The sequence below is a fragment of the Heloderma suspectum genome, chromosome 1 (genome assembly GCF_057233095.1).
Source record: "Heloderma suspectum isolate Gila_16-S chromosome 1, 16-S_ref, whole genome shotgun sequence".
In the NCBI taxonomy this organism is placed as follows: domain Eukaryota; kingdom Metazoa; phylum Chordata; class Lepidosauria; order Squamata; family Helodermatidae; genus Heloderma; species Heloderma suspectum.
Window position 1 is genome coordinate 173371268 of NC_139458.1, and position 72089 is coordinate 173443356.

The following is a 72089-nucleotide window of genomic DNA, read 5'->3' on the forward strand; positions in this document are numbered from 1 at the left end:
GGAGTTAAAGGCCCCACCCTGTCTCATGTTGGTGTTCCATCCCACTTAAAGCACCTCATGGCAGTAATAAAGAAACAACAACAAAATGGGGAATTCTCCATGCCTAATTCAACTGTGACGCAACAAGAGCTTTCAAGGATACTTCAGTTTCTGGACAATATAGTAGCTCTACACTCTGAATGACAATGGATGCAAATAATTAAGGGCGCACTCTTATACAGTTGTAGGCCTTTTCTCTGTCTAAACATGCATAGGATTGCACCCTACATGGGTTAGGGTACTGAGTAAAGGTGTTGTGGGAGCACAAAGCAAGGATGCTCGCATGGCTGAGCGCCCCTGCTTGAATTACTGTGAGCAGAATCATGGCAGGCCCAGCATGCTGGGAAGAGACCCCCTGCCTTGATTCTGCTTGCACCCCGGTGAGCAGGCACTGCCACCTCCTCCTTTCCCAAGGCAAAAAGGCCTTACCTGGGGGAAGAAGGGGAAGGTAGTGGTGGCGGCAGTGAGAGCTGCTCCCATAAACATGTAGAGCAGCCTTTCTCCTTGAAGAGTGAGATGGCTGCATGTCCCAGCATCCCTAGTGGAGGAAAAGACACTCTGTACATCAGAGTATCCTCCTTGGTAGCCAGTAGCATGTTGAGCCAGGGATCCTGGTACTGGTAGTCAAGTTCCAGTCCCCACCCCAGCAGGAAAGGATGCTCTGTGCATCTATGAGAGCACAGACTCAAGCTTCCCCTTTCTCCTTCCCCAAGGTAAGGTGTGTGGGGATTTTGCCCTGGGGAAGGAGGAGAACGGCAGGCACTCCCCGGGGCTTTTTTGATTGCTCGAATCAAATACTTGATAAGCTGCTTAAGGTTTATGAAGTGTTTGACTGGAAGATAGCAAAAATCGACCACAACAAGTGCTCTTAAAATACATGCACACACACTCTTTTTGCAACTGTATTTTGAATCTGCCCAAGAGAGTGTGCTTATAAACCTTCTAGCACCAAAATACCCTTTCTATTTATACTGAAATCTAAAATGGAGGAGGCTCTGCTTTATTTATTATTCTTAGAATAAGTGGAAGGCCTTTACTTAAGAAAAAACATTGGTTCATTACTGGATATTCTTGCTATGATGAGATTTTTTTTTTTTTACTCATGACGCCTCATTAAGCTTACTTAAGTCTAATCCATGTGACTAGCCATGGCTTCGAAGGATCCACTCCTGTCGTCGGAATGCAGAAGAAAACATACCGTAAGTGCCTAGCCAAAGGATGCAAAATGAAGATATATTAGTATATGCAATAACATTTGCGTATGCCACAGCACTAAAAGGCAACACATCATTCTGGCATATGAATACTGGGTAGTGTGTAATTCTAACAGAAATGCACCCCAATGGGTTTAATCAAGGTTCTTGGTACTATGTGATCGTGTGAATTCCTGGCCCACGCGTGCGCGTGCATGTGTGTGTGTTTGCCCCTGGCTTCTCAATCACCTCTTGCTTTGCCTCCCATTGGCTGTCTTGACATCTACCTCACCAGCCACAATAGGCACCAGCTGCCACTGAATGGCTATCGTACTTGAGTGGACCAAGCCTTCAAAATGGAACAGATTCTTCCAAGGGAAGGCAGAGAGGAAGAAGTAAGAAGACACAGCCAGGAGAGTAGGGATGTACGGATTTTGTCAAATCTGTTCCATCTCCATTTCACAAATTGTCAGGCATCTTTTGTTCCATCATCTGACCATTGACGGAACTGGGTTTTTTAAAAGGATGCACGAGAATTTTATTCTTGTTTGCAAATGCGCATTCGCGCTAAGGCACACTTGCACAAATCCCCTCCCCCCAAGTTAAAAAAAACAACAGTCCACAGGTCAATGGAATCCACGTGACTCATAAAAAACACTTAGAGATATCTTTAAATACATTCAGAGGTATATACATGTATTAAATAAAAAAATAAGAATAAATTTTAAAAAGTGGTTTGCTGCAGAATCCACAGGTCGGATTCATAGAAATCTGAACTCATTTGAATCTGTTGTGGATTTCTCTCACATGCCTACAGAAAAGGGAACTACTTGAAACCAAGGAACAAGGACATTTGATTGTTATGGTCCATGCCTATCATTTTGGACAGCTTAGTGTGCCATTTTGTCAACCCTACAGAGCAATCCTATACATTATTTGGATCCATGCCAACCTGGGGAAGCGCGTCCCTATTGGTTCTCCGTGTGGCATTTAATACCATTCATCATTGTATCTGTCTGGGCCATTTGGCTGATATGGGACTTCAGGGAACTGTTTTATGCTATTTCCAGGCCTATTTGGCAGACTGGTCCCAGAAGGTGGTGCTAGGGGACTATTGCTCAGACTCATGGCCATATGGCAGGGATGTGGAGCCTCCAGCCCCTGGACCAAATTCAGACTGCCACACCTCCCTATCCCACCCACCGAGGCCCCCTCCCCTCTCCAGATTCCCTGTGTCATCAGGAGCCACCATGTCAAGGTAAGGGGCAAGCAAAGCCACCTCAGTTGGGACCTGCCTCTTAAAGGTACTCCAGGCTCTGATTTCCATAGTTGGGGGGGTGCTGCTTTAGAAAAGGTCCTGACTTTTTACCCATCAACCTAGCCTCTCCTGATGGTAGGACATGCAACAAGGAAGGGCCCTTGATGAAGATCACAGATTATTGGCAGGCTCGTCCCATTGGACTTTTTCCAGTGGGAAAGGCAAGGCCTGGAGACTAGAGTGCCTTGAAGTGGCAGTTTCCAAGGGAGCAGCTCCATCAGCGTCAACGGTGGCAAAGGGGGAACTGCTCTGGCCGTGTGTGTGTGTCTGTGTGTGTGGATGGGAGTGGGGGTGAGAGAAGGGGAGATGGCCCCACTCACTGATGGTAATGTCTGTCCCCAGAGACAATGTAGCCCTCAGACTATAACACCTCTGGCATATGGGAGACCTCTATATTGTCTCCTGTACTTTTTAGCTTCACACAAAGCTGTTGGAGGTCATCTGGAAGTCCTTCAGAAGGCGGGCATTGGGTCTAAAGGCAGCACTATGCTGACGATACTCAGTTCTAGCTCTCTTTTCCAACTGATGCCAAGGAGGCTATGGTAGCCCTGAACTGTTGTCTGGATGCAGTGAGGAATTGGATGTGAGCAAACAAATTTATTTATTTTTATTTATTTATTACATTTATATCCTGCCTTTTTTTCCTCTTTAAGGATTTTACAAAATCCTCCTCTCCATTTCATCCTCACAACAACAGCCCTGTGAGGTAGGCTGGGCTGAGAGTCTGTGACTGGGCCAAAGTCACCAAGTGAGCTTCCATGGCCGAGTGGGGACTAGAACCTAGATCTCCCGGCTCCCAGGCCAGCACTCTAGCCACTACACCACACTGGATCTCCAAACTGAGGCTCAGTCCAGACAAGACAGAGCCTTCGTTGGTCAGTAAGCAAGCCAGTCTGGGATTGGGGGTACAGTGTGTTCTGGATGGGGTTTGCCTATTCCTGTACAACTTAGTCTACCTGGTTATTCTGCTTCTCTTCTGACATAAAGGCTTGCACAGAAATGATCATCACAGCACTCCTGCCATGTGATGATGGAGTAACCACCATTTTTTCTCAGTTGTGGCAGTACACACATGCACTTTCTTCCCGGCGGAGCTTCTAGGTAATTGCACTGCAACAAATGCCCTAATCGCCGGGCTGCTCTACAGCTCACTTGCCCTAATTGTTCATCCAGCCCTTATACACTTTTAACTAAGGCAGCTATAAATTAAAATGGATTCCTTACATGACAAGTGTTAAGCCTGAGAAAGCCGGGGAGAAAAAAAAATGCATTCGTTATAGTTCAGATTCTGTCTAAAAATAATGTTTACATAACTTTCCTTAAGTATCTACATCAGCAAGTGCCTTCAAGCTCCTTGCTCAGCTGGAATGAAATGTGCACACGCAATGAAATTTTAGCAGGTCTCATTTCCTGCTAAATTGATGCATAGTGCCAGCTTAAAGACAGAACAGTAAGAGTAAAATTCTTGGTCTGCTGTGACCTAATTAAAACACATTTTATGCAATCCAGCCACCATTTAGTTATTGATAACCATTTCTCCTAAACTGCATTTGATAGCTAGATTATATTACCTTAAAGCTTAAAAAAAGTATCTGTGTTTTGTTATATACTGGGGGGGGGGGTAAAAAAAAAAGAAAAGAAGGTCTCAATTGGAATCAGTGGAGGCTCCCCCCCCCCCCTTTTAACACCCTGTCCTCTGTGGAATTTCAGAATGGAAACAGGTTTGGGGGCGGGGGGAAGCTTTAATTCTCCTCTCCTGAAGGGGGTCCCAATCTGATTTGGGGCCATGTGTGCTTGCAGGAGAACAGGGAATGCAATCCCGCATAGTTCAATTATGCATGATTAGAGAATGTTCAGTTTGGCCCTAAGCAAACAGTGAAGCTCTCTTGTCTCTTCATGCATTCGCCTGAACATGTGACTGCTAAAACTGGTTATGGAGGTGGAGACAGGGCCAAGTACACCAGTCCTTCCGTCAACATCCCGGAGCATGCCAGCACTCCCAGCACCCCCCAGATCTCTGACCTTTCCTGATCACACAGAGAGTTCTACTCATGTTCATGCGAATGCGAGTAGATTTCTCCTGTGGACCTTGCTGCTCAACATGGCAAGGTCAAGGATCTGAGCCAGCAGGGCTGGCAAAGATGATGGCATTAGGGGTGAGGCCAACATGTGTGGCCCCAATCCCCAGTTTTAGCCCTCACACATTTGGTAGAATGCCTGAACTGAAGAGGGCTTTGGTTAAGCTGCAATCCTATTTATATTGAAAGTTCATCCCAAGTGAACACAATGTAGCTTATTGTGAAGGCCCAGAAAAAATAGGGGTAAACCCAGAAAAAAAAATTATTTTCTGTTTTTCCACAGGGGGTTTTGGAAAACTGGGGATGGGGTGTTCCCAAAATTCTCTGGTTTCCCCCCCCCCTTTCTCTGGTTCCCCCCCCCCGGCCTTCACATCTCTACTTCTGTGTAGACGTGTATAGGATTACCCTGTCAATCAGAAAGATAAGAGGAGTCAGTGAGATGTTACCAAAAATCTAGCCGATCCATGACTATTTCGTATGAATTTCATTCAAATTATGAACATCTGCCAAAGTTCACAAACACAAAGAGACAGAAATTGCCACAGTGTCATATCTAAATTGGGTAATTGTCTATGCAGATGAAATAGTCAGACATGCAGTAATGCAGTTTCCATAAGCACATGTTCCCTGCCAGAGCATCATCTGACTAGATTTGGGGTGGATTTAAAACATGGTCGCAATTTTAGTTTTGTGAGATGCATCTAACACTTTGTAAGAAACTATTTCCAGAGGTGTAGCCTCCTTAAAGTAACTTTTTTTTTTTTACATGCTGGAGCTGTTAAAATACTTGTAAACATTCCAGAATGTATCAGCAACTGGGGAAGTTCCATTTCAAAGTCTGCAGCTGGCTTTTAGATTTGCTTTGTGTTCTACGTATTGGAGGAGAGGGACGGGAGGGTGTTAGGGTTGATCTGATGGAGAACAAGATGTCAAAAACACTGCTATGTAAATCTACACATTCTGTGCTTTAAACTGATTAATTTAATCAAATTTAATACCTCAGTTGTCTGTGAGCATAGTAAGTGCCCTAGCAGATCATGTAAAGCTGGCTTTGGCTTTGCAGAGATATATGGATATCAGTAAAAGCTGTCACTGACTCCCTTAAACGCTTCTGGAATAAATATGTCACAACATCTGGACACCATCTACCGGGAATTTCCCCTGCTCGCATCCCATTGAAATTAATGTAAGTTATACAAGATGACATGCAAAATGAACGCTTATGAAATTCCCGTTCCTTTGAATGAGGCAAGAGATGTTCTATGTAGATTATGTCCTTAGCCTCTATTGACAGATGCTCTAACACACAGCAATATTAGCACTTTCCCCAAGTACCTATATAACTCATTGTGTGGGATGTGAAATGTTAAGCCGCTGTACTCTTTTCTAATGAATGGCATTTGACTCCATAATACATGTCTTCTGAACAAGCTCACAGCTGTTGCTATCACCTGGGCAACCCAGGCAACAGAGGCCTAGGAGTCTGTAAATCCTAAACCACCTCTAGTAATAGTCCCAAGTGCATAAGTGCTGTTAGGATTTTTAAGGCCCTGTAGTGGACCCTGGGACAGAGTGATACCACCAGACACACAAAAAATCCTCCTGCACTTTATGGGGACCACTGTTTGGCTGAGAGACAGGCAGTTAAGGGAAGCTGCGTAAGGTGAGGTGGGATACTATTATCCTATTAGAGGGGAACAGTAAAACTTGGCATTGTAGGTATGAAGTATGCAAGCTTGGATATGTATGGTTATGATGCAATGGTGTATACCCCTTTTCCAATCTCCTAACAATGTTCAACAGTATAATAGTATTTCCTTGAGCACAGAAGGACATTTGAGGCTGAATTTCCATTGAGGGACTGGAATAGGCTGGGCCTTCTGATTAGGCATTCCCTTTCAGTCTTTCCCCAGTTTCTAGCTTGTCAAGATTTAAGTGGTTCTAGGAAAAGGATTTTTTTCTATGGGCTGTTGACCCTTGACAAAAGTCTGGGCCTAGGATAAGTGTCCACTTCTCCCTCCAACGCTTAGAGCCTGGATAGTGGATACCATGCCAGCTACATTTCTATGGATGAAAGTGGATGTGAGCATACTGGCCACCTAGCTTCAGTATCACGGTTTGCCATTTTTTCCTACCCATTCCTCTAATTGCTACCCATTCCTCAAATACTTGTGGATAATGCTCCTTCATTTCTTGCCTTTCCATGTGGCTAAATGTATGATGAAGTCACTGTTAGATTGTGATTTGCCCAAGGTCACAGAGAATTTGCTGCAGAACTTGGCAAGAACATTTATGTTCACTTCCTTTAAGCACTTTGGAAGTCTCCTGACTTACTTTGTTTCTGTTGTTGTTGTTGTTGTTGTTGTTCCTTGAATGTAACGTGACATCAACAATAAATTTCAAAAAATGAGTAAGAAAATGGATGCAACACAGGACATTATCCTGTGCACTACACCATTCTGTGAAATTTAAGACCTTTATTTCTGAAAACTGGTTGCAAAGAAAACTAATTCACTGGGAAGGTATGTTGTAAATCTTTTAGCTGGAATCTAATTTAAAGATCACTGAAAGATTTATCAAGTTTGAGTTCCACAGACATCAGAAATATTCTGACTACTTAAAGATATTTATACACTTCTGAATTCCTGTAAGGACATGGTGTAAAACATTTTTTTGCTCTTTTAATCCATTCTAGAAGAATATTTCAAGAGGGAGGGAAAAACTCCTAGTGTGGGCCTTTCCTTTACAAAACTAGATTCTTGTTTCTGGTTACATTGAACTGGGTGTTGCAGTACCACACCATAATAAGCCCCATTCAGGCATTATACCTGAACAGAAAATCTGAAACCATGTAAGGGGCACTGTATGGGCCCACATCAAATGTCCCCACATGTGCTAGCCCACCCTCCCTGTCCCCTACTTTGCTATGTTGAGAAGCAAGTTCTGAAGGGGGCTCCCACTTGCCTTTGCTTGAACACAAATAGAACTTTCTCCGCAGTCTGGAACCCTGAGAAAGCAAGTTCTCCATTGTGCAGAGGGCACTACTCACATTCAAGCAAACGTGAGAAGAAGCCCCCTTCAGGCTTTTCCTTTTCTCACTGTCTGGCAAGGCTGAGAATATGGGAGGTGGGGATGGGGATATAAGGAGGGCAGAGGACTGGCATGCATGGCGCCTTGCTCCCTGTTTGGGTCTAGATTTCCTGTTCAGGGATAACACTAGTGTGTACTGCAAAGAGGACATTCATCAAAAAAGGAGTTGATTTTCCAAGCTCTTCACATTCTTCAGAATATTCCTTCATTTTATGTTCTGGATGTCGATGTATTCAATAATCTATAGAAATGGGATTGGCCCGCTCTGTTCTGTACATCCTTGCTAACTGACAGCTGAACTGCATGTTAAATAATTTTGTTTCTTTTTTATCTTGAAGTAGAGGTGCAGAGTCTCAATCTGGGTCAGGACCAGCATGTGCAGGCAAGAGAGGTTTAAACCTTCCTACCCAGCCACTCCACCCCCTAAATTTGCACCCCCTGCATAGGAACTAAAAAGAAGGGGGGACCACCCTTGGAGCCAATGGAATTTTTTCATTTTTTAAGCCCCCGCATGGGGGGCCAGGCAGGATTTAGAGGGGAAAATGGCTGTGAGGGAAGGTATAAACCTCCCCAACCTGTGTGTGCTGGTCCTAATCCAAATCAGGGCCCCGCATGCTCACTTCAAGGTAAAAAAGGTGAGGATCACCAGCGCCCTACGCATTTAATGTAGCATGTAGTTTAGCTGAGTGTTGGCATTGCTTGCTTCAAATCTCCCCACATTTGTTATGTATTTAAGGAGCTACCAAAGCTGAAACAAAGGAACTATGTGCACAGGATATTTTAGGAAGATTACATGTGCTCTTTCACCTAGTATCTCCCCCCACCATTTTTGTAACATGTGCTTTCTTTAGTTAACTGTCTTTGTAGATTACTTCCACCATGACTCTAAAAATCATGGGATAACTCCTGCAAGTATCTTTTAGGTTTGCAAATATTGTATATGGAAGGTTAAGGAATGTTTGCATTTACCCATTTTCTGCATTAAAAGAGTGCTTTCACGGGGCAAACCTCTCCCTCCAAAGTACTTTTCTTTTCTTAGGGCACAGCACAATTCTATGCATGTTTAGACAGAAAAAAGTCCTACAACTCCCAGCATTCCGTTCCCTAGCCAGCATGGCTGGCTGAGGAGTGCTGGGAGCTGTAGGACTTTTTTCTGTCTACACATGCATAGGATTGTACCCTTAGTCTGTTGCTGGCTGTTGTGACCTTTCTCCTTGTCATTCCTTCAGCACCATCTTGAATGCCTCTTGTCTTTTTTCCTTTTTTTTAACTGCAGGATGCATTGATCCCACACTGAATGGGCAGACACTTCCACCTTTGTTTGCACACACACACACACCAAAAGCTGGATCTTCCTCTTTATGCTTTAAGTTCCAGGAAAAGTGCCCCACATTTCAGCTCAGCTTTAATTAGTAATTCACACGGTTGCTCAGCCTTGACATAAGAACTACAATTCCCTGAAAGCAGTTCTGTGATTCACAGATCTGTCCAGTATCCAGCCATGTGCAGTAATAATTTGGCTGGTGTGGCATCAGATTGTGGAGAGACGAGAAAACAAGCTAAGGAAACCAGATTCCGGCTGAACATCAGGAAAAACTTCCTGACTTTTAGAGCAATACGACAACGGAACCAATTACCTAGGGAGGTGGAGGGCTCTCCCACACTGGAGGCCTTCAAGACGAGGCTGGACTGCCACCTGTCAGGGATGGTTTGACTTGGACTCCTGCACTGAGCATGGGGGTTGGACTCGATGGCCTTGTAGGCCCCTTCCAGCCCTACTATTCTATGATTCTGTGATTCTTCTTCCAGTACCACTGTGAGCACAGAGGTAGCTCTGAGTCTTAGAAAATACAGTGGGACTGAAGGCATTTCTACACGAGGCTTTTATTGTGCACTTGTGATTGGTCACTCCCATTTTTTGTTGGTCCTTTATACAACGCCATCAACTTCCAGGGCCCTTCCATGTTTTCTGGCCATTACAGTATTATTCTCAATGGGGAAAATCTGATAAGGGATCTTACCCGCTTTGAAGTGTGATAAATTTATAGAATTCCACTATATTGCAGCGCCATATAGTGGCTGTATAATGAAACACATATAACTTGCCTAGAAAGGAAATCCCCAGAAAAAAACATGTGTAAAGGAGGCACTCTTAATCCCGCAAGGACTCCAGAAGCAGAAGTCCTGGTAAGGGTGTGGGATTTTAGCCTCATTTGGAGAAGCTCAGAGGCTGAAATTCTGTACACACTTGCTTGGACATAACCCCCACTGAATCCAGTGGGGCTTCATTCCAAGTAAACATATGTAGGATCAGGGTGCTAAAGCACCTAACTGTGCAAAGAAGTCTTAGAGAGGGGACTTAGCTGCATTTAATTTTAATTCCTATTCTGTCACTCCATGCACATATGGGAACTCTTATATTTATGTATTTATTTCTTATATAACTCTGCTTTTCAGCCAAGATTGGCTCCCAAAGTGGCTTTCAGTTAAAATACATGCAAAGCTATAATATAATTATGGGTGGATGAATCTGACAGTTTCTCTTTGTCCTCCATCTAAATTGTTTAAATCTCAATTTATTTATTTCCTGAATGTGAGGAGATTTGCAAATTTTGGCAGTTTGTTTTTATCAAAACAGAACTGAAACAAATTTCTCACCCATCTGCACCAGCCAATTTCAATAGGTACAACTATAGCAGGATGGAGAGAACCATGATGTATCTGCCTGCCTTTCAGCTGTTAAAGGTGAGGAGCCTGTCAGAAAAAAAGAGGTGGAAACCCAAATTCAGCACTAACATGGTTGAAATGCTAAATCTGGATGTGCCCGATCTCATCTGATCTTGGAACCTAAGCAGGGTCAGCTTAGTAGTTGGATGGGAGACCACCTGGGAATCAGGCTTCCTGCACTGAGCAAGGGGTTGGACTTGATGGTCTTGTAGGCCCCTTCCAACCCTATGATTCTGATTCTAATACATGAATTCAAACCCAAACTTTTAATAGCTAAGCACTCAAAGCCCTGGGTCTGGATGGAGTAATCTGTCTAGTTTTGGTTTCTCCCACATTCAATTAAAAAAACAAAAGAACAACTCAAATTCTTTCTATCCTGAATATGGAGAAATTTGCTAATTTTGGCAAATCCTTACCAAAACCAAACAAATGAAATGTGCATCCATCTCTAAATGTTATTAGGGATATCTAATTTGGTGTGTGTGAGAGTGGAGGGGGGATCTATTTTGATCCCTGACACTTGAGAGTCTAGTTTCATGCTTATTCTTCCTGAGGGGGCAAAGAAGGAGCTGCAGATGGACTCAGGCTCTGATTGATGATAAAGAACTCCTGTGCAGCAACATCTTTCACTTCAATGGAAAGAGTGCCTCCTCTTCTGCATACAGAGAACTGATTCCTTTCATTCAAGTGAATTGGAAAGCCTACTAACTCCAGATATCTGTGTTCCTGTAGAACAGCCATCTCCAACCTGGCACTCTCCAGATGTGTTGGACTACAACTCTCATCATCCCCAGCCAGGGGATAATGGCTGCCATAGAGCTTTGGATGATACCAGGGAAGGGGGGATGAGGACAATGTCTGAGGAACTAGAGTGCCATAGTCAGTAATTTGCTGCTTTCAAAATAAGACCAAGTTATTTATCCTAAACAATGAAGCTGTATGTTTAGTGCAGAGAGGCCTCCATTAAAGCAGTTTGCTCATCATCATTAGTACGTGTCAGGAGCCAGCCAGCTGCAGTCTGAATTAACAGGCATCTGTAGAATGAACTATCCGAAAGCCCAGCTGATGTGGGATTGCAGTCCCCATCAGTCCTTGATTAGTGTGAAATAGCAATGTGTATCAGTAGGGGAGGGCACTCTCTGGTAATAAGCTAGCCTAATGGTGAAAGGTTTATTAGACTCCACATCCATGATGTGCTTACTAATGACTCCCACTGATCATATTCTCCTCTCTGAAATAAAATATCTTGGGCCAACTGCCATGCAGCACCATGGAAAGAACAGCCCGGGGACTAAAAACAGAAGAAAAAAAGAAAGCCAAGAATATAGATGAAATGGATGACATTTTCCTTTTGAGTGCTAATCACTATACAATACACATGGCTCATTTCAGGAAGACTTAGATGCTGTTCTATGAAATGAAAAGCTATCAGGACACAAAAATACTTCCGTGTACATTCACCGTTTGCCAGGATCACAAAAATGGTAGCCGAGGTGATGGAAAACACTGCAGGCAGGCATACATGCAAGAGGGTTGCAGGCGTGAGCTCAGGGGGATCAGGGAAGCCTGAGTGCCAGGAGATGACATCACAGTCCCTGCTGTGAAATAAGCCCTGGTGTTTTGACCCTGTGTGCGCCCCCTCCATTGCACCACTGGCCCTGGGCAGTGGCGAAGAGGCAGGGAACTTCCACAACATCCAGTAATTCAACTCTGGCTAAAAAAATAAACCTTTATTAAAAGGCAAATTGGCACATTACTTTGTAATTGAGAGAGGAACACTGGAACTTGATCTCAGAACTCCTGGTATATGAACTTACGCAAACACTATGATCAATATCTGAGGCTTTCCTCTGCAAGAGGCTTGGAGGGTGCCAGCAAGGGAGAGGGCCTTCTTGGTGGTGGCCTTACAATTACAATTGTGGAATTCTCTTCCCACTGTGGTAGATCTGCCACCAACATTGTCATTTTTCTGCCATGAGGTTAAGTCTGTCCTCTACTCCCAGGTATTTGATGGCATATGATGGGGCATTTATGTCAGTTGTTTTTATCAAATCCAGTATCTTACTGTTTTCTAACTGTTTAAAATTGTTTTTAAATGTTGTATGTTAAAGATTTTATATTATGTTTTCATTCTCTTGTATATGTGGCTTGCCAGTCTTGTGAATTGCCTAGAGAGCTTTGCCTATTGGGCAGTATAGAAATCATCGTCGTCGTCATCATCATCATCCAGTTCTTTGTTCACCAAAGCACAATGGCCCAGACTTCATGATTTGCTTCCCCCATCTTCTCCCTTTGCATGTGGTGAGTGAGATTGCATCTTCCTGGCTCATCCTTTGGGCACGGCTGTCCTGCTTCTAGTATGTCCGGATGTTCACATGTGGACATATTTGAAGAAAGTGTGTATGTGTACATGTGTACAATCCAACATGCATCAGCCCAAAGTCTGCATTTGATTTCTAGATCATAAGTTTTACATCTACAGCACTGGTCAGGACTATATGCACAGCTGGGACATCAAGGAAGTGTTGGAAGTAGGGATGTCAGACGAATCTGCAATGGAATGAAATGAATTTGGATTTTTATAAATTCAACCCACAGATTCCGCAGCGGACCAGCTTTTCCCTGGTCAGGCAGATTCTGCAGACTTGCAGACCGGTTTTTCTAACTTCCCTGAATTTTGCACAAATTTCATCGTTCAAAAATACACAAAAATAAAGAACCTGGCCAAAAATGTGCATCCCTTCCCGTGGCTGAAGCGTGAAAATGAGCATTTTGCGGGGATTTGTGCATTTTTGAGTAAATGCGAATTTGCACAAATTCAGAAACTTTAAAAAATCTGATTCCGTTGATGGGCTGACAATAAACAAAAGGCACCTGACAACCCATGAAACACAGATGGAATGGATTTTACATGATCCATACATCCCTAGCTGGAAGTGAGACAGGAGTGCTTGGCGGGCAGCAGGGAAGGTGCAGCCTTCTCCTTCCCACATGCACACACTGCAATATCAAGGAGACTATTGTTTGTTCTGTGCCAATAGATCTAAACCTTAGAGCCAAACTACATGTTTTGTGATAGACATGGCATAGCCACCAGTGGCGGCTGGTGGCTCTGATGTCGTGGGGTGGTGGATCCACTCTGGGTTTCAGTCAGAACTCTAAAGGTGCTGAACCCTATTCAGAGTTTTTCTCCCATTGATTAAAGCAGATTGGTGTGCATTTTTCAAAACTATACATTTTTTTCAAGCATATTTTTCAAATGCAGGCATTTTGAACACTTTTGTTGTTGTTCTGCATCACATGCACATTGCGTTTGGGTCTGCATCCAGTTCCGAGAGGTGTGAAGTAGGTAAATTCTGATAAAAACTGAATTAAAATCCATTTCTCTTACATCCCTATCTCTGTCTCTTCCAAAACTGAGAACTGTTGTTTCTTCTTTCTATATTTCTCCCTCCCTGTCCCGGTGGAGGTTGTCACCTTTTGGGGGCTCTGGTGACTATCTCCTTTAAAACACCCAAGACAGAATGCTAGCTATCATGGGACCATCTCTAATCCAGGGATTGAGACCTCTGGCTCACAGGCCTAATTCAGTCCATGAGGTCTCTGTATCTGGTCCCCAGCACTGTCCCCAGGGCTTGCCCTCTCCCCGGGCATGCTTTTAAGTCCCATCTCAGTGTGCTGGAAGGTTAAAACTCTAGTGACAGATGGGAGATTTCATGCCACAAAACTCTTGCAATAACCGGTTGGACTTGTGGTACTGCATTCAGTAAGTTCCCTGGGCTTTCCTTAATAACATTTCATATCTTGTTTTGTTGCTCTCATGTTATTACCTAATCTCTGAATCAGTTACCGGTTCTTCAACAATTTCTTCTGTTTCCTTTTAAATCATTCTGTCCTAATATTAGAAATGTATTCACAATGCAGCAATGATTTTTAATTAATATTTTCTAAGCCTGCAATGTGTTTGTCACAAAGTCTTTGTTGCCATCTGAGTAATTCCCAGGGATATTGTCCTGAGGTATTTTCCCTCAGTAAGAGTCTAATTTCTTCCATTTCAGAATAATTACTATATTTTAAAGCATTCCATGTTCTTTAAATGAAGTCATGTACAGAAATGACTGGACGAAATTAAGATGGAAACCATGGATTGCCTAATTTGTGATTCTGTAGCTTTTAAAATAATTAAATAGCTACATGTCCAATAACGGGCCTAATTTGATCCTAGTTTGGAATGGAATTGGGAAATTAAGAAAGAAAGATAAACACTTAGAACCATTTTATTTATTGCAGTGAAAAGGGTGTTACCATCTTTAGTAAATGCACAGTACAATTTCATATATCAATATGGCCTGGGGCCAATCAAGATATTAGAGTAATCACAAGCCTGGATACATGAGAATGTTCGTTGCATGGGGTTACATTTGCATAAAGCTCAGTAGGGCCAAATACGATGGTAAATAGTTCTGGATAAACAATATTTGAACTGATGTTCCAACTTTATGATTATGGAATCTTGTCCTGATATAAAAATAAGAGGTTGAATCCAAGATCTGCTTTGTGTGGACAGAAGGGCTCCACCCACAGAAGATGTCTTTGCCTGATTTCTGGGGACCCCCACCCCTACCCATCTTCCCCGTTATGATGAGATATACTATCTCATCATAATATTTTCAGTTAAATTATAACTTTAAATTTGCATCTATACATATAAATTAGCATATGCATATTTTTATGCAAATTGGCATCCTTTTTTGGGGGGGTGCATTTCATCTTTTTTAGCGGTACTTAAGTAGCCACCCTAACTTCCATCAGCCCTAGTCAGCACAGTCAATGGATGATGCGAATTCTTGGCCAAAATAAATGGAAGGCCACAAGTTGCCCATCCCTGCCTTATACCTTTGTTCAAGCTTGGAAGAAAGTAGCTGAGCACAGCACATATTACTGTGTGTGTGGTGTGTCAAAGGTTTGGGATGATGGCTGGATAGAAAACCTTTGGAACTGGACTTGGCCTCCAAACTTGCCTGATGATACTCTAAACAGAGCAATCTTGTGTATGTTTATTCAGAAGTCCCATTGAATTCAATGGGGCTTACTCCCAGGCAACTGAGTACAGGATCACAGCCTAAAGTAATATATAAATGCTATGATATCTAAATTCTATGCATTAAAATCATAATAAGGAATCTACTTTTATTTCAGCTTTCCTGGTATTTTTTTTAAAAAAATGCTGGAATGGTATTATCATGAAAGTATTAGAAAACACCCTACATTAGAGGCTTTGCTATTGCCACAGATATTGTGCTGTTATCCTTCCAAAATAGATCAGCATAGATCCTATACAGATGAAATGACTAGGCTTTTGCAGAGTTAATACTGCCAAAAACATTCTTCAGATTCCTTCCTCCATGCAACACATGCCAATTTCCAGAAATTGTTTATACTTGAGACAGATTTTATAGCTATGTAAACTTATATTATTTATCTCTTATAGCCTTGAGAACTATATGAGGATTCCAGCTTTCCATTCTTCCCCATTTAAATTAACTGTGGACCATAAAAATCAATCACAGCTTATAGAATATAGAAGAAATATTAAAATAGCCCAGGCAGTTCTGTTGGAGAAATTTCAAACAGAGGTCCCTGGTCACTAACTATTCAACCATCACACTTTCACGGTGGACCTGTAAAATATTTATTGCAATCTTCTGGTGACAGTTAAATTATCCATCTCCTCAAGAGAAATTTGTCACTAAACTGACAGTTATCACAGATTCTTACATCTCCTTCGCAAAACCCTCTTCTGTGGACAGTTTGGCAGTTACCATGTGCTCCTTTCTAAGTTTAGGAGTGTAACCTCCCAGGCCAGTAACTAGTACTACATATTTTACAGTTCTGGCAATCCCCTGGCATTCTCATTTGCCACTTCTGGCTTGAGTTGAGTATGAGCATTATCAGTGCTGCTGAGATCATCAGAATAACCCTCTGAAAGATATTGGGGTTGGCTTTTGTTTTTGCATTAATCTTCAAAACTATGAATAGGAATGAAAATGGCAAAAGAAAAAATAGAGGATTTAGATAAGAAAAAACATATTGTGGGAGTTATTGGTGGGCATCAAGATAAATCAATGCTTAAAAAACAGGGAATCAGAGCTGGTCTAAACATTTTTATGGTGGCTGGGATTGGTATGTCCTGTCTCTTTAAGAAGCAAGCCAGAAGGCCCAGCACGAGCAGGCCATGAGAAGGATCTGGAAGAAACAATCCCACTTTTGCAGCAGAAGCCTACATGAGTGGTTGGGCCTACGTCAGCCTCCCCCAACTTGGTGCCTTCCAGATATTTTGGACTTCAACTCCCACCAGCTCCAACCAGCATGACCAATGGGAGCTGTAGCCCAAAACATCCGCAGGGCATCAGCTTGGGGAAGGCAGGCTACATAATCTCCTCATGGGCCTAGTAACCAGGGTCTATTCTCACTGAAGGTGAAGGTGTTTCATTTCTTCCAATCCATCTTTTTTTTCTGCCCTAGGGTTTCCCAGTAAACTGGACTAATAAATAGTTAAGTCTGGGAAGAAGTATGGTGCATGCTGCTGTCTGCATGTACTCCACAGGAATCAGCATCTTTATGCAGAGTTTTCTGCTCTTGCCATGTCGGAGTTTAGGCTGCAATCCTATGCCCACTTACTAAGCCCCATTGAAACCAATGGGACTTACTTCTGAATAGATGTGTATAGGATTGCACTGCCATACAGGTAATGATGCAGTGAGCTTCATAGGGTGACCAGGTGTCTCTATAATAGACAGTCCTCTATTTTGGAACATGGGCAGGGGACAGTCCTCTGTTTGAAGAGGTGTTCAAGGCTCATGGCCACCCTCCATGCATGATGGCTCCAACTCTCACAGTGAATTTTACTTCATGATATGGCCAAGAGCTTGGAAACTCATCAGAAGAATGCCAATCCCCCCCACACACACTGTACTTGAGGGCAGCTGGCTAGCTTAGGGGGCACAGGGCAGTTATATGACACACACAGCTCTGTCCTCTAACCCTCGCATTGCTCACTACCCCCCAGCATCTTCTCTCTAGGCAGATGCCTCACTCTGTCTGATGGTAGGGCTGGCCTGAGGGAAGTAGGTGGATGAGTTCCTAGCTCCCAGCCACAGACACATATTAGAATAATGCCGGGTGTCCCCGTTATAACCTGCATGACTTGCCCTGTGTAGCTTTAAAGTTTAAGTTTAGACCACAAGATTTACTTCCCACAAATAAATTGACATAGCACAGGTTGCTCTATATACCAAACGCACTGAGAAGCTGACCTCAATATGCTGGGATTAAAAAGCTAATTCCCCTCCCTTGGCCCCATCATGACTTCTTTTAGAACAGATCTTTCTACACGCAGTTGCTTTAGACTGCGGCTGTGTCAATGACTCAAGTCATACAGGTCTTCACCGAAGCAAAGTAACCTAACCAGCTCCTTCTTCAGGAGATGTCGGCAGCATATATTGTGTAAGATATATTCATGTTGTTGCCACCTAGTGGTCAGAAGGCGTATTCATTTCTTTAGACAAGCTGAGGAACGAGCCCAGTCCCACAAGCTGTTTTCCAAGATGGATGCCTCTCTCTCTCTCTCTCTCTCTCTCTCTCTCTCTCTCTCTCTCTCTCTCTCTCCCTCTCCCTCTCCCTCTCCCTCTCCCTCTCTCTCTCTCTCTCTCTCTCTCTCTCATTCTCTCTCTCATCCTCTCATTCTCTCTCTCTCATTCTCTCTCTCTCTCTCTCATTTTCTCTCTCTCTCATCCTCTCCCATTCTCTCTCTCATCCTCTCTCATTCTCTCTCTCTCATTCTCTCTCTCTCATTTTCTCTCTCATTCTCTCTCTCTCTCATTCTCTCATTCTCTCTCTCTCTCTCTCTCATCCTCTCATTCTCTCTCTCATTCTCTCTCACTCTCTCTCTCTCATTCTCTCTCACTCTCATTTTCTCTCTCATTCTCTCATTCTCTCTCTCTCATTCTCTCTCTCATTCTCTCTCTCATTCTCTCATTCTCTCTCTCATTCTCTCTCATTCTCTCTCTCATTTTCTCTCTCATTCTCTCTCTCATTCTCTCTTTCTCTCTCTCTCATTCTCTCTCTCATTCTCTCATTCTCTCTCATTCTCTCTCTCATCCTCTCATTCTCTCTCTCTCTCATTCTCTCTCTCTCATTCTCTCTCTCTCATTTTCTCTCTCATTCTCTCTCTCATTCTCTCTCTCATTCTCTCATTCTCTCTCTCTCTCATTTTCTCTCTCATTCTCTCTCATTCTCTCTTTCATTCTCTCATCCTCTCATTCTCTCTCTCTCTCATTCTCTCTCTCATTCTCTCTCTCATCCTCTCTCTCTCTCATTCTCTCTCTCTCATTTTCTCTCTCATTCTCTCTCTCTCTCATTCTCTCTCTCATTCTCTCTCTCATTCTCTCTCTCTCTCATTCTCTCTCATTTTCTCTCTCATTCTCTCTCTCTCATTCTCTCTCTCTCATTTTCTCTCTCTCATTTTCTCTCTCATTCTCTCTCTCTCATTTTCTCTCTCATTCTCTCTCTCTCTCATTCTCTCTCTCATTCTCTCTCTCATCCTCTCATTCTCTCTCATTCTCTCTCTCTCTCATTCTCTCTCATTTTCTCTCTCATTCTCTCTCTCTCTCATTCTCTCTCTCATTCTCTCTCTCTCTCATTCTCTCTCTCTCTCATTCTCTCTCTCTCTCATTTTCTCTCTCATTTTCTCTCTCATTCTCTCTCATTTTCTCTCTCATTCTCTCTCATTCTCTCATTCTCTCTCTCTCATTCTCTCTCATTCTCTCTCTCATTTTCTCTCTCATTCTCTCTCTCATTCTCTCTCTCTCTCTCTCTCTCTCTCTCTCTCATTCTCTCTCTCATTCTGTCATTCTCTCTCATTCTCTCTCATTCTCTTTCTCTCTCTCTTTCTCTCTCTCTTTCTCTCTCTCATTCTCTCATTCTCTCTCTCATTCTCTCTCTCTCTCTCATTCTCTCTCTCTCATTCTCTCATTCTCTCTCTCTCATTCTCTCTCTCATTCTCTCTCATTCTCTCTCTCATTCTCTCTCTCTCTGTATAATTACTTGCTAAAAAGCTTCTGAAATTACTACAAAAGGACAAAAAATTCAAATATACAAGAAGATAAAAACATGAAAAACTAATTTAGCTCAACACCAAATTAGGAAACACATATCAATGTACAATCAATATACTGACACCACTGGGAAACATTGTCTCGAGTTTTGGGGTTTGATGCCACCAGTATGCTGATGCCACCCACCTCTCTCTCTCTCTCTCTCTCTCTCTCTCTCTCCTTTCCATCTAAATCCAAGAAAGCTGTTCTGGTTCTAAATCAGTGTCTGATATCGGCAATGGACTGGATGAGCGCAAACAAACTGAAGCTTAAGGCAGATAAGACAGAGGTGCTCCTGGTTATTTGAAAGACAGACCAGGCAATAGGAATTCCACCTGTCCTGGATGGAGTTACACTCCCCCTGAAGACTCAGGCTCACAGTTTGGGTGTACTTCTGGGTCTGGACTCAGCCTTGAACCTGGATGGTCAGGTTTCGGCAATGACTAGGAGTGCGTTTGCGCAGCTGAGGCTAATGTACTAACTGCACCTGTTCCTAGATAAGTCTGATCTGGCCACGGTCACGCATGCCTTAGTTAAATCCCATTTGGACTACTGTAATGCACTCTTTGTGGGGCTGCCTTCGAAAACTGTTGGGAACTTCAGCTGGTCCAGAATGATGCAGCCAAACGGTTGACCAGAGCTGGTTACGGGAGCACACAACTTCCTTGTTACAGCAGCTTCGGTGGCTACTGTTCCATTTCCAGGCACAATTCAAAGTGATGGTTATGACCTTTAAAGCCTAATAGGGCTTGGGACCAGGCTACCTTCTCCCATATGAGCCTGCCCAGGTTTTCAGATCTTCAGGGGAAGCACTTCTCTCGGTACCATCACCTTCAGAGGCATGTTTGGTGGCAACGTGAAAGAGGGCCTTCTTGGTGACTGATCCCAGGCTGTGGAACTCCCTGCCAAGGGAGTGTAGATGAGCTCCCTCTATGCTGTCCTTCCACCAGCAGGCAAAGACTTTTAATTCAAGCAGGCCTTTGGTATGTAAGTGGAGCTGTTGGGCTGGGTGCTGTTTTTATGATTATGTTTGGTATGTTCTTATATTTGTTTTATTACTGTTGTTTAACTAGAATTAAAAATACTGTTATGATTAGTAGCTGCCTTGAGCACCATTTTCTTGATGGAAAGGTGGGGTATAAATCAAATAATAAATAAATAAATCTCATCTGTCTCCAAGGCGTGCTGTTTTGGGGGTAGTTCTTTACAACTCTTTCATTCTTCTCTCACATCCCAATTAGTCCAGGCAAAGATAAGCAGTTTTATAAAATTTAATTGATTTCAAGGAGAAAAAGCTAAGCGTATGCTTACACCTCCCACTGAAATAGTCGGGAAGAGAAGAGCCATGGCTGTAAGGCGAGCCCATATGCTGCTGGCAGAAGATCCCAGGTTTAGTCTATGTATGTTCACCAACAACTGTTGTCTCTCTTCTTTCACAGGTCTTCTGATATGTTGGTCCCTCTTCCTGGCACAGTCTTCCTGGGACACTCCTCTCCATCAAGACAACTTTCTCTTTGCCTGTGCTCACCATCAACCCTCTTTCTTTGGCCTAGTTTTCTGCTTTTTGTCCTGTTTACAGTTTCCTTCACTGGGCAAGCACAGTTGCTACTCCTGCCTGCAGCATAGCCTCAACACCTCATTGGCACTTAATAAACATTCAGTGGTAGCAGCAGTAACTTGATCAAGTGTTTTGATCAAGTTACTGCATGAACAAGAATTCTTGATCAAGAATTGGCTAGAAGTATGGGCTGATTTACACATGTATGCACCACAGTACTTCATTCGTCTCCAATGGATTACTCCACACCTGACTGTGGAAAAGAACTGAGAGACAAGAAATGGTTTTATGACTGTGGGTGCATATGTCTATTTTCTTTCTATTCATGTTGAGGTATCTCTGGAACTCTATGACTGGTAGCTGAATGTGTAAAAGCAATATGTTTGAGTGGATGAGTGGATAGGAAGCAACACAAATGGTTTCTCTTCTGGTGTTATATTTCTGATGGCCCATTCACATGAGCCACTCATCAGCTGGTGAAGACCAAGACTATGTGAACAAGGCCTGAGAGAATCCTTCACAACATTAGCCTTTGTTCACCTCTTAAGTCCTGGACCTATCCACCAGACTGGACCTAGAACATACATATCAGCACTATAAAGCTATAATCCTAAAACAATTAATATTTGTTGAATACATTTATATTCCACGTTTCCTCCAAGGAACTGAAGGTGGTACACATGATTCCACCACACACACCCACACCATTTTATCCTCAGAACAATCCTGTGAGGCAGGTGAGACTGAAAGGCAGTGACTCATGGAGGGTAAGGCTATAAATGGCTACGAGTTATGATGTCTATACATTACTTCTAGTATAGGAAGCTGAGGAACAGGATTCCTCAGTGGGAGGGTTTTATGGCACTCATGTCCTGCTGTAGGCTTCTCACAGGCTGCTGGTTGGCCATTGTGTGAACAGAATGCTGGACTAGATAGGCCTTGGTTTGATTCAGCAGGGCTTTATATTCTTATGAATGGCCCAAGGTCACCCTATGAGTTCATGGATTAGTGGGAATTTGTTGAACCTGGATATCTCAGGTCATAATCTGACACTCTAACCGCTACACCACTGAGGCTCTACACCACACTGAAACAATGTGTTTATGGGTAAACCTGCTGAAGTATTAATGGGTGAAACATGGTTCCACAATCACAGCTTTAGTAGTACAGCAAAATGTAGTCATTTAAAAGGGTTCAACAGTGAAAAAGAACAAAGTGTCTTTTGTATGTGAAGAGCTTGAGGGCTGAGCCTGATAGATTTCCTTGCCTGTCAGCAAAAGACACATTTGGGAAGAAGTCACAGATGTAGAATAAGCTTCAAGATAAAAAGGGAAGGAGTTTTCTGGCAACTCTGACACTTCCGCCTTTTGACTCAAGTACTGAAGCTTTTCTTCCCACTTCTGCAGCTGAATCACAGATGGTTCTGTTTTCGGTACATAAAGGCATAATGATCATCCAGCATTGAGCACATTAGCAGTGCAGTCTTCTGCATGTCTACTCAGAAGCAAGTCCCATTAAGTTCAAGGGAACTTACTTCTGTGGAAGTGTAGGATTGCAGCATAAGCCTGAAATCCTAAATACATTTTTTAGAGAGTATAGCCCATTGAACTCAGTGAAAATTACTTCTAAATAAACCTGTATAGATTGTGCTGCATGGACATAATCCTATGCACTCTTACTTTGTCCCACTGAATTTAGTGTAAAATACTTCTGAAAGAAATATACATATATGATGGAGTGGGGGGGGTGCATTTTTTTCAGCATGAGAGATCAGCACATGCTCAATCTTCTCCAGTTGTAAAGTGTTTAAGTGCAAGCCTATATTGACGTTCCTGGGACAAATTCCAATTGAACTCAATGGAGATTACTTTTTAGAAATTGTATACGTATACATATGTACATGTATACACACTAAGTAATTTAATAATTTTCTGCAACAGACCCTTGCAAAATACCTACATATATATAAAATACATAAGAAAACCAATGCATGCATATATATATATATATATATATATATATATACACACACACACACAGATACACACACACACAAAATAGAATATATAGTTTCCGATATGGCCAAATATCCAACTTATTCACCATTCTGTAAAAAAAAACCCAATCCACCTCTCTACAGATTATCTATTTAGACCACAGTCATAAGGGATTGCCACTTGAAAGACAGAGGGCTAGATAGAGAGAGCCCTCTGTCTATCCTATGCCCTATGGGCAAGAGCCAAGCGGCATGAGAGGAGGATGGAGGCCGTCACACCTCCCCTTCCTCCTTTCCTTTACATTTTCGGCTAGAGGAGCCTCTTGGCTCATCTAGCTGACCTACCTTGTTATGGGTGGGATGGGTGACGGAGAAGCTTTAGGATTGTTTTAAAAGTAAAGAGAAGCATTGTCCGTCCTCTCTCTTAAGGGGACATCACTGTCCCCTGAGTAATCAATTAAAGTAATCAAGTAATCAATTAAATCTGATTGTTTATGTAGTATTGTTATGTCAGTGCATTCACTACATACTCCCTAATTGCCTAGGATCACTTTAGGAAGGAGACAGAAGTCACAAGCAGGAAAATATTATTTTGAATCATTGTCAAATGAGGAAAACAAAGGCAGATTATTATTATTATTATTATTATTATTATTATTATTATTATTATTTTAAAGATGAACATTCAATTAAGGGATTTTTTTGGGGGAAGGGGATATTTCTGCCCTCTAAAATACAGACTTGTTGACTCAAAAATTAAATGTGAGAACATTCAACACAGCCTTATTTCAACATTTGCTTTCATAAAGTGCTCTCTTCTTTGTTGGTTGCTGAGGCAAAATATGCCATGGACTTACTTCAGTGTCTGTGAGATTTGTACAAATAAACTGAGATGATTTATTCCCAGCAAGCTGTAAATTCCTTTATTTTTCCCTGTGAAAATATGGGAATGGCTCGGTGGTTTCAGACAGCCGATGTGACTGACCAGATTAAGCAAGGAGTAGTCTGGGGCTGATTGGCAAGACTGAAAATTGGCTCACGCTGAATAGTGAATCCTGTGCTCATTACCTCTGACTGTGTGCCAAGGTAGTCATCTGATTAGCCTGATTTGGGGCCAAATAGATTTTTTTTAAGTCCATAATGAAGTGATCTTACAATTGATTTGGCCATTCTCCATACCAGTAAGCTGATTTATTTGGTCTGCAATGCAACTGCAGTGCATTTTACAAAAGATCCCATAATATAGTATTCCTTGTAGAGTATTTCTGGGAGATCATACAAACACACACACACACACACACACACACACACGATTCGTGACTGAATGCTTCCGTTACGTAAAATGACTAAGAAAATGGAAGGTACTGTTCTTCTATGGTAGATGATATAGTTACATTGTTGTTGTTGTTCAGTCGTTCAGTCGTGTCCGACTCTTCGTGATCCCATGGACCATAGCACGCCAGGCCTTCCTGTCCTGCACTCTCTCCCGGAGCGTGCTCAAGTTCATATTCATTGCATCAGTGATGCTATCTAGCCATCTCATCCTCTGCCGTCCCCTTCTCCTTTTGCCTTCAATCTTTCCCAGCATCAGGGTCTTTTCCAGAGAGTTTTCTCTTCGCATTAGGTGGCCAAAATATTTCAGCTTCAGCTTCAGTATCTGTCCTTCCAATGAGCACTCAGGGTTGATTTCCTTTAGGATTGACTGATTTGACCTCCTTGCAGTCCAGGGGACTTGTAAGAGTCTTCTCCAGCACCACAATTCGAAAGCATCGATTCTTCGATGCTCAGCCTTCCTTATAGTCCAGCTCTCACAGCCATACATTACTACTGGGAAAACCATAGCTTTGATTATACAGACCTTTGTCAGCAAGGTGATGTCTCTGCTTCTTACTATGCTGTCTAGGTTTGCCATAGCTTTCCTCCCAAGGAGCAAGCGTCTTTTAATTTCATGGCTACAGTCACCGTCTGTGGTGATCTTGGAGCCCAAGAAAATAAAATCTGTCACTGCTTCCATTTCTTCCCCTTCTATATGCCAGGAAGTGATGGGGCCAGATGCCATGATCTTAGTTTTTTTAATGTTGAGTTTCAAACCAGCTTTTGCACTCTCCTCTTTCACCCTCAACAAGAGGCTCTTGAGATCCTCTTCACTTTCTGCCATGAGGGTGGTATCGTCTGCATATCGGAGGTTGTTGATAATTCTCCCAGCAATCTTAATTCCGACCTGTGATTCATCCAACCCAGCGTTTCTCATGATGTACTCTGCATATAAGTTAAATAAGCAGGGTGACAATATGCAGCCTTGTCGTACTCCTTTCCCAATTTTGAACCAATTGGTTGTTCCATGTCTGGTTCTTACTGTTGCTTCTTGACCCTCGTACAGGTTTCTCAGGAGACAGGTAAGGTGGTCTGGTACTCCCATCACTTTAAGAATTTGCCACAGTTTGTTGTGATCCACACAATCAAAGGCTTTAGCGTAGTCAATGAAGCAGAAATAGACTGCTTTTCTGGAATTCTCTTGCTTTCTCCATGATCCAGCGAATGTTGGCGATTTGATCTCTAGTTCCTCTGCCTCTTCGAAACCCAGCTTGTACTTCTGGTAGTTCTCGGTTCGCATACTGCTGAAGCCTAGCTTGTAGGATTTTGAGCATCACCTTGCTGGCATGTGAAATGAGCGCAATTGTGCGGTAGTTTGAACACACTTTGGCATTGCCCTTCTTTGGAACTGGAATATAAACTGACCTTTTCCAGTCTTGTGGCCACTGTTGAGTGTTCCAAATGTGTTAGCATATTGAGTGCAGCACTTTAACAGCATCATCTTTTAGGATTTTAAATAGCTCAGCTGGAATACTGTCATCTCCACTAGCTTTGTTGTTACTAATGCTTCCTAAGGCCCACTTGACTTCACTCTCGAGGATGTCTGGCTCAAGTTCAGTGACCGCACTTTCATGGCTATCAGGGACATTCAGATCTTTCCTGTATAGTTCTTCTGTGTATTCTTGCCACCTCTTCTTAATCTCATCTGCTTCTGTTAGGTCCCTGCCTTCTTTGTCCTTTATCATGCCCGTCTTTGCACAAAACGTTCCCTTGAGATCTCCAATTTTCTTGAAGAGATCTCTAGTCTTTCCCATTCTGTTGTTTTCCTCGATTTCTTTGCATTGTTCATTTAAGAATGCCTTCTTGTCTCTCCTTGCTATTCTCTGGAACTCTGCATTCAGTTGGATATATCTTCCCCTTTCTCCCTTGCTTTTCGCTTCCCTTCTTTCCTCAGCTACTTGTAAAGCCTCCTCAGACAGCCACTTGGCTTTCTTGCATTTCTTTTTCTTTGGGATGGATTGAGTTGCTGCCCCCTGAACAATGTTACGGACCTCTGTCCATAGTTCCTCAGGCACTCTGTCTATCAGGTCTAATCCCTGAAATCTATTCCTCACCTCCACTGTATATTCATAAGGGATATGATTTAGGTCATACCTGAATGGTTTAGTGGTTTTCCCTACATTCTTCAATTTAAGCCGAAATTTTGCAAGAAGCAGCTCATGATCTGAGCCACAGTCAGCTCCAGGTCTTGTTTTTACTGACTGTATGGAGCTTCTCCATCTTTGGCCGCAAAGGACATAATCAATCTGATTTCGATATTGACCATCTGGTGATGTCCATGTGTAGAGTCGCCTCTTGTGCTGTTGGAAAAGAGTGTTTGCTATGATCAGCGTGTTCTCTTGGCAAAACTCTATTAGCTTTGGTCCTGCTTCATTTTGTACACCAAGACCATGTTTGCCTGTTATCCCGGTGATTTCTTGACTTCCTACTTTAGCATTTCAATTCCCTATGATGAAGAGGACATCTTTTTTTGGTGTTAGTACTAGAAGGTGTTGTAGGTCTTCATAGAACCGATCAACCTCAGCTTCTTCGGCCTCAGTGGTTGGGGCATAGACTTGAATTACTGTGATGTTGAATGATTTGCCTTGGATTCGTACTGAGATCATTCTATTGTTTTTGAGATTGTACCCCAGTACTGCTTTTCCCACCCTTTTGTTGACTATGAGTGCTACTCCATTTCTTCTAAGGGATTCTTGCCCACAGTAGTAGATATGATGGTCACCTGAATTAAATTTGCCCACGCCTGTCCATTTTAGTTCGCTGATTCCCAAGATGTCGATGTTCAGTCTTGCCATCTCATGTTTGACCACCTCCAGCTTACCTTGATTCATTGATCTGACATTCCAGGTTCCTAGACAATATTGTTCCTTACAGCATCGGATTTTCTTTTCACCAGATTCAGCATAACCAACTACTAAGGGTACAGTCCTTACAACAGCCTGGAGCTGGTTACTGTTAATGGGAGGGAAATTAGAAAGTACCCATTTGTAGCAAGGGAGAAAAAAAAAAGAACAAGTCTGCCCCCTCCCCCCCCCCACACACACTCTCTCTCTCTCTCTCTCTCTCTCTCTCTCTCTTTCTTTCTGGTTTGGCTGACGCAAACAAGGAGGGTTTAGGAATTGGCCAATTCACAGCCAAGAAATCTCCCCCCAACCAACCCCAACCAACCTCCATAGGATTGCACTACAGCATTACTTCTTACACTGCATAGGTAACATAACCAAGCCCTAGACCAGCGGTGCCCAACTTTTTTGGGTCAGTGGGCACATTTTGGATTTTGAGAGACTGTCGTGGGCATTCTCACAAAATGGCTGCCATGGGGATCTCTTGCCTATTCAAAAAATGGCTGCCATGGTATGTATGTATGTATGTATTTCTTTTATTAAAGTTCTTAATTGCCTATCTGGCCGGTCACCCGGCCACTCTGGGTGATGTACAATAGTACAACAGTTTAAAACAATAAAATTCCACATTCAAACATAAAATATGGAACGCTTCACAAATTTGTGTGTCATCCTTGCACAAAGGCCATGCTAATCTTCTCTGTATCATTCCAATGTTAGTATATGTGCTGCCGAAGCAAGCACATGGTAGGCATGGCTGGTCCCAAAACACTCATTTCCTAGAGGCTAAACTGTTAAGACTAAAAGAAAACTTGCCCAAGAACCTAAGTAAAAGGCAGAGGTGGGGGCTGAACTTCAAAACACAACCACTGTTTTGAACCCAAATAAATACAGTGCGGGGGGGGGGGGAGTACTTCAGTTTGCAGCAAGCCAGCCTCCCAGTTTTGATTTTTTAAAAAAAATCTTAAGAAATAAAATAAAAATCAGGAGGGGCAGGGAAGCTGGTGGCTGCCAAGAGAGGGATCCAGGGGTACATTGCTTCCCATGATCACCACAATCAAGACTCCAGCCTTAGACTCATTCAGATTTGTATAACAGCTGATCTACATGCAACCAGATGCCCCAGCTAGTTATCCATGGTACTGGCGACTGTCCTTCACCTAGAAGCAGTGTTGGCTCTGACGGCTAGTCTTCCATTCCTCTTTAGGCAGACAAATTCACCTTAGGACAATGCCAATGCTGCCATAGATGCATATGGAGCCTTGAATGTTGTGGTGCCTCTGCTGTATGTGCTTCTATGCTAGGTAAGTATGCATTTGGGAAATTGGCACCTTCACTGTTTTATGCGCAAGATAACTGTGATGGAGCACTCTTCAATTTTCTACAAATGTAATAGCCTTTATAAGAAATGGTACAATGGTGAGTAGTTGGACAAGCATGGGAGTGCTATCATTTCTTTCCAGGCACCTCCATTTTAAACTTACATCTCTGAGGTACTTTACAGTGTGCTTAACCTTGACACATCTCACTGCATCCTCAAGGCGGTTACGTATCCTGGGCTACAAGAAGGCACAGAAGAAATATTAATGACGCAAAGCACTGATACGATGCTAGATCATGATTTGTAATAGTGCATCTATAGCATGACGGCACAGAGAATTAATAAAGTGTCAAGGCAGAAGACAAGACACACGATTATGGTTCCTTTGGAGCTATTATAATAGCTCTCTCAGTTAATGGTATGTGTTGCCAATGAGTATTAATAAGGATGGTACTCTGAGGTCCTAATTATCAAATGCTATGACAATAATTAGCTGCCCACAAAAACTAAAGAACTCCTAGGACAATTAGTGTATACGGAGATTGCATAATTACTGACCACAAGCTAAACATGTTTGTTCTGATCCAGTCCCTGGTGGACCTGAGGGTTCCATGTGCAATGGACTGCAATAGTTTTCCATTAATTTAAGCCCTGGTAATTATCCAAGAGGAAAGAAGAAAAGCTGGGAAGAGAGCAAGGGTACGAAGACTGTGAAACTAGCCAAGAATGAAATGGGAAGATATACAGGATAAGAATGTGTAAAGAGCTATTGATCCCTCTAGTCCACTATTGGCTGCTCTTACCATAATTTTCCAGTATGAGGGAGATGTGGGTGTCTGCCCCTGCTGTCCCATTGATACCAGAATTGAATCTAGTGGCTATTGCCTGTATTCCATCATTGAGCTCCAACTTCTGTCCATAGTTGTTCTTCGAATGAGCAACCTGACCAATGTTCCAACAAGAACCCTTGATCTGAAGGAGCTGGCCAGTCTATCACAACCCAAATGTGTTTATTTATTTTTAATTCAAATTATTTTTATGCCACCTTTAATGATGGAACCTTCCCAAGGCAGCATACAAGATAAAAACAACAGATTAAAAAAAGCAATAGAAAATAATAAAAAATTTCAAAAAAACCCAGCATCCCAGAAATCAACAGAAGGCCAGCAAAAACAGGTGAGCCTTGCAAAGAGCTGCAAAGAAGGGGGCTGATGGAAGCTCATTCCAGAGGTCCAGAGCCACTACCGAAAAGGCCTCCTCCCTTTTCTGCTTGATAACCAAAGGAGAACTGAATGAGTGAAGTGTCTTTTTCTGTCTAGAGGGGAATAGCTATGGAACTACACTCTTAAGTGAAAGACTTGGATTCTATTCTCACTGTCTGTTGAATGAATTGGCTGCTGTTGCCTCAGTACTGTTTAAGTTTCACACTCCTGTAAACTAAAGAATTTATGTGAATGAGGAGGGTATAAAGGCTGTGAAATCATACAAAGAGCAAAATATTGACAAAGCCTGAAACAGGCCTTTGGATTCATTTTCTCCCCTTTAGGCACAATCCTTTTGTTCATGAATATCAAACAAAATCTGACCACTGATTTCCCATGAAGTCAGGTCAGGTCTTATCTCTTGCTTTTCCCTTGCTCCCTTTGGGTCAACAGAAAACAATTCAAACTTGGCTGATTCCACCCCAACCTCAGAACTACCAGGACAATCAGGTTACTGTTAGTTGGTTTCTTCCTTTGGATTGTGGGTGCCATTAAGGTTAAAAACTGTTGGCCTTTGTTCCCTTCCCAAACTTGTGTGACCATTTAATAAAAATAAGAAAGGGTTATTCATATTTTACATCCCTTTCAGAACTAAGGATAATGTACATACAGGGCACTATCTGGCCAATGTTAGGCATTTTAAAGGCCCACTGATTTCTCCAATTGAAGAAAGGTAAAACACATCCTTCACTGTCACAATGAAATCAATAGGATTTTTAAAATGTCTAATTTTGGCTGGATATTGCCATAGACTGGTCAACTTTTCAGGCAGTACCTATGCTTTTAAACTTCAGCATAGGTACTTTTCAAACAGTACCTATGCTGCTAAACTAAACCATAGTCTCTGTAGCTATGCTTTTAAATTGCAGCTTGATCTTCAGCATTTAGCAGGGGATAACATTAGCCTTCATGTTGTGAAAAGCATCACCTTCTGTCACAAGTCACTGCTAAAGGCATAGCTAGAGAGGCTGGTTCAAAAGTTGGGAACCTTTAATACATAATACACAAGGGCTTGATTCTAAGAAATGGTTAGTTTCCTTTTCAAGACAGCTGTTCCAACCTGAGAGTGAGTTGAACTAGATCTAGGCTAGAAGTTTGAAAAGTCAAATTTTCAGCTGCATTTAGGAATGGGGGTTTGGAGATGAAAAAGGTGTGTGTGTGTGTGTGTGTGTGTACCTACTTTAGCTCTTTCATGCCTTTGTGGGGTGGAGGAGGATTTCAGAGGTTGGGATGAAATTCATCAGCGCTTCTCCCAGCTCTCTTGGCTGACAGCTGCCATTTTGTTTTCCCCAAAGCAACTGGAATGATGCTACATCATGATGTAGTATCATTCGGGGGGGGGGGGATGTGGCTGTCAACCAAAAGAAGTGGGAAAGTGCACCAGTGATGTCTTCCCACACCCCTGAAATTTGCTGTTCAGCCCCTTGCCAAAATGCCTCCCCACTTTCAGAACCTGCAAATGGGGCTGTGAAGTTGGGAGGAGGCATTTCTGCAAAACTCTAGGAGGAATTGAGGACCGTAGTCCTGCAAAATCTGTGACCTATACAGATGTGTGAATCAGCAAAACCTGAGCTTGGAATAAGCAGAACATTGTGAGACTACCTTCTGAGCAGGGACAGTCAAGGTTTTTGTTTATTCCACATTTTTAGGCAAACAAACCTAATGTGCGCTTTCCAGATTAATACATGGGTTGGAGCACAGTTACCCTTTGGTTTTCACACATCTTTAAATATTGTGGTATAGCACTTGGCTCAAAAGTACAAAATGCTTACAAAATGTGTGTTTTAGGTTAAAATGCATACAAATTTTTGTATTTTGGGTAGGGATGTGTGAATCAGCAGAACTTAAACTCGCCGAGATTTTCCCAGTTCTGTCTCGAAGCTCATTCCGACTTAAGCCCATATCAGATTGTGAGCTTTTCTTCTTCTTCTTTTCACATGAAAATCTGTGCATATTTTCATACATATTTCTCCAAATGTATGCATCGCTTGTGTGCATCTTTGAAGTGTACACATTCTTCTCCCATTAATTAAAGCGTATTTTTGCACATTTTTCAAAAGTATGCATTTTTTCATGCACAGTTTTCAAATGCATGTATGCTGTCAAATGCATTGGGGGAGGGGGGGCCTTGCAAATCCCATTGCAAGCTCGGAAATGTATGGACTTCAACCACAGATTGCCTCCAAGCACATGTTTGGAAGGTGTGAACTGGGTAAATCCTGATCAAAAACAAATTCTCATACATTCATCCCTAATTTGGGGGGTAAATGTGTACAAAAATTCATATTCTGTGAAAAAAATCCAAAAGTAATGAACATTTTCATCCCTTAAAAAGTGCAGATTGATACATATTTATTAATGAATAGATTTATGAGCAAACAGATGTGAAATTCACATGGATCAGAAATAGACTGATCCTTCCATCCCTTCTTCTGAGTATACACATGTTGGATTGGGCTGCATGGTCCAGTTGCTACCTGTGGCTGTTTTGCAACTGGCTAACATGGCTCAGATCATGAGCTTCTTGTTGCAAAATTTCGGCTGAAATTGAAGAACGTAGGGAAAACCACTAAACCATTCAGGTATGACCTAAATCATATCCCTGATGAATATACAGTGGAGGTGAGGAATAGATTTCAGGGATTAGACCTGATAGACAGAGTGCCTGAGGAACTATGGACGGAGGTCCGTAACATTGTTCAGGGGGCAGCAACTCAATCCATCCCAAAGAAAAAGAAATGCAAGAAAGCCAAGTGGCTGTCTGAGGAGGCTTTACAAGTAGCTGAGGAAAGAAGGGAAGCGAAAAGCAAGGGAGAAAGGGGAAGATATACCCAACTGAATGCAGAGTTCCAGAGAATAGCAAGGAGAGACAAGAAGGCCTTCTTAAATGAACAATGCAAAGAAATCGAGGAAAACAACAGAATGGGAAAGACTAGAGATCTCTTCAAGAAAACTGGAGATCTCAAGGGAACGTTTTGTGCAAAGACAGGCATGATAAAGGACAAAGAAGGCAGGGACCTAACAGAAGCAGATGAGATTAAGAAGAGGTGGCAGGAATACACAGAAGAACTATACAGGAAAGATCGTAATGTCCCTGATAGCCATGATAGTGCGGTCACTGAACTTGAGCCGGACATCCTCGAGAGTGAAGTCAAGTGGGCCTTAGGAAGCATTAGTAACAACAAAGCTAGCGGAGATGACAGTATTCCAGCTGAGCTATTTAAAATCCTAAAAGATGATGCTGTTAAAGTGCTGCATTCAATATGCCAACAAATTTGGAACACTCAACAATGGCCGCAAGACTGGAAAAGGTCAGTTTACATTCCAATTCCAAAGAAGGGCAACGCCAAAGAGTGTTCAAACTACCGCACAATTGCGCTCTTTTCACATGCCAGCAAGGTGATGCTCAAAATCCTACAAGCTAGGCTTCAGCAGTATGCGAACTGAGAACTACCAGAAGTACAAGCTGGGTTTCGAAGAGGCAGAGGAACTAGAGATCAAATCACCAACATTCGCTGGATCATGGAGAAAGCAAGAGAATTCCAGAAAAGCAGTCTATTTCTGCTTCATTGACTACGCTAAAGCCTTTGATTGTGTGGATCACAACAAACTGTGGCAAATTCTTAAAGTGATGGGAGTACCAGACCACCTTACCTGTCTCCTGAGAAACCTGTACGAGGGTCAAGAAGCAACAGTAAGAACCAGACATGGAACAACCAATTGGTTCAAAATTGGGAAAGGAGTACGACAAGGCTGCATATTGTCACCCTGCTTATTTAACTTATATGCAGAGTACATCATGAGAAACGCCGGGTTGGATGAATCACAGGTCGGAATTAAGATTGCTGGGAGAATTATCAACAACCTCCGATATGCAGACGATACCACCCTCATGGCAGAAAGTGAAGAGGATCTCAAGAGCCTCTTGTTGAGGGTGAAAGAGGAGAGTGCAAAAGCTGGTTTGAAACTCAACATTAAAAAACCTAAGATCATGGCATCTGGCCCCATCACTTCCTGGCATATAGAAGGGGAAGAAATGGAAGCAGTGACAGATTTTACTTTCTTGGGCTCCAAGATCACCGCAGACGGTGACTGTAGCCATGAAATTAAAAGACGCTTGCTCCTTGGGAGGAAAGCTATGGCAAACCTAGACAGCATAGTAAGAAGCAGAGACATCACCTTGCCGACAAAGGTCCGTCTAATCAAAGCTATGGTTTTCCCAGTAGTAATGTATGGCTGTGAGAGCTGGACTATAAGGAAGGCTGAGCGCAGAAGAATCGATGCTTTCGAGCTGTGGTGCTGGAGAAGACTCTTACGAGTGCCCTGGACTGCAAGGAGGTCAAATCAGTCAATCCTAAAGGAAATCAACCCTGACTGCTCATTGGAAGGACAGATACTGAAGCTGAAGCTGAAATATTTTGGCCACCTAATGTGAAGAGAAAACTCTCTGGAAAAGACCCTGATGCTGGGAAAGACTGAAGGCAAAAGGAGAAGGGGACGGCAGAGGATGAGATGGTTAGATAGCATCACCGATGCAATGAATATGAACTTGAGCACACTCCGGGAGAGAGCAGAGGACAGGAAGGCCTGGCGTGCTATGGTCCATGGGGTCACGAAGAGTCGGACACGACTGAACGACTGAAAAAGAACAACATGGCCAGAAATCCAGGGACCTCTGCAATGGTCTAAGAGGAGATAGCCTATCTGTAGGTGAATCAGGAGGTGTGAAATACAGCCACAGAGATTCTAGTGATTGTGGCAACTGTAGGAAGCCCCGTCATGGTTGCAGAGATTGCTTCTGGCTTGAAATGCTTCAATTTCTCTATATATTCAGGTATGCCTTTAGGCAGGACAGACTGGTGGGATTATTTATGACTGAGGGTGTGGGGAGAGAAATGGTCAGGTAGGTAGCTTTGATGTAGGGAAACAGCATACACAGCATGCCACTTTCTCCATGATCGCATAGCTCAGTGCTGGAGTAAGGTTCAGCCATTGAATGTCTTCCTGCCATGAAGCCATTACAAACACAGTTGCCCTGTCATTTAAACAGAAAGCTACTTCCGTATTATTTATATAGCACTTGCACTTTGCTTTGGAGACATCGTACAACACTGTTTAGTACCAAGGGGCTCTTAAATTGCAATAAGTCTAGAGTGATATGATGACCAGAGCTTAAATAACGGTAACTTGCCCAAGCAGAGAAAACAAACTCACAACCCCATCATCAGTGGAACCACTTTATCCAAGAGCAATAGCACTAATCCTGCAGCCTTTTCCAAATTCAAGCTGAAATGCCAAGTAAAAATCTTAGAGTCAAGTTTTAGTGCCTAGTAACTGAGTTTCTAATGAAAACATTCTGGTGTATACTTCATAACAACAGCTCACATAATGTCGTGTTAGCGCTCAATACTTCAAGGGAGTCTTAGCAAGTAACTCTAGAGTTTAAGTTGCTCAGTCTGATCAAAGATGGGAGTTTCCAGTATCAGAACACATAGGCATTTCTGAAGGCACACATATTTGATGTGCTTCCGCATGAATGTATTGACTCTTCCTTTGGCAAAAGATTGCGCACAGCAATCAGACATGACCATCACATATTCAAGATCAAAATCTATTGATTGAAGCCTTGGTTGCCATAGGTACATCAGTCAGACAGACCACAAGTTTGCTAGAGGTCTTTCATTACCAACACATGCTCAATTGTCAAGTTGTATTATTGACTAGTTGGTCTGCGAGCTGACCAAAATTTCTTCTGAACCAAGAATGTTATATCGCCTTTTCAGTATATGTACACATTTCCCCTTCAGTTCAAATTAATTACTTTGCATTCAAATTATTAGTTATGTTTTTCAACAATTGATTATGAGTTAGAGCTTGAGCCTGGAGTCCCACTAGTAGTTCAATATGATAGATGACCCATTTGTATTTTTTTTTTATCTAATAATTCAGTACTGCAGTCAGATTATTAAGATCAAGAAGGAAGTGGCTTCTTACTTGTTTCGGTGCCTAACTTTAAAACAGGTCAAGTATGCATGGCTATAGGGTAATTCCCAAATGAGAAACATATAGATAGATCACTAGTCTATTAGCATGGGATAATGGAGACAACTCTAAGAAAAGTTTTTGGAATTCAATGTTTACAACTACCATGCAGGTGTAGCACTATATCAGGATTATATCGGTAGGCAGTTTTACCTACAGCACATTACTGACAAATTTTGTTTGTGTGGACAATAACCAGCATAAAGGGATCCCGTGATACCTAAAATGTTCATACCCTCAGGCATAACACTAAGCAAACAGAAGGGTAGAAAACAGCTCAGATTAAAAACAATATTTTTTTGTTAAAGGGCAGCCTTTCAGCATTAGGGCTGTACCTTTACTATAGGGATAGGCAGCCTTTTGCGACCTGGGCACATTTGGCACCTGAGAAACAGTCCTGGGCACCATCACAAAATGGCTGCCATGGGAGGCATGGCAAAGAACAAGTACCCTGCCCAAAAGAGGTTGGGTCTGAGCCCCAACACACTAAAGAATTCCTTTGAACCCACAGTTTTCAGCACCAACAGAACCCTTTTTCACAACAATCCCAACAGCTGGTAAGAAAGTGCTAATTAAAAAAAATAAGCTGAAGAGCTAGGACACCTTGGCAGGCACCAAGAAAGGCATATGGGGGCACATTGGTGCCCGTGGGAACCAGGTTGCCTACCCTTGCTTTAGTACTTATGTAGCTATGTAAACAAGTAGAGGTGTAGTAGGTGAAACATTTCCTGGCCTGTAGATGTAGTGATAATAAAATCTTGAGTAGAGTTGCTGCATGCCACAAGCTGTTACAAGCGCAGGAGCCCTGCCAGAAAAAACATTGGCACCCCTAGTACTCTGAAAATGTACTTTTTTCCTGCTGCTTTTCTTAAGTGTGGATAGAGTAACTAGCCTAGGATCACTCTAATGTAACCAGCGCAGGCCAATCATTTTGATAAGGAAAAGGATTTATGCTTACAGCATGAATACTTTGTACAAATGGCCGTTTCATTGATTATTAGTCACCCTTATGTAGAATTAGAGATATAGGGGCCCCTGAGCAATAATTACATGGCACAATTAAGTGTGTGATAACCCTGCCGTCTCTGAATGACACCATTGTGAGCTAATCAACTGTTAGAGAGGTTAAGCAAGAGCGCATTTGATGTAACAATTAGAATATTGGGCTAAGACTGGAAAAATCCTGATAACAAACCCTGCCCAGCCACAAAGTTCCCCAGGTAACTTTGGACCAGTCACTTTTTCTCAGCCTAACTTACTTCACATAGTTGTTGTGAGGATAAAATGGGAGAGAAGAAAACTATGTATGGTACTCCAAGCTTTCTGGAGAAAGGGTGGAATAAAAGAGGGGGAGAAAGACATTAAGAGTGGATATAAGAACAGTAGAAACTGCCTAATGTTGATGTGTGTGCACGTTTCTAGGATTGCAATGATGGAAATAATGATTTTTATGCAAATCTTGGGTGCTGATTTTCCTTTCATGGAAGTTCCATGAAATCTCCCAAGTTGCTGGAGTGAATCTCTCTTTTCAAGCAATAAAGGGAGTTGAATACTGGATTAGGGATGCTCTAGACAGACTTTATATGATGAGTTTAGATAGTTTCCTTTTATTTTCCAGGTCTGAAATCCCAGATGTGCTGCTTCTACAAAAGTTAGATATTCTTCATTGCAAATAGGCAGTTCAGCATATAATTTGATGTAATGCTAGATAAGAGGTTTCAAGTAGTCAAAAGAAATTGCTACCCTTGGAAAGGAATTGATTTTTTAGATTTAAGAGGAGTTTCTATCAAGATGAAATTGGGAGTCTAGCAACACAATCTTATACATACTTCCTCAGAAGTAAGTCCCAATGGCCTGGTTCACATAACGCACTGGGCTCACAATGGGTTATTTGTTGTAGGGTTATGAAGGGGTTGTTTAACCCTCACATGGCTGGGTTCGGATGACACACCGCAACCCCAGTGGGTTAACTTTAGTTAAGATTAACCACAGTTTGTTGGGTCTGGATGAAGTGACAACCTGTAGCTAATAAAAATGGAAACAAAATCTTCTCTTCCCCTTGCAGCCATGCTGGGAGCGGAGGAAGAGGAAGAGGAGAAGGAGGAGCACATGGGAATCAGCTGCAGTAAGCCTTGGGCTCATGGATATCCATGTTTGGATGTTGCAACAAACAATGGTTTATTGTGACAATCAACCCAGTTCAGTAGCTTGTGACAATAAACAACGAGTCTGTCATTCTTTTTTCTCTTCAAATGTACTGTTCAGTATGAAAAATAAATGAAACTTAGCAGGATGTTTGAATGACTCAAAACAGAATGACTCATATAGCTCTTTCATGATCTGGACACTTGACAACTGTATAATGTGTCAAACTAGGACAAATTCTAACATAATACAATCAGGGATCAGTTCACAAACCAGAAATGGGGAGGCACAGATTGCAGTCAACAAGATACGAGAGGGTTCAAACAAAGATTACGTTCAGTGTGCCAAATGTCAGGAAACAGAAGATTGTGCGCGCGCACCTTAGTTCATCCATATCCATTAAATACGGCCAAATGTTTATTATGACCAAATGTTAACTCAGAGTGGACAATGTTTCAACTTTAGAGCTATGCACAGAGCTCTGTTTGTAAGCTGCCCAGAGAACATCTGCTATTGGATAGATAATAAATACATGAATAATACGGTAGAACAGCCTTCCCCAACCCGATGCCCTCCAGATGTGTCGGACTACCATTCCCAGCATACCCCAGCCAGCAGCTCCAGTGTTCAGGCATGATAGAAGGCTAGTCCAAGGGACCTGAAGGTTGGGAAAAGCTGCAGTAGATAATAGAATGTTAATTTTACCTAGGGAGGTGGTGGGCTCTCCCACACTGGAGGCATTCAAGACAAGGCTGGACAGCCATCTGTCAGGGATGCTCTGACTTGGATTCCTGCACTGAGCAGGGAGTTGGACTCGATGGCCTTGTAGGCCCCTTCCAGCCCTACTATTCTATGATTCTAGTAATTGCTGCTTTTCAAAACCCTGCAGCATAGCAAAATAACTAACTGGTCCTGAAGAAAATCCCTCTTCAATACAACTGTGAAAGATACAGAAGCCATGATGTTGAACAGTCTGCCATCCCGGATCTAACCAGACTGGTCTTTCTGATGCTTTTAGGGTTGACGTTGTGCCTTTCCTTGTAGGAGCTCTGGGATAACAGAGCAGCTGCCTGTCCTCAAGTCTTCCATCTGGAAGACCAGTTCTGATGAATGAACAGCTGTGACTTGGTTGGCAGATTAGGTGGGCAGTAAATGCATATTGTACTCTAACCATTATTATCTCATTTGTGGGTATTTGCATTGGCTCAGGTGTCCCACTGATAAAGTCTCCCCTGATACTTTCTGAGAAGAGAGGTGAACCCAAACTATCAGGCTTAAATATGCACAGAGTTCATCAAGTATAAGATGGAGTGGCAAGCTCCTTTGATGATAGTGGAAAACCCATTCATCCATTCGCAGTTTGATACATCTAAATATCTGTCCATAGATTGTGCCTTTTTTGGCCTTGGTTTCAAACATGTTCAGCACATAATTAATGTTTGGATCTAGAGCCCATTGTTCCAAGGTGCTGTGATGCACACATTAGACCCAAAATGAAACAATCTGATTAAACCAGCACAGTGTGAAGCATAAAGGTTAGCCAACCACTGCAAATAGCTTACTGGCTAAAGCTTGCAAGACTGGACCACATTTGGATTTCTGGTTAACAGCTCAATGTTTTTCACCAGACTATTTTTTACTATTGATTTAGCAATTTGTTCTGGCTTAGCAGCACAGCTTCATGAATGTTTATCCTTCATGATCATCTTACCTCCTCTGGAAGAGGTCAAGTATTTTCCTTTCTTGGTCTGTCACACTCTATTTTTTGTTTTGTTTTTTACTGTGGGATGTATTTCTGACTGTGTTGGGAAAGATCCATTAAGAACTGTTGTTGACTTACTAAACCAATGCCAAAGCATGTGTGCTAACTTATGGCACTAAAACAATAATGGTATATTTTTAAAGCTAATTTGTGGGATCTAAAAAAAACATGGCCAACCAAATCTGCAAGTACTGGAATGTCTTCCCCTCCTTTTGATAAACATCTAAGAATCTTATGGCACCTTACAAACTAACACATTTGATTACAGGTTAAGCTTTTGTGGTCCAGAGTCCACTTTATCAGATGCATGAAGGGTAATCCTAAATTGGCAGGCATATTATACACAGATGGCTGGTGAGGGTGGGGAGACAGGGGAAGTAATCTCAGAGGGAAAGAGAATGTGAAAAAGAATATGCCTCAGAGGCCTCAATGATAGTTACGTAAAAGCAAATAATTACAGGAACAATTACCACCTTACATATACATGTTTGATTTATTTAACTTGAGAGCTGAGCTTGTACACTTAAAAATCTATGATCTACATATAATACAGATGGGTGAAAAATTAATTTCAGTTCTGTTTTGATCAGAGTTTACTCAGTTTGACTCAGAGTTCACTTGCAGCCCCTGGAATCAAATGCAGACCTGAGAGCAATCTGCAGTCCAGACCTTTCTAAGTTTGTCATGCGAGTCACACAAAGACAGAAAATGTGTTCCAAAAAAATACATAGATTTGAAAAATGCATAAGAAAAAAATGTATATTGAGAAATGTACATGAACACACCATAATCAATGGGAGAAAAAATGAACACATTACAGAAGTGTGCACAATTGATGAGTACGTTTGGAAAAATCCACATACATTTTCATTGGACACCCCCTCCCCTCAGGAAAGGTCACAATCCGATTGCCTTGCCCTGGCTGGATCAGACTCAGCACTACAGCAAACTAAGGGGCAAGTCAAATAGTAAGTCAACAAGCAAGGGTCAAGAAAGAACACAGTGTTACTAGTCAAAAAGGTGGTTTCCAGAACAGAGGTCTGAGGTGCAGCCAAGGTTCAAATATGAAAGAGAAGTCAAACGGAAACATAGTCCAGAAACACTCAAGCCAGAGTCCAGAAATCAGTAGCATAGACATTCAGCTACAAGGAAACAAAATGCTAACGGCAAGACATTGTTCCTGAAACTGAAGGCTTATATAGCCAGAGCTTCCTGAGCCACAGCCAGGGCTCAGGTGCAAATCATTACAGGCCCTCTGGCAAAAGTCCTACTTGTGAGGAGGGCCCTGCTCATGAGGAGACCCTTACTCCTGAGTCCTGAAGACTCCCTCTCTGTGGGCACCCCTTCACCTGGCAACGGTCTTAGCCTCTACCTTCAGGCACCAATGTTCTTTCAGGCTGGGTGGTTGCTCAGACTCTCCTGTGACACCACAGGTGAGGCACATTCCTCAGGGCCCATGTCCATGAATTCCATAGGGTCTACCTGTTGAAGGCCCAGTGTAGCTTCCCTACAGATGCTGGAGAAGTCTGGGGTAGCACTAGCATCAGGGGGTTTCACCAGGCTTTCAGACTTTGTAGTCTCAGGCTCTTCATCTAAAGAGTCATGCTGGCCTGGGTCTGGGTCAGGCATGACCCTGACAGAGACAAGAGTCAGAACAAGCTTTGAGGTAGAGATCGGAGAACCTTGGCAAGCTCACATTTTGCTGATTTACATAGGGTAGGAGAGAGCAATATTGATTAAGCTAAATGTCTTTGTATCTGGTCGGTGCCTGGATGGACCATGTTTGCCACCTTGAGCTCCATGATGGAAGAAAAGTAAGAACTAGAACTACATGTAAGAAGTGGTATGTATTTGCAGACTTTATGCCACAATTCTGTACATGTATACTTGTAATTAAGTTCCATCCATGGTGTTCAATTTGGGCTACTCCCTTGTGGTGTGTTTAGGATTACACCCTTAGTCAGACTTTGGGTAGTCACTGAGAAAAGCTAGGAACTGTGCAGAGTGTTGTTGAGGCCCAGCTCTGCTGAAAACTTGAGATCCTACTTAATGCTGCTTCTTGTTCAGGGTTGGCCCTCCCATACAGCAGGGTGACGTGACCTGCTTCAAGCAGCACGGGGGAAAGGGGGCAGTAAACAAAGGTAGGAATTGGTGTCTGAATGAAGCAGCAAGACATTTTGAACTGTTGACCCTAGAAGGGTTGAAGATTTTCTGCTGCAGGCAGAAAAATGTCTTGGGCTAGCAATGTTCTTGCTCTAGAACTGTTTTGTTACCCATATGCAAATTTAATTGATAGAACAATAGTCTAGGTTGTCTTTAATAATGATGTCATTGTTTTACATGGCTTCAATGGCCAGTATCTAATGGTGACTGCCCTTGAGCAGACAGGCCCACCAAATCTCTTCCGCAAGCGACACCCACCACTTTCAGAACAGGTATTTAGTGCTTCTGGGGGCAACCTGAAACCAGTGGAAATGCTCGTTTCTGGAATGGGATAGGCCAGTGGAGCTCATATAAGGGAGCTCTGCCAATCTGCCCCCATTCCAGAAACAGCATTTCTGCTAATTTCGGGGCTTGCCCCTGGAAGCGCTAAATTTCCATGGCGCAAGTGGTGGGTGCTCCTTGCACAACAGAATCGGCAGGGCTGGCAGATTTCAGAACGGAAGTGCCGTTGAGCCCCACTGGCAGATGGGCAGCACTGGATACTGCCCAATTATTGACATCTCTGTTAGTTCACTCAAGAACTGTCCTCTGGAACATCTAATCTTAATTCTTGTATGAAACTTCAAAGAGTATTGGTAATAAACATATTGATGAATTCCTTAAGTGATGGATAGGACAAGTATGTACCAGGCAAAGAAGACACTGTGAAAGTATAGACTGGAAAGGTGGTGGTGGTGGAGATTTCTTCCATCCATAATAATCCATCCACAGCACGCTATCTGGCTGGTGGAATGTTGCGGGTGTCTTGTTGGGGCTCGAGGTTCAGTGATTTCTCGCCAGCTTGGCCCTCTGGATGCCAGTCCATGGATCCCCATGCTTGCCCGACTCAGCACACGCTGATTGGTGGGAGATTCGGGACAGATAAAAGGACTTCTTCACACAGCGCATAGTGAAACTGTAGAATTCACTACCACAAGATGTCGTGATGACCACCAATTTGGATGGCTTTAAAAAGGAATTAAATTCATGATGGATAAGGCTATCAATGGCTACTAGTCCTGACGGCTGTATGCTACCTCTAGTATCAGAGGCAGTATGCCAGTGTACACCAGTTGCTGGGGAACATGAGCAGGAGGGCACTTTTGCACTCATGTCCTGCTTGCGGGCTTTCCACAGGTAGGGTTGTTGCAGGCGCCTGACTGCGACCGGGAGGCCGGCAGACTTCCCCTGGACCCTGCTTGCCGAGCCATGGGGTGCTGACAGACCTGGCCACTGATCACCCCAGAGCTCGGCAGCGCCCGGGATCAGCTTGCCCTTCGCTGCGAGCTGCCAACCTGTGCTTCTGCTGCTGCCACTGCTTCCTTGTTCCTTCTATCCCTCCCAGCCTGGATACCTCAATGGCAGCAGTGCCAGTGGGAAAGGAAGACAACAAGAGAGGCTTCCCGCTCATCGTTCTTCTGCCCTCCCGATGCCGCCACAGTAGCTGAGAAGAGGAGGAGGAGAGGCAAGCGGCACTCCCTTCTCCTCCCCCCCCCCATCCTGGCTACCGTGGCAGCAGCAGCATTGGTGGGGCAGGAGGACTTACTGGGCCCATCTGCTCGAGCGCATCCTTCCTCGCCCATCTTCCTTTGCAGCCGCCATTTTAATGCAAGATGGCGGCTCTTGTTTTTCATAAGTCTGTTGTTGCAGAAATGGCCCTTTAGGGCCACCGCTGTGCACAACAATAGACTTATGAAAAATAAGAGCCCCCAACTTGCATTAAAATGGCAGCCACAAGGGAGGACAGGCAGAGGAAAGACATGAGTGAGCCAAGCCTGGACATGAGCAGAAGGGTCGCCGAACCCTCCAGGGGCTTGCACGGCCCGGCTGAAGCAGCTGCCAAGCACAGACACGGTGGTGTACGTCCATCCCTACCCACAAGTAGCTGTTTGGATATTATGTGAACAGAATGCTGGAGGAGATGGACCCTTGGTCTTAACCAGCACGGCTCTTCTTATGTTCTTAACACCCCACCCCTGAAAAAGCTGCAGTCTAGTGTTGAAACATATGTATTTGTGCCTGTGCTTTCCATACATAAATGGCTGGGCACAAGCAAGGATTTTGCCACAGATGTCATCACCTATTTGCATTTGATGTATGGCAACATTTCCTTATTGTGGTGTTAGATTGATAAGCACAAGGGCCACTAGGTGGCGCTGTGCAAGGAGGCCTGCCTGAGCAGGGGTACAAAGCGTAGTTGTTGTCTTACTTCAGCAGGGAGGTTAGGCTTTTATCACCTGGCACGCTGTGGTCATTTGCTCATCTCTGTCTGCCGTTTTTTGATATATCTCAAAAAGGAAAGACAATTTAACATACTCATAATAGTATGTGTAAGTGCCACCCGTGGTGAAGGCCAAATAGTAGTAATGGTAATGCCTGAATGGAGTTTGAATTATATATATATATATATATATATATATATATATATGTATGTATGAATGGATTTATCCTTTTTTTTTTTCATTTCAAATTCCCAACTTCTTTTCTTCCATGCAATAAAAATGAGTTAACTACACTCCTGGGTGTTAGATGGAGACTGAAATTTCCTGAGCTATTACCTTTTCAGTAGGTCTGGGTTCCTGAGCCGGGGGGGGGGGGGGGTGTTTCTACAGCATTTTTCTTATTAGAGAAACATAATTATTTCCAGCCAGTTTACTCAGGGGTAAGTCCCACTGAACTGAATTGGACTTAGGTTTCTGGGAAGTGTGATTAGAATTGCAACTGAAGAGAAGCACCTTGCTTACGATTCATAGCCATTCCCTATACCTCCAGGAATGGTGGACACCTTTTCAATATTGCTTTTATTAGCATTTGCAGCAATTGTGCAGTACTCAATATCTATGGAAAACAGTGTAGGATACCTTTGTGTTTAATTCAATCCTATAAAACAGTGGCATTTTCTTTTTCTTTTCATCAATGAGGCTGTGAAGATAAGGCTTAGAGGAGAGGGTCTGGGCCTAGGCCTTAAAAGACTGTCCAGGTAACTAGGTAGGGCCCACCTTCATAAGAACAAAAGCTGAGCCATACTGGATCAGACCAAAGATCCAGTATTCCGTTCACACATTGGCCAACCAGGGAAACCCACAAGCAGAACATGAGTGCAACAGCACCTTCCTGCCCATGTTCCCCAGCAACTGGTGTACATAGGCAGACTGCCTCTGATACTGGAGGTAGCATAGAGGCATCAGGACTATTAGCCATTGGTAGTCTCTCCTCCAGGAATTTGTCCACCCCCATCCAAATTGGTGGCCATCACTACATCTTGTGGAAGTGAATTCCATAGTTTAATTATGCACTGGGTGAAGAAGTCCTTCCTTTTATCTGTCCTGATTCTTCCACCAGTTAGTTTCATGGGATGACCCTGGGTTCTAGTATTGTGAGAGAGGGGGAAAAATGCCTCTCTATCTACTTTCTCCACACCGTGCATAATTTTGTAGACCTCTATCATGTCTCTCCTTACCCTCCTTTTTTCCAAGCTAAACAATCCCAGTTGTTGTAACCTTTCTTCATAGGGGAATTGCTCCAGGCCCTTGATCATTTTAGTTGCCATTTTCTTAACTGCTGGTTCTTTAGGTGGAAAGCAATCTCTATGGGTTGTATCCCACTGTGTCATTCCACTGATGGAAGCAGTTCCGTCGGTGGAACTGGGTGGGGGGATAAGTCCCCTTCCTCCCAACAGCCGCCCCTCCCAACACACATACACCCTCAAAATCTGCTCCGGAGGGGTGGGAAACCTTCCAGAGCAGATTTTTGGATGGCATGGATAGGAGGGCTGCAGTGGGAAGGAGAGAGGAAGGAAGTCCTGTTGCATTAGCGGACATCCTCTAGCATGACATTTGATTTAACCTTATGTCTTAACAGTTCCCACCTGCAACCGTTCAATGCAGTCCCAACTGAGTATGGATTACATTGTTCCTGGAGCACCTGGAAAGCAGGTGAGTGACTTCTCCGCCAACTGCCATGGTCAATCCTTGCCTTTGCTTCTCAGGCTCTTCTGGTGCCTGCTCCTGGCCCATCCAGGTGTTTGCAGTGATGGAAAACTGGTGCCTCCTTGGTACTCCACATGACGGATGTATGTAGAGCCGTGAAGGAGTGCTCCCTCTTCATCCTCATTGGCCAAGGTCCCTTTTATTGGCTCCTGCTATGTCTATTTCTGGCAGGGTCAAGAAGAATGGACCATGTACCATGCATGGAGAGGGAAGCCGACCCCTGGCTCCTGGCCCTACCCCATAACATCAGCATGTATACTGGCCCCAGCCCCAACCTATGTGCACTCTGCAGAAGGTCAGAATGAGATGCATACATTACACATATAGACTCGCTACAAAAATTGGCTGTTGGGCATCCTAGAAATCACATATCCTATGGGTATAGGGATCAGCCATGCCCTAAGCACAAGGAGCTCTGGCTTATGTACCTTCCAGGATAGGAGGGAACCCGCAGCCCCCCAGATACTGTCAGACTTGCAACTGACAGATTAGAGATATAAATATGGATATATGATTGTAAATGCTATCTAAGAAGAGTTCTTTCTCATCCTCTCTTCTACAGGAGGGTTTTTGGTCTCCTACAACTCTTGCAAACGTCATCTAAAAACAAAGAAATGAAACTACTCCTCTCAGGGATACCCCCTCCCAACAAAAAAAACCCCAGGCCTCTGGACCTGACCCTTTTCTTTTCCTTGCCTCTGTAGGCCTCAAGCCTTTACATGCTGATTTATGTAGGTTTAATTGATTAATAACTTCCATTCAGGGCATTTTGCTATCTGAGGCAAGCAGGGAGATGGACCCCCTTCCCCCAAGTCAAGATTTGTTATACCCAAAGTCAGCCAGGATATTTTTGCACCTGAGGCTGGCAATTCCACAAGCACCTCACCTTCTCACCAACAGTAAAAACAATAACAATCATAATTAAATAACTAACAACTTTTGAACTGCAGAGAGCTTCAGCTATTGGGTGGTATAGAAATGAAACAAACAAACAAACAAACTTGCTGCTCTTTCATGACACAATCAGCAGCCCGAAGCAGCCATCTCACTCTGCCTAAAGGTTAGACCAGCCCTGCTCATATGGTTAACCAACAAAGATTTTTTAATTGGGTGTCACCCCTAATAGTACGATAGCAAAACTTTGTGTATGGACAATATCCAAAAATAATGTAGGGGTGTACGAAAGTCACTTACCTTTTCGAAGGGTGACATTTGCGGTGGGGGGGAGGTGCTCCATCCCTCCCCCCGAAATTCTGGGGGGGGAGGCGCTCGGTCCCTCCCCTCCGAAATTCTGGCCGGGGGGGAGGCGCTCCGTCCCTCCCCCCCCGAATCCTGGCCGGCTGGCTCCGCAAATGGCAGCGGCCATAGCTGCCGCCGTTTGCATCCCTGCAGTCAGTCGTGATCGGCTACGTAAATGTTTACGTAGCCTATCACGGCTGATTTAAAAGAAAAAAAACCCCGTGCGTACGCAAATGGCGGTGCCCATGGGCGCCGCCATTTGCGTTCCTTATTTTGGCACGTCCTAGTCTACGTAAACATTTACGTAGACTAAGACAGCGAAAATAAGGGGAACGCAAATAGCGTAGACGCTATGCTATTTGCGTTCCCCTTATTTTCGCCGTCTTAGTCTACGTAAATGTTTACGTAGACTAAGACATGCCAAAATAAGGAACGCAAATGGCGGTGCCCATGGGCGCTGCCATTTGTGTACGTGCAGGTTTTTTTGTCTTTTAAATCAGCCGTGATAGGCTACGTAAACATTTATGTAGCCTATCACGGTGTTTTTTTAAAATCTAGCCATGATAGGCTACATAAATCTTTATGTAGCCTATCATGTGTTTTTTTTTACTGGAAATGGTGGCGGCGGCAGCCGGCCAGAAGACCGGCCGCCGCTGGAGTCGCCGCCGCCAGGAAGATTCGCCGAAGGTAAGTCCTGTCCCAGGGGGGCGGGGGGGCAGACCGTTTCACCACCAATTTCAGGGGGCCAAATGTGCTGGCATTCGACCTCCCTGAGATTCGTGGCGAAATTATCTGACATCCCTAGAATAATATGCAGTATTTGGGAACTGAGCTTGGAATTTGGCTCCAAACCCATCACAGCAACTCTTCCAATGCCATTTTGTGGCTCCTTCTTCCCCAGGGAACCCTGTTTTGGGCTCCACCCCATGACCTAGAAGTCATCCCTGAACCTTCTGTCCTCAGCAACCTATGACTGTATCTCTGGCTGGATCTACACTTACCGCCTTTTTTCACTTCCAATGAGGTTTCACCACCCACCTTTCACACTACGCAGTACCTGCCTCAAATTGGAACCGGAATTTCCCACTTCCGTGCTCCCACTTTCAGTACCCTAATATCCTGGTATTTCCCCTTAATGTGTTATGATTTTCTGCCTTCGCTACCGTATCTGGTTGTAGTCCCCTCCTCCACCTGTCCATATACGGCAGTTTTTGTATTTCCCTCCTGTCCAATCCCAGCTCTCAATGGCTTCACAACTTCGAATCTTCGAAGATCATACCTGAATTAGAAAAAAAAAATATTGCGGAGAAAGCCCCGATTCTGTGAGGATAACGCCTTAATGTAAAAAAACACACATCTGGAGCGGGGGATAGGAGGGGGTAAAACTTAGTCTCATTTAAAGGGATACAACAACAACCCCCTGCTCAATGCAGGAAGCTGATTCCCAGGTGGTCTCCCATCCAAGTACTGACCGGGGCCAACCCCACTTAGCATCCGAGATCAGACAAATGTGTGCAGGAAAACAGCACAGCGCTCGAGTGTGTACCGAGGTCGCGCATTTGATGAAGCATTGCAATGGGGAAAATGGGTGAGTGTGAATAATCACATTTTAATGCGAGAGCGTTTAACCCAATGGGACACCGAATTCATTGCGATGGCAGGCGCAATGTAGATCGGCCCCCTGTTGGCATTCCTTTTGTATGTCTGTGTCCCACCATTTTAAAATCCTTGCGAGGAGGAGGAGGAGAAGCAGCTTGGCATGAAAGGCAAACATGGCATTCTCAGGCACTTCAATTTATTTACTTGGTGTTGTTTATGAGTGAGGTTGAGATTCTTGGCGGAGGATTAAAGGAATCTTTTCACATTTTCTTTGCTTCAGAACATGTGGAGTGCATTTGTTTCTTTGTTTTGTTTTTCTGGGATACAAACACATTGTTCATGCTTTGAATAAAGCTCCTAGTGCCAAGAGAGCGCACAAAGATTCAGATCTCTTGCCATAAATAGTGCCTTAACATTATGATGAATAAAATAGTTATTTCCCCCCTCCCATGTTTCTGTGGAAGATGCTTCTGCTGTGACCATTACTCCAGAACCAAACCTTTCATAAAAAATTACTCGGCTGACATCAGATATTTCTCAAAGCCTTTTGCATCCAAAATGCCAGATTCTCCAAGAAGGCTGGTGGGGTCAGCCAGAAGTCTCTTGGTCTGCATTCTGGTATTTGTTGTGACTAAATGCTGGAGGCTTCAGAGTAGGAGGTAACTGCAGTAATATTGTCTTCCCAGGTCCCAATACGTCATACCATTGGTTCCTCCCAAGCTGGCCAAGCTATAAATCAAGGGTGGGCAACTTGTGCTCCTCCAGATGTTTTGTCCAACAGCTCTCATCATTGGCTATGCTGGCTATAAATGCTCCCAGGCCAGGCCTCATTCTTGTTCTGCACAGCACCAGACCCTGGCTTTGCTTCTACAGCTCTCCCTAGACTTGTTCTACAGCTGTTCCTAGACTTGTTCTGCTGTCAGACAACCTGCTTTCATATTTGCCTCCTACATCTCTGGATCTTCCTCCTGACCTCTTTGATTGGACTTCTCAGTGAAGACTCCGGACTACACTCAACTCTCCTCCTGGGTCCCAATGATAGTGGATCTGTTGTGCCTACATGGTCTGACAAACTTCATTTTGAAACTTCAGCATATGTACATGCTGCCCACCCCCTTGATTTGTTGAGTTCCTGCACAAGTGGACCTCATATACTTTAATGGAAGATAGAAGAAATAGTAGTTGCAAAATATTGGACAGCACAACCGATAAAAAAGCAGAGTGGATTGGAAAAATTGGGGTACTGTTTAATTTAGTAAAACTATCAGCAAATCAGAAATGCATAACTTCTGAACATCTGCCAGTGCAAGGCTGGCTGGAGATCTGTCTGTCTATCTGTATCAACAAATGCCCTATGATTTCCACTACAGATTTTGATTTCTATTTTATAAGTTTTTCAAGGGTGGAATCCTATAGTACCTGGGAGGGTGCATCAGGGGCCTTAGGATATTACAGACCTCCCTCTCCATGGGCGCAGGGGGAAATCCCTAGGAGGGGGAGGAGATCCGGTGCTAAAGGCATCATCATGGTAGTGATAGTAACCTCTGCTGCCACCGTTGCTCCGCCATGATAGATGAGGAAAGCAGGGAGTCAGGCCATGTCAGGGAGAGGGATCAAGGGGGGATCCAAAGCCCTCCTATTCCCATGACATACACCCTAACAAGGGAAGGAGCTGGTGTAGTAATTTCCCCTCCCACTTGAACCAATGGGGGGGTAAAAAAAGTGCTGCCACATCCAACAGAAAAAGGAGGGGAGCCTTCTCCCTTCTGCCCTGCCATGAATTCTCTCCCCACCCAACTCATATGGCTCTGCCCATATAGTAATACTTTTTTAAAAGTATGTGTATATGTGTATATATATATATATATGTGTGTGTGTGTATGTGTGTATATATATATATGTGTGTGTGTGTGTGTGTATATATGTGTGTGTATATATATATATGTGTGTGTGTGTGTGTGTATATATATATATATATATATATATATATATTTTACGTTTTCTTGTTGCTTATGCCCTGTTCAAGATGTCATGAAAATTGAGATTATGTTTTGGATTTTGTATCTTAAATAAAAGTATTACCACCACCCCCCACTCCGCCTCAATAAAGAGCAACTCCATGTACAAAATACTTCCCCCACAAAATTCCTGAATTTTGTGGGGCACTAGAGATATTCTTTCTTTTGTGTGGGTTGTATTTCAGTTAAAGAGTCATCTGTTTATGGATCATTGCTTTTTTCTATAACTAGAAAATGTGAAATGAGACATGCAAATAAACAGTGTAAATAGGTCTGGCAGAAATGAGATGTTTACAAGAAAGTTTCAAGCAGCGTTGTGTGTGTGTGCGGGTGAAAAAATAAATGTTTTTTGAGAAATGCTATTTCAGTACTGAAGAACAATGTATACAAGTGACCACAAAAGGAAAACAAAAGGAAAACCATAAGTAAGCGTGAAGGATAAGCGGTGGTTCGGGTGCTGACACATATAGAGAATATGGGAACATTTGTGAACTAATTGTGAAAGATTAGACCCGGCTTGTTCCTTGCCTTTTAAGTGTCATCACAGTCAAAAGTTAAATGTAGTGGGGGAAGATTCATGTTAAGCTAGCAAGGTTTGAAGCTTGTGTGTCAAAGATGGGAAGCCTGATATTGTGTCTTGAAAAGTTTTCTAAACTTCAGAAGTCTTTTAGGTGTCCCTCAGGGGAGTTAAGAGTTTGGCATCTAAACCATGCTACTTTCATAATTCCACTGTAAAGCAAGGTCAAGCTGCACTGTTTCCCTAAAATTCAAATGGTGAAAGAATGACACGGAAGGCAAATTTGTGTGAGCCTGTGTTATAAATATGATATGTAACAGTCTAGAGGAATAACTAAAATTCAGGATAGCCACAAACATTGGGAGGGCACAATCCTATCTTGATAGTCGGCAGCCTCTGAAGTCGGAGGCTGCTGAGTAACCAACGTAGGGCGCCAGAGCATGAAGGCGATCCTCGCCCCCATGCTCTGGCCACCCTACATTTTCCCTAGATGGGCAATTTTGCCCATTTAGGTGTGGCTTTGGGGAGGGGGAGGGAAGGAGGCCGGGATGCACATAGGAAGCTGCAGAAAGTAGCTTCCGCAGTCTCCTCCCAACCCTGCCCCTGGGATCACCCACTTTGCACCATCTTCATTGCGGAGATGTAGCTAGCACAGATAGAACCACGCTGGCTAAAAGGGGATGGGGGAGTGGGCGGGGAGCATGGTTTCTGGGTTCCAAGGTCAGAGTTCTGGTTTCGATCTCAGATCCCAGAAACCGAAATATCCTATGTCCCACCCTCCAGACGCTCTCCAAGAGACATAGGATTGCGCCCTAAGTGTCATCAAAATCCAAATGAGATAGAAGTGTTGTGAAGCACAGTCGTATTTCATAGAATATTAAGGGAGTATTGTTTTTATTTACACAAATGTGCAGTATTTTAGAGTGAAAATATAAAGAAACCGAAGTCAAACGTACATGAGAGCACGAAGAGATTTGGATAGGGATGTACGAATTGTGTACCTTCCATGCTGCTTGACTTCCGCAGTTTGCGGCCAGTGCTCCGTACTGTCGTTCGCAAGCCCCCGGAATTCTCCTCTTTTTTCCGCTCCAAGAATTACAAAGATAAATCTGTACTGACAGCCGTAATTCCGGTGCCCAGCCATCTCCGTGAGTCTGCATAACTTCCGTAAGAAAGACTATTTTTTATAGATATTTACGTATTTTTTCCCCTGCCCTGAGATGTGCAGTAATTACTTTCAGCCAAAACACTTCCTCCTCCTAGGGGCTTCCCAAAACAAGGCTGCCCTAGGTGTGCCTGAGCGATGCAGTCTTTGTTTAAAGCAACACTGAAAGAAAAAACCTTTTAAAATGACCATACCAGTCTGGAGCCTTGCACGAGGTATTATTCCCCCTGCTAGGCTTTCTATTTCCACATCCAGCGTAGTCGTTGACGTTGTGAGGCTAAAATGGAGAGGAGAACCAACTCTGTGCATGTCTACTCAGAAGTAAGTCTTATTGGCTTCAATGCGACTTACTCCTACACATGTCAGCACCCCACTTGCCCCCAGCTCAGCTTTGTATTTCCACATCCAGCTCATTATCAAACCTCCTGTTAGTTATCTCACTGGGTGACTTTGGGCTGGACTCTAACCACTACATCATACTTCTGTTATATGAAACTCATGAAGAAAAAGAGACAGTATAATGAAAAGTTCTTTCTGAATCAGTCACACTTGTACAAATGTAGCATGAAGGGAAAGATCAGCAACCTTCTCTTTGTTTGAATAAAAAGCACACTAGTCTGCACATGCTCAGGGAATGGACAAAATGAGGAATAAACATACCAGGGAATATGAAGAACTATATTCTTCTATTATGTGTGTGCATGTGTGTGGAATCTCCCTCAATCCAGCTGGTCCCTGGAAACCCCCCCCCCCCCATTCACCCAAGGGTCTTCTGAGATAACTAACAGGAGGTTTGATAATGAGCTGGATGTGGAAATACAAAGCTGAGCTGGGGGCAAGTGGGGTGCTGACATGTGTAGGAGTAAGTTGCATTGAACTCAGTAAGACTTACTTCTGAGTAGACATGCACAGAATTGGTTCTCCCCTCTGCTCAGCTTTGTATTTCCACATCCAGTTCATTATCAAAACTGTGCTCCCTTGTCGTGTGTAGGGATGGATGCATCTGTCATTTTCAGTTTCTCTTAGTTTCTCATTTTACCCATCTGAAGTTCAATTTCTCCCAAACATTGAGATTTTTTTTTAGTTTGCATGAGAATTTGTGTGCATTGTTTAGGGTTGGCGGAGAATTTCTCCCCGAAACTTCGGGGGGCCGAGCGCCAACGTGTTCGGCCCCCCAAAGAAGTTTCAGGGAGAAATTCTCTGCATCCCCCCGCCCCCCGCACCCCTCCTGGGACGGGACTTACCTTTCCCGAATGTCCCTCCCGGCGGCGGGTCCCGGCAGCGGTTCGTTGGGTCTTCGTCAGGGGCGGGGGTGGCAGCCGATCTTTCGACCAGCTGCCGCCGCCGCCATTCCAATAAAACTAAAAAAAAAAAACGCCCCCGTGATAGGCTACATGACGATTAACGTAGCCTATCACGGCTAGATTTGCAAAGTCAGCCGTGATAGGCTACGTAAATCGTCAAGTAGCCTATCACAGGTGACTTAAAAAAAAAAAAAGCGCGTACAGCTAATGGCGGCCCCCATAGGGAGCTGCCATTCACGTTCCTTATTTGGTCGCTGTAGTCTACGTAAAGATTACATAGACTACGGCGAAAATAAGGGCAACGCTATTTAAATAAGGGATCTCCTCCTCATCCCTATGTGTGAGTAATTTGAATGCCTAACCGGACTTATGTCACAAAGAATTATGTAGGGATGTTAGAGAATTCCACCACGGATCCCAGGGAGGCCGAATTCCAGTGAACTCACCCCCCCGGAATTCGTGGCAGAATGGAGCAACCCACCCCACGAAAGCCCCGCGAAGTGGAGTCTACCTGGCTGTAGCTCCGGCGGCGGCAGCTCCAGCGGCGGATGAAGCGGCGGTGGCAGCGACAGCGGCAGCTCCAGCCACTGCCGGGCTGCTGCGGCCGCAAATTTGAGTCCCTACGCCAGCCCGTGATAGGCTACGTATATAGCCTATCACGGCTAAAGCAGAGACGCAAATGGCGTCCCCTATGCCACTTTCGTTCCCACTTTAGCTGTGATAGGCTACGTAAATATATACGTAGCCGATCATGGGCTGGTGTGGGGACGCAAATGGCGTCCCCTACGCAGGATGCCATTTGCGTCCACACCAGCCCGGCAGCGGCTGGAGGCCCCGCTGCAGGTTGGTCTGGCCAGCGGCTCCGCCGACTGGCCGTGGAGTGGAGCCGGCCAGGCAGGATTCTGGAGGGGAGGAACGGATTGCCTCCCCGCACCTGCGGACCCCAGTGGAGCCAGGTAAGCAGGGTTTTGCACACCCCTAGAATTATGAAATACATTAAATTAGAGAAATTATATAACATCTGCACATAGGTATCCTAGTGGGCCAACTGGTCGTTAGTTCTACAGAGCAGGAATGCAGATTGGTACCACTGGTCAACCCTTGTTTCACAACCCAATACCCAAGCTGTCCTCATTTCTGATGGGCAAAGGGACATGTTGCAGTCACTGGCTCATGTTTGTTTCACCCCAGACTTGCCCTGCCATATAACTTAAACCTAAGAACTGTTCTTAAAGCAGGTTATGCCGTGGTGTCAATTTGGAAGTCTAGTTCCTATAATATAGAACCAAGTCTTTTCTTAAGACCCTTGAGTGGAGCAGAAGCTATGGGTAGTAGCCATGTTAGTCCTACTTAGAATAGACCCATTAAAATGAATGGGACTTAAATTAGTCACGCCTAACTTAAATCCTATTCATTTCAATGGATCTACTTGAAATAGGACTAATATTGGATACTGCCGTACACTCCCTAGATCCACATATCATTAGGGATGGCCGTTGTGGGGAAATCATCCCTTTTGGGCTTGTCAGATTTCCCTGGAGCCCCCACTCAGCTTGCATTTGTGAGCTGAACCAGGGGCTTTTTCCTGGGAACTTAATCGGGTTGTTGTTGTTTTCTAAAATCACCATTTCCCAGGATCCCCAGTGTGGCACCTGCAGGCACCATTCCCACAGATTGTGGCTGTAATTCATTTAATTTACACAAATTTTGGCTGTACATTGTGTCGACTTGCATAATTTGTGCAAATTATGGCTGTAATTTGCACAAGTTTTATGCAGAATTTTTTTACAAAAATTCTGCCAGCTGGCCCAACTTATTGCAGACCAACTACAAGATAAGCCCCTGAAGAAGGAAATTAATATTTCCAAAATGCGTCGGGCCAATATAAAAGAAGTACAATAAACCTTTTTCTATAGGCACTTGGGATTTCTCCATTTTCTTCTCTCTCTTGTTTTTTCCTGTACACATGCCTCCCCTCCTCTTTTTAGCCATGCACACCGAGTTGGGCCAGCTGGCAGAAGAGAGAATGGTCGGGGGGGGGGGGGGCAAGCCAATGAAAGCTCATCAATCTCCACCCCTGCAACCAGATTCCTCTGACATCCCTACATATCATCTTCAGCTACAAGGCCACAGAGACACTTTGGATTTCTGTCTCAACTACTGCCTTTCACTATGGATCTATACCTATGTAAGATATAACCCAACTATGTATCTTTTATACCTGTACTTAGTATGCCTAAAGAATTTTTAAAAACAAAAAAAATTGTCCTGCTATTTTCAGCATGTTTGAAGGTTTAGGGAGCGAAAACAGCAAGCAAAGGCTTGCGCCACTTTTTGGGCAAAGGTGAAATTCTAGTAATTTTTGTTGGGGTGAGGGGACTCATTATTTAGATGAGATGGCAGAGGACTGAAAAGTTTATTTCTTTTTTCTTAGGAAGCTTTGGCAGTGCTTTAAGAGAAAACTGTTAAAGGGCAGCATGCAAATACTGTAAATATTAAATAAATAAAAGTAACCCCTAACACAGACAAAATTTAATTTAGTAAAAGGTTTTTGAATCCGCCACACTTTCATGCTCAACATGTTTTACTGAAATGGTTAATCAGAGAGGCATTTGTGAGAGCTGTTGTATATTTAGGCTGAACTGTAAGTCAAACCAATAATTGCATATCTCAACCACTGTATTATTGTACTTAAGCTGATGAGTTTCCCTCTAAGTGATACCCTTCCACTAGTTTTGAAGAAGTTATTTAAAGTCTGTCTGGTCCTAGACTATTACCATGGGAAGAAGAAGAACAAGAAAAATCCCCTGCCTAACCCCACATCCTGTAACCTGGTTAACCACTTGGAGGCAGGCATTGCTTTGAAACAAGGTTGACAGTCATGGTTCACAGAATGATCTTCCTTCTAGAAGACGACACCCTGAATCATCTTCGTAACCCAATAGGTAAACAACTGTTTGTCTCTTCGACAGCTGGCCACATTTGTCCCCTATCCTTTCATGTACTGCTGAAAGTTTTATAAAGTTTTTCAGTCCCTGATTCTTTCTTTGAAAACATTCCAGCTAGTTCCCCTTGGAAGCCACTTGGTTCATGCAAGCTTTCATTGAGCAACTTCATTGCTGCAGTATTCATTAAAGCATGAATAAAAAAAAAAGTTCTTCTATATTTGTATAGCTTTTATTACTATGATTAAACAATCAGCTCCTGGTCTGTTGATAGCATCCTAGTGCTTGGCTTTTAGTACTTTCTACTCTTCCTGGGTTCTAGTCCCCACTTGGCCATGGAAGCTCACTGGGTGACTTTGGGCCAGTCACACACTCTCAGCCCAACCCACCTCACAGGGTTGTTGTTGTGAGGATAAAATGGAGAGGAGGAGGATAATGTAAGCCGCCTTGGGTTCCTTGCAAGAGGAAAAAAGGCGGGGTATAAATGCAATAAATAAATAAATAAATAAAAAGAGTTAGCCTCCTTTTAATATGGACATAATGCACTCCCAATCATAATTGATTCTTGGTATTTTGGAGGAGCAATGACAGCAAAACCCATTCCTTCAGACATCAAGTGATTCCTGAGCAAGGTCCTCTGATGCTTAAGTTATAGTATATGATCCAGTCACCTCAATCTAGTCTGGAACGGGCCTCCACCCACATCACAAGACTCTCTGAGATGGGAGCTCCATGGTTGCCAATTGCCAACTATCTATTTGTAGTCAGACCTGTTCCAACCAACCTTCCATCAGAATCAGTGCCAGCTCCAGGCCGTTGAAGCCCCTTGGCCAAGACACCCACAGTAGACGCCTTCCCGCAGTGCATCTACCTTATTCCTGCCATTGGCTCCAGCCCAGGTGCTATTACTCCTCCACCTTCTCACCACCGCTGTTGGCTGAGCCAGAATGAGAGATGGGTAAACAACCAGGTTACAATGGTGAAATGGAAGGGCATGTCCAGGGAGCTCTTGTCAGTGGCCCCCTGCTGGGACTGTGGGCCCTCGGCAGATGCCCAGCCATGCTTACCCTTGATGCCCTGACCAGACAGAAGGGTTTCATTGCTAGAGGGAGAAGAGCTATTCAGCATACAAAGTACTTAGGACTGATTTATCCTGTTCACTGCTTGTCGCTTCCTCTCAATGTTGGACTCTTTCCTTCAGGAAGTCACTAATACGGCAGAGTGTGTGTGTGTGGGGGGAACAATGTCTGTTTTCCTATGCCACCCATCTAGATAGGCCCCTGTCTTTAATTATTTTGAAGACACCTGCTTTGACTTCCTTCTTGGATACATACCTCTGAGCCCAACTCCATCCTCCAGCTAGCCAACCCTTCCTTTTTTTCTTTTGTTACTTTCATTTTGCTCGCACTCACTGTACCAAAATGTTGATCATGGCGCTCACAGCCTAACTGAAGGTGGTTCATAGGGGCTCAGATGGGCACCAGGTAGGGCACTCTTTTACACATATCTATTTATGGTACTTATAGGCCACCTTATAACAATGCAGCTCACAGTGAGAAATAAAACAATTTCAAATCCAAGAACAGTAACTTAGGGTGCAATCATTTCAATAATGTATCTGGAATTCTAGGGAATTTCTTCTCTTTACTGGCACCTGGTCCATTTTGGGTGGAGTGGCGCTTATCTTTCATCCTCTCATAGGTTCTTCTAGTACAGGAGTGTGAATCTCTTTCAGCCTGACAGCCACATTCCATTTTGGAGATGCTCTTGGCCACATTCCAGGGATGGGTGGAGCCTAAGGAAAAAAGGAGGGGCAAAAATACCAGCATGTTTTAGTTTAAAGCTCTTTCTGCCAGGAACAAAGGCTTAGGAAATGTCTCTCCTAAGGCTTAGTTACTGGCAGAGGGGCATTTCAACCTTTTAGAATAGGGGAAAGTGCACAAAAGCCGGGTAACCACTAAATGATCAATGTCTGGAGGAAACAGGGTGGGGCCAGGGAGTGTGGCCATCTAGGGAAACCCAGAGGCCTGGATTTCACTCCCAGGAGGGCTGGATTTGGCTCCTGGACCTGAGCAGTGGTGCAGATAGGCCTGGACCTTGGGGGCCAAAGTCCAGGGCCCTGCAGCCCCCCCCCCACAAATACCCACCTAGAGATGGGCAGCAGAAGCAAACTCCATTTTATTCCTGTAGTCATGAGGGTGCTAGGATTTAAGTGAGTTTAAAATGCAAAGCTTCACATGCTCAGAGAACTGGGACTTTATTTTAGCAGGCTTGGCAAGCAAGCAGTTGTGTCATTGTAGTTCAAACATACCACGAATATAGATATGTAGTCTATATCACTTTTAAAGCATGGAATAGTGGTTGGAGCAGGGGAAGACAAATATTAATTGTATGCCTCATAACTGAAGCAATATACATGGCCATCTAAAGCGGGGGGGGGGGGCATAAAACAATTAAGTCCAGTTTCTAAAATTCCTAGCTGAACCACTAGGCCTAAAGTCCTGTACCCCTGCTGTAATGTAATGGGGAATCCCAAGCATGTAAGACTTTGTGCTCATTATGTTTCCTAGGCATATCTTCTCCCACAAAGATTTACCCCCCTGCTGTTATTTGCTACCTTGTACAGCCACCTAACAACCCATTGCGTGTATTTGGAGGGAGGGTTATAGGACTCTATATTTTGTAAAGAAGGGGAATCACCCAATCTGGCAGTTTGTGTGTGCTTCAATATTCCCATAAGTTGTCCCTACACGCAATGGCTTCCAGTTGTGCATAAATAAACTGCTCACCCTGCTCACACTTAAAATTTAAATAAACAGAGTGATTTGTGGGGAGGGGGAGCAGCCTGTGTATATTGAAGGCTCTACACCCACGAAGGGGACCACTGGATTAAGGCAAACCATACAAAAAAAAATTTAAGTTACCCTTTGTCTGCTTTCCATTGCACAACATGATGGCTAGACTCTAGCATGGTCATGAAATAATTCTTAACAAGGTACAGTGCTGTCAGAATAAGAAATTAATCTTCCTGAATAGTAAAATAAGTTGAAATAACATATTGAGTGGATTTTACTTCACAGAACTGATTGCCAAAATTGCTGCACATTCTTTTCTTTTTAAAAAAAGATACCACCCTTGCCTATGGTTATCATTTTAATTGAAATACATATAAAACCCTTATCCTAAAACTCCAGTGAGCAAAGATTAGAAATATAGAAGGGTGGTCACCAAAACTTACACATAGACCAGATGGTACTTAGTATTCAGCCTGGAACTTACACTAAGCTTTTTTTTTTTTTTTTAAGAAAAATGCTATACACATCTTATACAAAGACAAAGACATCTTAGACAAAGATTTTAAGAAGTGCTGAGCTAAAATGTTTTCTGGTTAAAAGTTTCAGCTTGAACTTTGAAGGGGCGGGAGGCAAAACAGGTACAATTTTGGAGGGCAGGCAAAATTCATCCTAACGTTTGGACTGCTTACTGGTTGCAGCAGCAACAGCAGTTTTATATTTTATATAAGTTTTTGTGATGTTGCTACAGGTGGTAGAAGCTATGGAGACAGAATGACTAATCCATGTCCTCTCTTCCAGCAACAGGTGACAGATGCTTTCAAAGTGACCAGGCTGCCCATCAGTTTTGTGGTTCAGTGCGGTATCACAACGTAGCATTGTTCACAGAACATTTGGGGCAGAAAAAAAATGGCTGCTGCCAGCAGGTGGCCATCGAGAGGAGCTTCTCTTAGGGACTATGCAAAAAGTTTTTTAAAAACACAGATCGCTGCTGCCACCACAACTGATAAGTGGTCTTAAACATCAGGGAAAATTTCACCCATTCTCTGACAATGCCAAAATCCTCTCTCTCTCTCTCTCTCTCTCTCTCTCACACACACACACACACACACACACACACTTACTCTCACTCTCTCTCACACACACACACAAACACATCCCAAATTCACCCTCTGAGAATTGGGGATGGGAAGACATTCATTCAGTTGGTATTTTAATGTGACCATACCTAATTTCTCACTTTCGAAGCAGCATGCAACCCCAAATTCAGTTATCCTTCAAAATTCACACTTCTCAAAATTTTGCAATCGAGTTCTCCGATTTTAAAAAAAAAAAGCATACAAAATTTTCTACATTGGGAAAACGTGCACACAAAATGTATATATTAGTGAAAATAACTTTTAAAATTGGAAAATTGGGGAAATTGCACAAAATGTGTATATTAAGCAAAACTGCATTCAAAAATGCATGCATCAGAAGAAATGCACACAAAAATGCATACAAATTTTCATTATTATTTTTTTTTTAAATTAAAGACATCTGAAAGTTTGAGATTTTTTGAGTTTGGGAAAAAATTTTAACAAACCCAACTTAATATTGGAAAAATAAAATTCTATTTTATTTTAAACACGTATGCTCAGCTCTATTTTAAACACATATGCTCAGCTCCAGAGATCCTTTCATGCAGCATATGTGTGAAGACCTGCACATATGAACCACGAAACAGATGATCAGCATGGTCATTTTGTAAGCACTAGTCTATCAGTGTGGGAGGGTACCTGGAGTTCTCATTCCAGCTCTCCAAAGAGGTTATCTGGTCTATATTGTCTAGCAGCTATGTCTTCTTTTTTCACTCTACAGTAGGCACAGGGTCCCTTATCTGGATTGGGACCCTAACTTGGGGAAGGAGGGGCTTAAGATCCAGATCTGTTCCCCTACCCTAGAGTAAATCTGAAAAAAAGACATAACTCCTGGACACACATTCAAGTGTTGCCTGTTTTGGCCCCAGTCTACATAATGCAGGGAGATGTGTATTTCATCCCTTGTTCTGGATCTTCTCTCCTCTATGGATCTTCTCTGGTAGCCTTCTGCAACCCAGCATCCCTAGAGGTGTTGGACTACAACCCCCATCATTCTCAGCCACCACAGCCATTGGGGTGATGAGAGTTAGTCCAACCCCTCTGGAGAGTGCCAGGTTAGAAGAAAACTGTTCTATGTAGGCTTGGGCGAACAAGCAATGTTCGCATTCACCCAGATTCTCCAAGCATTCATTGGATGTTCATCTCTCCTTCATTTTCCATGAATGCTTGAGAATGTTGTTTAATTTGCGCAAATGGGAAAGTTGAGCAAATCAAACACGATCAAATGGAATAATTGTGCAAACAACCAGCATTTTCCAAAGTTGCACAAGTTTCCCCATAGATTAAAGTGTGAAATTGCACATTTTTAAGTTGCAAAGTTTCGAACTGGTTTTTCTCTGAAATTTATGCAATTTCCAAATGTGAGCACATGTTCGAGAATTTGCAAACATTTTTGGAGAACACATTCTCCTGCTCAGGCTTGCATTCAAGATTGTGAACAAGGCGTGCTCAACTGTTTTGTGAGAGCAAACAAAATACTCCTATATCCCTAGTTTTATGGGCTGATTCCCATTATGCGTGCGCATGACTTTGTTTCTCTACATTTGAATGACCACATGGTTATGACTGCACAGTCTGTGTCAACTCACCTCACTGAAAAGCATTGTGCTTGAGATGAAGTGAGGTGATGTGGGGATATATCTCAGGAGTTATGTCTGTGATTCACATATGCACCTCTTTACTTGATGTGCATCCAGGTGTGAACCAGCTCCATTTGCTCATTTATTTATACATACATACATACATACATGCTTCTCTTGTGTGCCTCTCCAATGGTCCAAATAACTCTATTCCTGCTTCTGCTCTTTTAATTTGCCTGGACTACCATGGTCTTGAATATTTGCCCGGGGAGCTGCCAGTTTTAGTTTTGAATCGTTGTGGGGAGATGCAGAAACTATTTTCACATCTTTCTGTTTAGATTCGGGGTGTGAACCCCAGTGATTTCAATGGAATCTGCTTCTGTGTAACCTGTTTAGAAACAGGATGCCAGGGATCCTCTCTGATGCACGGTTAAGGCTCCCCCTGCTATATAATCTGACAGCCAAACTTACTTAAGTTTAGAATAATGGCAGAGTAGAATGAATGTCTAATTATTGTTTCAGCGACAGCACATTCAGGATGTCCGTATTTTTGTGAAGGAAAGGAGGGGAGTCTTTTAATTCCTTATTGCTGAATATGCTGGCTCCATGTTTTGATTTATGAACTCAGATTAAGAGATCTTATTTGGATGTTATTGATGAGACACACAGTATTTCAAAGCATTTCTGCACAGTCTTCTCTTTTAAAAGAGAGAGAGAGAGAGAGAAAGAGAGAGAAAGAGAGTCAATATGCATTTGTTTCCCATTTGTAGCACACATTGTGCTGGCATGTTTCCCAGGCAGTAATGTTGTTATGAGGAATGTCACATTTTCTAAGCAGTCCTTAATAAGCTACATTTGGCCTAATAGATAATACAGCAGCCTTCCCCAACCTGGTGCCCTCCACATGTTTTGGACTGCAACTCCTATCAGCCCTGGCCAGCGTGGGCCAGGGATGGGCCAACAGGCATTGTTCCAGATCGCCAGGATTCTCCATACATCATCTCACCACTCAGATCATGCCCAATTCCCATCTGTGTTTGCAATCACTGCTCACTCCATGAGAACGGGAAACTTGTGCGAATCGAGCTGTGAGCGAATGGGAGATTTGAGCAAGTTTCCCTAAAATTGCACAAATTTTCTAATTCATGCAACTTTCCTCCACAGACTAAAGTGGGGCTGATACAGCCTATGGAGGAAATGTGCACAAATTAGGAAATTTTCACAAATTGAACTGGGAATTGGGAACAAGACAAACGTGAGCATGTGTTTGATAACTTATGAATATTTTTGTAAGTATTTTCATGAGCGTCAAACAGGGCACACTCTCATGGTTTGTGAGCAAAAATGAAATTCTCATACATCCCTAGTATGGCCAATGGTTAGGGATGCTGGGAATTGTAGTCCAAAATATCCAAAGGGCACCAGGTTGGGGAAGGGTGTATTACACTAATATTGACTTTGGCATTTTCTTATGGCCAACATGGCTACTTTTGCATTTTCATCTGTGTTCAGAATGCCACGCTATTTTGAAAGGAGGCTGGGTGGGGAGGGGTAGAAGTTATTTGGTGTTAGCACCTCTACCACCCACACACCTACAGCAATCTAGACATTGTACACAAGGTTCTGTGCTCATACCCTTGAGCACCCAACCAGTCAGGCAGAATCCCTTGGAGGGGTGTCTGGAGTTTCCTCATTTATGGGGCTCCACAAATCCCCTCGCCAGATAGATACTGGCAACAGCCACTCCCCCTCAGGTGATGAGGTTCCCAGCCAATCTCAGAGGAAGTGGGGGAGGGGTCCATCTCCTATCGTACTGGCTTTGCAGAAAGCAGAAGTAACGTCCAGGAGTCATCTTGCTTCTCTGACCACCAGTGGTGCAGCTAGAGCTGGCCCTTGGACCCAAAATCCAGGACCTCACAGCCCAGCGAATGCCAAACAACCATCCAGACAGCACCAGGCAATAAGGGCATCCAGTAGTAGAAGGAAACCCCGTTTTAGTCCTGTAGTCATGATGGTGCTATGATTTAAGCGAGCCTTAAAATGCAAAACTGCACATGCTCGGAGTATTATGATTTTTTAAAATCGGGATTGGCAAACATTCTCACATATCAGGAATTTAGAAGCAGTTGTGGCAGTTGGGGGTGGGGGAGAGAAATGTTAGTTCTGCGCTTCAGAAATAAAGTTGTACTCAAGGCCATTCTGAAGGCCTGCATCACATTCAAGCCCTGCAAGAAATCACTAGGATGGCTGCCTGAATGCCAGTCCATGGACCCCAATGCCCGCCCATATTGTAATAAACGCCTGTAATGTTGCGGACATTGCCCCTTTAAGGCCCCCATTGGGGTAGATGGGATACTTATGGAAAAGAAGGAGTGGCCATTTGAGTGGCAAATGGCACTCGACAAGAGGGTGGATGCCTGCGTGCCACGGCCGAGCACCCCACGAACCGCCCAGCAGCTCGCCCCGCACCGCTCGCCTGGGTCGGGTAAGTGCCGGGGGTTCAGTGAGAGCTGCATGGTGTGGGCACAGGGTGATCCGTCCATCCCTAGTTTAAAGAGAAAGAACTATTAGAAGGGGCCTTGAAGTTGCCCATCAGCTGTCAACACTTGGGCAGCAGACTGAGCAGGCACACAGATCAGCTGGTCAGTCTTCACCATCATGAAATGTATAATATTTCTATTTTTAAAAGAGTTATTATTTCTAAATTTGCACCGACATATATATAAATGTGTATATGCAAATTAGTGTCCTTCCCCCCCACATTTTTTGGTGATATGTAAGTGGCCACCCTAAGCACAGTGATACATCCAGGGGCCTTCAGACACTATTGGCCTAGGCAACACTCAGCATCCTTCCCTCTTGGGTCACAGAGCCTGCTAATCATTCCTACTTCGTTCCTGGATAACTCAAGACCCTCTGCTGTGTTATACAAAGATGGATAGTAATATTCATCATCTTTACGTTTTCCCCAATTATCAGAAAAAAAAATCTTTGGGAATAATGCACTTTGAAAATAATAAGGAAGGGACCATGTGTTACTCATTGACAATAAGAGTGGGAAAAAAACATGGTTAGCACACTATGCTGATGTTTCTGCAGTTCAGATAACTGGGTCACATCAGAGAGCTTGGCAGACTTCAGAGCTTGGCAGAGGACACTGCTTAGAGTTCCTTCACAGTGGACTCAAGTCTGCTGGTTGAAAGGAACAGCTTCAGTATCTTGCAATGAAGTCTGGCATCTTTTGGTTAAATCCCCTTTTAAAATCAACTGGAGTTTTGCCCAATTAAGTCCTGACTAAGAGCCGAAGGACTTGGCGATAGCACATTTCCATCAGAAAGCACCTCAGCGTGAATAACATTAAGTGAGCAATTGAGCATTTTGGATTAGGAGAGATTTACTTCCCAAGTCTTCCAAATCTATCTGGGGAGTGCAGATCATGACAGTTTCCCAAGAGGACTCCTGGGGTCGGGGAGTATCATATGGTAATTCTTTGCTGTTCTTGCTCCCCGTTTGGGTGGCTGCCAAGATTCTGGATCATCGTCTGCTGTCATCTGTTTTGTGCATAGAGTCCCTTCAGATAAGGCATGGACAAGCCTACCTAAAGTAGCAAACAACCTGAACTAAACCAGATATTTTACTAACACAATGGGCTTTGTGTATTTGCAGAGGCTTTCTTTTTTAAGGCAACCCACTTTCAGCGTGACAATCCCAGACCTTCATTCATGCAGACTTCTCTGGAAAACATCCATGGTTGAGCCAAATCCACCCACACAAGACCCTGGACAAAGATAACCACAAAATGCCTCTCAGCTGATGCTGTAACTGTGGAATGTGCAGCCATAAACCCCCAAAGGCCTCATCTAAATAGCAACAATAAACCATTAATTCTTTTATCTTTAGTTAAATAAAATGTTTTCCATGGCACTGAACTAAACTGTAAATGTCTCTATTCATAATGTTTATATTAAGGGCAAATCTAACTCTGTGTGTCTATGTATAGATAGACAGACATGTGTAGTACAGACAAGTAGACATTAACCCTGGCCACTCTACATATAAATGTGTGGAGAAGAGGGACAAGTGGATAGAAGAAAGGCCAGTTGTAGCGGTTTTCTATACTCCTTGTTTGGAAATTATTAGGTTCATCTGTGCTGGTATTGTTTCTTGGTCTCTATCTCCTCTGTTTTGTACTTGTAAATATGGTTAATATGGCACATAGTCTGGGAAGCAGAAATGTTTAATTAAAAAGATAGTGTTGGCTATTTAATTCTAATGATCGAATTTTTAATTAAAAAGATAGTGTTGGCTATTTAATTCTAATGATCGGGCAGGCGGGTGGTTTTTCTTTTACTGTGACCAGCTGCAGTTGTAAAGATGAGCATTATAGGCTGCTGCTGGTCACCATTTTTATTTTTAACCTAGTGCGAAAGAAGCGCATCCTGCACATGTAGCCTCTATGACACTAGAAAACAATAGCTTGGCTCCATATGTGGCCCTTCTTCAGATTCTTGTCATATTTGGCTACCATCGCTATATTCTGCCAGTGGGTCAACACAACTTCCCAGGCCCTGTTTCTATGACAACATAAGGAGAAAGAAAGAGTGGCTTACTCGCATTTTTCTAGGAGCAGCTTTTGGTCCGGGCAGGGCTCCACGGGGGTGTGCATTGCCCCATTTTAACTCACTTCTCCTAACATACTTCTGGGTAGGGTCGGGTGGGTGGGTTGGAGTGAATGTCATCTGAGTGGCAGGGGCTGCTCAACCAATAAGAGAGGCTTTGCCCCTCCAAGATCTCCCCCCTTTCTCCCTAACAAAGGAGCAAATTAGAAGTAATTACTTCCAAAGCGTGCACGAGAAGCCTCCTAATGAGCCCCAATCTTTCTAATCTGTTGCTGCACTGGATTGCTGTAATGGGGGGGGGGGTGAATTACTTCTGATGTGCGCAACTGACAGAGAGGCCTTCTAACAAGCCCCAATCTTTCTATCCTGTTGCTGCGGCATCTGGGAGAGAAGCCTCATTGAGCACAATGTTACTTCTGAGTAGACATTAATTGGTTTGTGCTTGGAAGCACAGCGGGACAGGAAACACACCTTGACCGGGGTCACAATGAAAGGCACACCCCTGGGCAGGGCTAGCATATGCGAGATCAGTGCAGGGGTTGTGGCACACAGCAACTATACCAGGGAGAACCTGGCTTGAGGAAAAGAATCGGACTTTAAGCAGTCTCAGGAAATCCATTTTTTTCTCCGATAAGCTCCAGGCTGACTGCTGGATGACACAATGTCATCTATCCCTAATGACCTCCACACACAGCCATCTCAGAGTAAATCGCTGGTGGAAACACAGCCCTGGAGTGTGACTGCTCGCTTTAATGCCACTTGGAGGCACAGGTGATTTAAATCTCCAGAACCAACTTCATATAGATGCAACCATCAGGTACAGATATAGCGGTATTGTCCCTTTCAGACACGTATCCACCCCTTATTTACCTATATGGACTTAAAAAAATTGCACTCTATTGCCAAAGCCTGAGGCAGGCTGATGATGAAAGATTCATTTGTAAAGCTCTGAAAAGTGTATAAATAGAAGCACAGGAAGCTGTCCTAATCTGAGTCGCACCTGTGCCCAGTATTGTCATCACAGGCTGGCAATAGCTCCCAAGGATTTCAGACAGGAGTTTTTCTAACCCCTACCTGGAGATGCCAGGGATTGAACCTGGCACCTTCTGCATGCAAAGCAGGTGCTCTACAACTGAGCTACCACCAGCCACTCTGTAAATACTGTCCAGAGATGGAAAGAAAAGACAGGCTCTGCTCGCAGGCTCACCATCGAATAGGCACAATACACAATGAAAAAGGAATGGGGAGGGAAGAGGATTGGAAAGCAAGCAAATTCCGTTACCAATTCTTGAAGCTACATAATCACAGCAGATTATGACACATTTGTACATTTTGAACGATGTCTGTTTCAAGACACATCATTTGAAAATAGCTATCAATTAAGAGTCAGTTGGAACTTACTTAAAAAAAAAAGAAGTCAACATGTGTATTCTGTTTTGTGTCCATCCTGCTTCATCTCTTTGTAGCTGTGTGCTGAGTCACTTCCTGGCTGTTGTTTTCACAACCTCTGTTTTGTTTTTCTCTGTGTCACTGACTAATTCTTCCAATCTGCTTTTTAATGTTCTTACTTGGCTGCACACCCACATTGATATAATGCCCACTTCTCTTCTTTCCATATATCTATGGAGTGGATTAAGTTTCTAAAATCTGTAGGCCAACTAAATGTTAGCTTGAGACAGTTCAGCCCAGTCACTATGAAGTAAGATAAAGGGGCTTGCCTTACATCAGGGATGGGCAACTTGCAGCCCTCCAGATGTTTTGGCCTACAGTTCCCATCAGCCCTTGCCAGTGTAGCCAACTGGCTCTGACTGGCTGGCAGAGAATTCATATGAATCAGACAGAACTTGCACTCATATTTCACCATAGAAAGAAAGAGAATCCAGCTGCCCTTCAGATCAACTGTTCCTTTTCTTCTTACCTCATCCCTTTCCCCTTCCTCTGGAGAAAAAAAAAATGGTGGTGGGGTGGGGAGGGAATTGCCTTCACAGGGTTGGTGAAATCTACACCATAGATATTAGAAATTGTGCAGCTTTCCTGTAGCATACAATGTTTGAACCATATTGAGCATCCAATTAGAAAACATATTGCTTCACAAGAGAATAATATTATACAGAAGCTTTAAGTGAATTTTGACCAATGTCTGCATAAACCTAATTGCATTTTTATTGCTTTTTTGCCTTAATTTTGCACAAACGTCTCTAGTCTCACAACAGGATTTTTATATCTTATATTGAAAATAAATTTTCAATATAAGAAAATTTCAATATTTGAAATTTTCAATATTTTCAATATTTTCAGTTTTACCGCTATCATACTCTACTGATAACTATTGGTGCCCTTGGTGTCATCTGCACCAATAGTTATCACTGCAGTATGATAATGGTAAAACTGCTAGGTGTAGATTCAGCCTCAGTGCAACAAAGTATTCTAGCTTATGTACAATCCAAGCAATGCTAGAAGCCATGAGCTTGCAGCTTTGATGCCACCTTGCCTGGACCAATAAGTGGGCAAATACAGCCCAGCTTCACTACTGCGGATGCAGTTCCTCTTCCTGCCTCTGCCACTTTCTCCCAGTCTGATGACAACCTTTGGAGAAGGTTCAGGCATTGCAATGACAGCAGCTTTGCACCCTCTACTTTGAACCTTCCTCCTTCCAACTACTCCAGGGAATGCTGGTCCATATGTATGCACCATACAGGAAATAACACCGTACCCCTTATATATGTTAGTTGTCTCTGTTTTGCTACAGCTACACACATTTGAAAGCCTCATCACACAACATGTAACGAAAATGTCATGTGAGAAGCAAGCTTCAAAGTTGTGTGTGTATGTGTGTGTGTACGCACGTGTGCGCATGCACTCGAGAGAGATACGCCAGATTATTAGAATATTATTTTATTTATTCAGAGTTTGCTTTTCAATATCCTGTATCAAATATTTCCTCAGTAGAAATGTGTCAAGAAACTAGCAGCTGTCTAAGCAGGATCACCCTGAGCATTTGCAGGTGCCGTGTGTTGGTATTTTATAACAGAGCTTTGCTGATATTACAGTGCGTGGTGGTGCAAGATTGGCTTGAGATACCATCACTTGTCCTGGCTTGTTTTTTAATAGAGCCTTTTAAGCATTTCATCATAAAACGCTCTATGAGGAATTGAAGCATTTATCATGTTAGACTGAAACATTTCTTAAGCAAACATCCCTAGTTCCTGTCCCTTTTCCCTCATGTCATTATTTTCTCCCCCTCTTTTCCTCGCGTTGGAACAAGGCACAGCAAAGGCAAACTGATACCTCACCTTGATACACTGTATGCTTAGCTTTAATTTGACCTGCCACCACAATTACCAGCTAAATTTTCTAGCTCTCAAAGAGCAGCGCGATCAAATAGTAATGCCTTTTACCGCCCTCCAGGCCCGTTCCCCCTCTAATGGTATATTTACAAGCAAATGAGGGCTTGGAAAGGTGTTTCTCCTGAGTAAATGGATGGCAAATATAGAAGACTCTAAATGAGGTTTTCCAGCACAGCTGGTTGACCTTATAAATTCTGTCAGCCAAATGGTCGCCAGTGTAAATAACAATCATTTTTCTTAGTGTCAGAACATTGTAAGTTTAGACTGATCTAAGCACTGCTGCATATGCTCAGTTCCCCCCCGAGTCCAGGACCTCACGGACTGCTTCGGCTCATGGTCTGAAGGAACATACCTCATCTGTTTTACATTTCCTTTGTAGCTGGCTCTGGAGGCTAATGGAGAGCTTTCGGGCAGCCCTGCTAACAGTACAGACTAAGTGATGAAAATCCCAGTGGAATTCAGACTTCCTCAATACTTATATATGTCTGTAGGGCAATTGTGAGTTAATAATCTTTTCCTGAAACCACTTTATAGTTAGCGTGTGTGTGTTTCCCCCCCCCCTAGCATTCTTCCTCCTTTCCCAAAGGAAATTTCCTCAACCTTATTGCAACAAGCACATACCATTGCAAACGGTCAAGTAATGAAAAAAAACATGTTATCGGGCTGTGGGCCTCTCTCCACTTCATTAAAATGAAGCGGAACAAAGAAGTTCCTATCCATATTTTAACAGGTGCATTTTAATAAAAATTAAATGTGAAGCAGACAGTAATTAGAAAGGAAATATTTTAATGATGGCCCATTTTTTAGTCATGCAGAAACGCAAACAGCCTGAGCACAGTGAGAACAATGGTTCCGGGGACTGTAACAGCAATACTAGATGAGGGAGTGGATGTCGTTGCCTGCCAGTAGCCCCTTTTCCTTTATGTCACCAAGCCAAGACTCTGAGACCCAGCTGTATAGCGGTAAATTTTGCAGTGCAGGCACTCATTGTGACAGACAGTCCCCATAGCCACACCCCCAAGGACAGGCCAAAAATGCAAGCTGCTGTATCGATCCCTATTGACAAACCAGTTCTGGCACTTTTCATCTCCATCAGGAGCAGGTGTTTTGTAGCACTAATGGGTCTTAAGTGCCCATTCAAGACCAAGACACGCCCAAACACTGTGCATTACAACAGGGAACAATACATCGTTGCTGGGGAATATCCTTTTTCTCCAACTACTGTGAGGATTGTAGGGGAACGCGGAAGTCTGAGGGAGTGGTGGTGGCAGATGACGGGCTCCTTCACATGGAGCTTTTATCCTGTTATTGAGATTGCTCACTCACAGAAATTTGCAGGCCCTTTAGATGACATCATGGACTTCCAGGGTGTCTCCTATACTAAATGACCCTTATTTAGGGATGTATGAAAGTCACTTACCTTTTCGAAGGGTGACATTCGCCATCCCTCCCCCCGAAATTCTCTCCAGTCAGCTCCACTCCGCGGAGATTCCGTGGAGCCGCCGGCCGTGGCCGCCCGCAGCCAGACATCCGGCCGCTGGGCAGCCTGCAGGGACGCAAATGGCGGCGGCCATAGCCGCTGCCATTTGCATCCCTGAATTTTGCCGTGATAGGCTACGTAAATATTTATGTAGCCTATCACGGCAAAAAACAAAACAAAACAGCTATTACGGCAAAAAAAAGGGGGGGAACGCAAATGGCGACCACTACGCCATTTGCGTTCCCTTTTTT

The 72089-nt window shown here is 43.4% G+C and overlaps 1 non-coding gene across 1 annotated transcript; it reads right to left on the reverse strand.

Annotated features, from left to right (window-relative positions):
• Nucleotides 1–28008: 28008 nt before the first annotated feature.
• On the reverse strand, nt 28009–28115 carry LOC146358410 (U6 spliceosomal RNA). Its single transcript, XR_014787087.1, has one exon. It is a non-coding gene; the product is annotated as a U6 spliceosomal RNA (small nuclear RNA).
• Between the last annotated feature and the right edge of the window lie 43974 nt (nt 28116–72089).